This window comes from Sceloporus occidentalis, unplaced genomic scaffold (genome assembly GCF_023333645.1).
Source record: "Sceloporus occidentalis isolate IW3139 unplaced genomic scaffold, rSceOcc1.0.p SCAF_94, whole genome shotgun sequence".
Lineage (NCBI taxonomy): Eukaryota > Metazoa > Chordata > Lepidosauria > Squamata > Phrynosomatidae > Sceloporus > Sceloporus occidentalis.
In genome coordinates this window covers 114,047-175,531 of record NW_028317074.1, presented here as the reverse complement: position 1 = coordinate 175,531, position 61,485 = coordinate 114,047, and the positions used below count along the sequence as shown (strand labels likewise).

At 41.9% G+C, this 61,485-nt stretch overlaps 3 protein-coding genes across 4 annotated transcripts in view; 1 reads left to right on the top strand and 2 right to left on the bottom strand.

The window, feature by feature from the left end:
- The first annotated feature begins 3,867 nt into the window (after positions 1-3,867).
- Positions 3,868-5,991, top strand: LOC149284345 (transcription factor MafK-like). The gene is made up of 2 exons (XM_089496781.1): positions 3,868-3,903; positions 5,581-5,991. Exons 1-2 carry the CDS (start codon positions 3,868-3,870, stop codon positions 5,989-5,991), a joined length of 447 nt encoding a protein of 148 aa, XP_089352907.1.
- Positions 5,992-20,386: 14,395 nt separating this feature from the next.
- LOC149284344 (transmembrane protein 184B) lies at positions 20,387-33,777 on the bottom strand. 2 transcript variants are annotated; one of them, XM_089496823.1, is made up of 9 exons: positions 33,550-33,777; positions 32,063-32,228; positions 28,366-28,456; positions 25,143-25,218; positions 24,798-24,889; positions 24,366-24,535; positions 23,755-23,949; positions 20,960-20,983; positions 20,387-20,625 (listed from the first exon to the last, which is right to left on the bottom strand). In XM_089496823.1, exons 1-9 carry the CDS (start codon positions 33,775-33,777, stop codon positions 20,387-20,389), a joined length of 1,281 nt encoding a protein of 426 aa, XP_089352949.1. The 2 variants fall into 2 exon arrangements, with proteins under 2 accessions (XP_089352949.1, XP_089352950.1); XM_089496824.1 differs by lacking the exon at positions 20,960-20,983 and having other exon boundaries at positions 33,550-33,711.
- Positions 33,778-55,239: 21,462 nt separating this feature from the next.
- Positions 55,240-61,485, bottom strand: part of LOC149284343 (casein kinase I-like) — an 11,347-nt gene continuing 5,101 nt past the window's right edge. The window contains exons 2-9 of the mRNA XM_089496850.1: positions 58,806-58,916; positions 58,419-58,567; positions 57,475-57,703; positions 56,677-56,847; positions 56,090-56,238; positions 55,782-55,974; positions 55,475-55,614; positions 55,240-55,272 (exon numbers count right to left, since the gene is read on the bottom strand). Coding sequence (XP_089352976.1) covers positions 55,240-55,272; positions 55,475-55,614; positions 55,782-55,974; positions 56,090-56,238; positions 56,677-56,847; positions 57,475-57,703; positions 58,419-58,567; positions 58,806-58,916 — 1,175 coding nt within the window. The remainder of the gene's footprint in view (positions 55,273-55,474; positions 55,615-55,781; positions 55,975-56,089; positions 56,239-56,676; positions 56,848-57,474; positions 57,704-58,418; positions 58,568-58,805; positions 58,917-61,485) is intronic.

The window sequence follows — 61,485 nt, the reverse complement described above, 5'->3', positions numbered from 1 at the left end:
TCATGTGAGTACCAAGAAGGACTGTTCATTGGTGGACACTGTTTGGGATACTACTTATTATTCATAATTTGTCTAAACCTTTTAAATTATGCTGTTCATACTATACAGTGCTTTGGTAGGAAGAATGTACACAATAAGACAGGAATGGTATAGAATGCCATGTTATATACTAATATATATTTATATATAATGTGTGTGTGTGTGTGTACACAGTATTTCTCAGCAGGCAGAGTGGACAATACTAAAACAATGACAAAAATAATGCAAGCTGGCCTGACATGGCCCCTTTAAGCTAGCTCTAGCAGGGGCATGACATCACCACTCCCATCATGTGACAGAGGTTTCCCCGCCCTTCGCGGGTGACGTAAGTGCATGACTGTGTTTTTATGAATGAAAGGAATCTGTGAGTGAGTAATTCCAGGAAACTGTAACATTACAACTCAGCAGTTCTGAGCGAGCACGCCTACAGCTAGCGCTCAGTGCTAAGGACCCCCTGCCCCTCCATTCCACGAGATAGCAGGTAAGAAGACCCCTAGTTCTTGAAGTGTCTCCTTCGCGACTGGGTGGGACCCGATCCGTGTAATAATAAGGAGAGGGGCGATCTGGTTCGCGATCGCCCTATCGCAAGCGTGTTTATAGGGTGGCAACAAGGAAGCTGGCCCCTTTGTACGATGTGGTCATAGGGTGACCATTGTGATCAGTGTTTACATTAGAATGCTGTTTACATTCCTTTATATCATTATAAGGTCTCCCAGTAGGTTAAATCCCGGTTCTACCCGCACTAGCTCGCCGGCCTTTTGGCACCGAGGGTTTGTCGCTGTGATGGTGTATTCACCTTGCTGTATTTAGAGGCCGGTGGCCGTGATATAAACATGTCTTGTATTCCGTTTTTTGGCATTGGCTCACATTACATTGTTTAGATCGTGTTGTATTTGGGGTGTGTGTGTGTTTATGTGTGTGTGTGTGTGTATTAATACGGGCCTCCTGCGGTGTGTAAGTAACTCGTGCCTAGCTCGCTGTGTGGTTCTGTACAGTCAACAGCACTGATGTCACACACACACACACTCCTACACATATACCCACCCACCCACACATACCCACACACACACACATATATACACTGGATTTAGCAAGTTACATTTATATTGACACTAGAACATCTGTAGTCTGTTTTTCTGATGGTTAAGCAATAAACGGTTTTGTTTTGTTTGTGTTTTTAATAGGGGTGGGTGTTGTCAAACATTGCATTGCTAGATGCCCAACGCTTACTCCAGTGACTTTAAACGTCTATTGCTAGTGAAAGTCGAATAATTTTGCTTAGCAGAGAGATCTCTGGCTCACGCACTGTTAGTTTCTTGCTGATTGCTCCCAGATGAAGTCATGTTGGTTTTCTTCCGGAGTTGTGTGTAACATTCCTTATGTAACATTCCTGGTTTTTTTTTTTTCCTGGGAGTTGTCTGTATGTAACTGACATGGAGGGGGGGTGTGTGTGTGTTTATTGTTATGGAGTTTGTCTCAGTCTCCTGACCGCAAGGCCAAGGAAGAATTCCCCGGGATTCAAGAAGGGGAAAGTCTTGCTGTTTGCTTCTCAATATGTCATAAGCTTAAAGTCGATTCAGGAAGTCATCGCACATCAGATAAAATAGAAAAACAGTTTGAACTTGTGCTGGGAGTCTGCATGATACCGGATGCAACTTATAGTAGAGGTTGGATCCACGCTTATAATGGAATTCACTATTCCATTCGTAATATACCCGGAATCGCAACCTCTATCACTATACTGGAAAGTAAAACTTAGCAAAACAGTCTGGCCTGGAGTGTCAGCACCATCTTCCCTTGGCTTTCCAATGTTTTTTTGTTTTTATTTTTTATTTAAAGCCGTGGACCCAACCTGTGGCCCTTGGAGGTTCCAGGTGAATCCCACAGGGGCATTTACTTTTACACGTACCTTTTTTTTATTTGTTTTGCAGACCATCAATTTTTTGAGGGCAACCATTTATAAGACTTTTTTTTTTTTTAAACTCCGCTAATGAACTAAATAATTGAAAGCAGCCGTTGTAAGTTATTTTCATTTTAAACAGAACGCTGACTCATGGCGATTGCACTGCTCAGAAGTGCTGTTTTGGTGCCCTAATGGTCATAATGCCCTAACCCCTATTTCAGTTGATCAGAACACTTTCTTTTTTTTTTTTTTTTTTTTTTTTTTGTGAGGTGATGTTACATTTTGACATCCTGAATGTTTTTTTTTTTTCATAGTCACAATAAAGACCCATGATACATTTTAGGAAAACTGTCATCCTAAAAAACAGAGTACCCTCATCAGCCTTTCGGATTCATCCAGCCGACTATGGAGCTGTCCACAACATGAGATGTGTCTAGTCCCAGACTCGCTTTTAAAGTGAGCTTTCGTCCATTCCACGTCACCTGTCACCAAGTTGCTCCGTTGTTTGCTAGGTCCCTGCATGGACATTCACACATGGCATATCTAGAGCAGGGGGAATATATCGAAGTCTTCATGATTCTGCAACCTCTCGAAAGAATATATTTCAAGTACCTGGCTCTGTGATTTTTTTTTTTTTGTAATGAGTTGTCCTCTTGTTTCATACCTTGATTCTTTAATGGGCGCCGTCCTATAGAGCATGGTAATGCATGTGTGGGTCTGGGGACAACGGTGTGAATAATCTACTACTTAGTGAAAGTTATTTAAAATACAACACTTTGAACACTTTGTGGGTCTTAAATGTGCATTGTGATACCAGAGTGTATTATTTATTACAGATTATGTAAGCAGGTGGTATATAATATCTATACACAATAAGTAGTATTGGGGTTTTTTTTTTTGTTAAATGCTTCCGCATTTTCTGTGGCTACATAAGTAACTTCCTTGTAGAAGAAAATCTTGTGACAGATCAGTAGGCTAATGTTTAACTACAGAGGGGTGGAGATAGTTATTACTTCTGCTGTGCGTTGTGAAAGATTGTGGGTGGGAAGCCAAACTTAATGGGAGGGATGTAGAGATACAGAAAAACAAAGAGCCAGATCATACGTTCTGCAATTGGATATTGGAATGCTTCACATAACAAAAAACAAAACAGTTGTTGGAAACATTGCTTGGATTTGCTGCAACTAGACTTATAAAAGCATTAGTGAAGTCCAACACTGTTGCTCTATGCAAGTTCTTCAGTACCAATCTCCAAATTTTGCCACAAAATTGGAAGCACCGGATTATCTAGACTGTCATTGTTTGTTGTAGCATTAATATCTCTCTTTACTAGAGCTACAGTATTAGCCTGAACAATGAAGAACAGCCCCAGAACATTACCCCTCTCGTGCCAAACTTTACACCAGGCAGCATTCTCCTGGCATCCATCAACCTCATATTGGTCTTTCAGACTGGCAGTAGTTGAACCACAAAGTATCACTCCAGAGAATGTTTCCACTGATCCAGAGTCTGATGAAAGCAAGCTTGAGATCACTACAGTCAACACTTAACATTGCCCATGGTGATTCTAGGCTTGTGTGTGGCTACTCTGCCATGGAAACCCAATTCACGAAGCCCCGATTGACCGTTCTTGTGTTGACATGGTTTACAGAGGCAGTTTATATGAAGAGTACATGGCTGTGAGGGGTTGATTTTATATACCTGAATCAGTCAAATCCAATAATTAGAAGTGTCCACATATGTTTAATATGTACATAGCACATGTTGTTGTCTTTCCACACAGTTATCTTAACCCAGTCTAGCGGAATGAAGATCCTGATTGCTGCTGACAATGTAAATTTATCAGTGAAAATATATTAATCATCAATTAGAAATTTTATTTTTCCTGATCTTTTTCATTACAGCTTGACACCCACGAGGCAAAAATGTCATCTGACGGACTGTCATCCAAGGCCTTAAAGGTAGTGAACCTTCCCATAAGACTTTATTAGTAATTTGCTTCTGCTTTGAGGTGTCAACTGATTTTAAAGGGTTTTTTCCCCCAGCTATGCATTCCGGTTTTAGTGGATTTCTCATGTCAGTGGTTGAGGATCATAATGCACCCGCCATCCATGCTTACTATTGCATTCATGTAAGCATTTGGAGGGAGCGCACATAAGAGGCTCAGGAGAGAAGCCACCTCTATTCCCTCCTTATCAATGGCACAGAATCCTTTTAGAACTCAGGCTCAGTCAGCAAAAGCTATTAATGGTGTCATGGGGATGACACTGGACAGCTGCATAGCTAAAATAATTAATGAAAACTATCTATAGCTTGCGCTTTTTGTTTGACAGTTGGTGTAGGTTTTTCTTTTTAAGATATCTAAATGTTAACTTCAGTGAAACTGTTTATGTGGCAGAGCCAGCATTACCTAATCAATTTCCTGTCCAAAAGCACTCTCTCTTCTGCCTACCCATAACTTACAAAGTCTGCCTGACCCAGACAACAACAGTCAGCAAATACAATAGGGCAGGCATAATGGGATGAATAAGGTATGGGTTTTATTGCATAAATTTGCCTATTTTTATCTGTAAACATGGATTAGTTTATTTAGTGTATTGGATTTGGGGAAAGTGATAAATCGGATTTAAGTCTCCATCATAGCTAAATGTTCAGCACTGGATCCTATTGTTCAACATTTCTAATGTACGAGTGTTTCCATTATTATTCACTTCATACTGCCATGTGTTTTTGTTCTTGTGCAAATGGACCAAAAACGACTTGGACAATTTTTTTTTCGTTTTTGTTCTGCTTGTTTTCAGTGAACGAATTTAGTTTCCTGCGCTTTCGGTTCGGACGAAGCTCAGACGGCTTTTTCCATTCAGAAACTAAATTTGTTGTCACTCACCCTCATTCACTTCTCACTCATGTTCTCTCACACCCTCAGTCGTTCTCTCTCAATGTCTCCCTACCTTCTTCATCGACCACTTCTATGTCTCCTTTTTACTTGCCTCTTCTTGTTCCTCTGTCTTCTTTCTTCTCCTTGAACCAGGCCTCCCGAAGCACTTCTGCAATAGGGTGGAGTCTTTAGGCACACCCTCTCCTCTGATTGGAGGAACAGGGGAAAGGCTGTCCCTGTGTCTCTGCCACCAAGAGGCTAGATTTGCGGAGTGTTCTGGGAGGCCTAGTTCACTGAGAAGTGGACAAAGGCAAAAGAACAAGAAGTGGAGCTGCGGGAAAGTAGAAACGGAAGTGGTTGCCGGAGAAGGTAGAAAGACCTTGAGAGGGCGTGAGTGAGTGTGAGTGACAGCTCTCTGCTTTTTTTCACTTGTTTCGTTGGGGTCCCTCGTCATTTCAGACATTCGTACAAATTGACAAAATTCGCACAAATCTAGTGTACATTAAGAATATAGGACACACGCAGTATGATGTACAATATTAATCCAAATTTGTTACAATCATATCCCATCCCCAAAAAGTCCACTATTGCCGTTGATCTTCTTTGGGATGAACAATGGAGAAGCAATAACACTTATTGAAAGTCAGTGCATTATATCATTACATAATCCATATTTTTGTTAATCCCTTCTGATCTTAATTGACCTTTTTGTATTTGAAAGCTATACAGAAACCTAATTAGTAATCTATTACTTACGCAGGTGAAAAGGGAAATGGGAGAGAACACACCAATTCTCTCAGATGATGAACTAATGTCCATGTCCGTGCGGGAGCTGAACCACCATTTGCGTGGTTTATCCAAAGAGGAGGTAGTCAGACTGAAACAGAGAAGAAGGACCCTGAAGAATCGGGGTTATGCAGCCAGCTGTCGTGTCAAGCGCGTTTCACAGAAGGAGGAACTAGAGAAGCAAAAAAACGACCTGCAACAGGAAGTTGATAAGCTGGCACAGGAGAACTCAACCATAAAACTGGAGCTGGATGCATTGAGAGCCAAGTATGAGGCTTTGCAAAAGTTTGCGCACTCGGTGTCCCGGGGAACAATCACTCCAGCTAAAGTAGCTGCCACCAGCGTTATTACCATCGTCAAGTCCTCAGGAAACTCCTATTCTTAACAATGGAAACATTGCCAGCTTCTTCCTATCCCATCTCACCTCATCAATACCTACAATTCATGCAGTAGAATTCTTAAACCACAGCCTTACAAAGACGGGCATTGAAAAAAAGACTTCTTTGGCCTGCTCTAATAGGTGTGCATTCTTGCTATATGCAGGCTAGGCAGATGACCCCTGTCTTTGTGTGCATTGCTTTATGGCAGGTCAGAATGTGTGCCATGAGGTTTCCAGTTAGAAATACTCAGCCTTCAAGGAATGTATGGTCACGATTAAGCAGAAATTATGTTTTTCATGTAAGTTTTTGGTCATACCTTGACTCCAGAGGGCAACAACTGTCTTTTTGCAGTGAAATCCGATAGAAAAAGGTAAAACAAAACCAGTTTTCATTAGCATCAGTGCTAACTGTGTGTTACTATGAAGCTTTGTACCAGTTTTGTGGCAATCCATATATATACGTTTAACACAGGGAACGATGAGTTTCTTAAATGTACGGATTTAATGTTAAGTTTGGATTACTAATATGGACATATATGTGAAGGGCAGTAGTCATGTGCAGATGGACAAAAGAAGGTAACGGAAAGATTTTTTTTTTTTAAAAATGGAAAAGAATGTCGAAGCTCAGTAGAAAGCTGAAGATATAGGTAGCTGTTTAAGGTTTTATTGCAATATAACCTTTATAATAACCTATAGGTTATTGGGGGGGGGGAACAATGTGTGTCATGAAAGGAGAAAAAAAGAAAAGTATGAGGCTTTGAAAAAGTTTGCTCACTCAGTGTCCCAGGAAACAATTACTCCGGAGTTTTTTTTGTAATTTTCTTTTTACGTGTGAGGTTTGACAATACAACATTTAAAGGGACAATCTAATGCTTTATACAGCCCCACAACTGAAGAAAGCATATTAATTAGTTTAATTTGCGATATTTAACTTTTGGAATAAGTTACAGCATATCTCCCCTTCTGCTGTCTGCCTTTGGCAACAAAGAGCTACCATTGAAATCCAAGGGAGCTCTTTCTGTGTGTGCTCACAGGGGGTCTCAGAAATCTCACACAAGCCAGCACTAGAGCTGGCAACGAGTATACTTTTGGTAAACGGGACACATTTCCTGCAAGCCAAGCACCTGGTGGCGTGGAGATTCTTATGAACCCCTGAAATTGCAAGTGGAGGATACGTCAATTTACAGGTGACACTTAACTATCGTATGCATTATTGTGCATACAAGGGAGTGTCCCTTTTAATGTTGTTTTCAAGAGTAGACCTGTTTCTGAACCAATTTGGACTGGCAGTTATAGAGAGGCATTCAGGTGATCGGTAAGGGATTTTGTGTGTCAAAATATTGGTTTTCCCCCAATCCTACCCAAACATGTCGGTCTGTAAACACGTTTTAATTAAAAGGCACACAGAGGAAACAGTGGGAAATGTAGACCCAAGCCTTGTTATGGAGTTGGTGACAGGGGTTAGTTTTTTGCTTTAAAAAAAAAAGATACAGAAAGTGTAAGTCCAGTCGGATAAAAATGGAAAAGGTTTCCATTGAATGAAAAAAGAGCATGAGTTACAAGTAGTAGTTTGGTTTTTGGTGTTAAGAAGAAAGAGTAGTATTTGTGGACCATGTGACAAAACTGGTAACATGCTTCATCTTCATACACTTTGTTTTTATCTTTGGATCCTCATAACAGTAGAAGTAAAAACACCATCGTGCTTTTTGGAAGTGCTTTATACCAATCGAATACTGGTGCACGGTACTTTGTTGTCCTCTGGACATCCTAGAATAATTTTACTAAAATTGATAAGGTGAGCCTGTTCTTCTTTTCTAGAGAAATCCTTAATATTATAGCTGCTTAAAAATCAAAGACAACACTCAAGACAGGTGCCATTGACCTTAATATTCCAGGCGACTCCTCTCTGGTAAACCCAGTTGCCTGTACTTGCTCTCTGGAGCAAATGCTCCCTTTTTATTTATGTTTGAGACTTTTATTTTTATGTATATTTATATATTTTTATTTTAAAGATTATAGGGAAAGGGTGGGAAATGCTTAATTTAAATGTGCGTTTATGTTTGTCTATTGGATAAACAAAATGTTTTGTATTGACAAAAATAGCATTACTGTTTGAACTTAGCGATAGAGTTGTATTTCAAAGAATTAAATATAAGTGATCAAGCTCACCAACTGAAGTAACGTTTGTTCAAAACTCCAGCCAGATAATGGTCTTGATGATGTCTCTACTTTTGTCTGTGATTCTCTGTTGCCTTGCATTGTAACTGTTTTATCAATGTTGGGTCAGTACTACTGTTTTTACATGATAGTCAAAAATGGACCATTTCTGCAATGGAGCATCACCCCTCGCTCCCTGGCTTCCACTTGCAAATATCTGCCGAGAACTACCTTCCCTTACTTTAGCCGTGCTAATATCGGCCCACTTCTGATTTAGAGCTTTGCCACGAAATGTTTCAAATGCTGCATGTTAAATAGAAAGAAAAGGCATTTTTACAATGTATCGGCCAAACTGCTAACAAAGCTGTCAGGTATGAACGACTTATGCTAGGTGTCCGGAGTGCGCACAAATCTCCACTACCCCTGATCACACAACCCGCTACTTGCTATTTATTGCTTTATGGGTGATCCATACATTGTGGATAATTTTTCACAAGAAAACTAGAAAAAACATGTAAGTGTACACATTTGCTAGCAGTTTGGCTACCCAACCTTAAAGGAAACTGTATTCCATACCTTTAGAGGACCTCGTCATCCAGCCATGGGCTTCACATGCTCACTACGCATCCCTTAATGCTATTTGATTATTGTCTAATTTTATATGTAGGATAGGCATGCTGTCCTATGTGATCATAAGAGTTTCAGTATATCCATCGACAAAGTGTTGCTGTTTAACCCTGCCCTATGTGAAGAAAATTACAGCCATCTTAGTGGAAAGGGCTCTGCCACCCGTCCTAGTCATCCATCAGCCTAGCATTAATTCTATGAATGTGACAAGTTCCATATCACCCGGCATTACATCTACATACATGTAAACAGTTAACCAATCATACCAGTAATACCAAATTATGGTATATAATAAGGCGACCATTTGTTGCCTTATTGTACATTATCCTCATTATAACCATGTGGCCCTGTGTTTATTATGCAAACAATGGGATCTTTGTTAGCAGCCAGAGGGTAAAGCTATAGTAATATTTAACGCTATTAACCTCTTCATAGATACAGGAGTGGCACTCCCAGCTGTTAATGCAGATGTATTAAAATATGGAATGAGTGGTGTATTTCAGGTGTATTTCTGTGTGTCCTTCAGATACACGTGCACAGTACCTTGTCGTCTGCATTATAAATATCATGTATTGAATGTTTTTTAATCTAATGTATGTGTGTGTGTGTGTATATATATATATATATATATATATATAGTGAATGGTATTTATTTTTATGAAACATTTTAAAGTCCCTTTATAAGTGTATTTTATATTGTTCAAATAAAGCATTTTTCACTTACACACCGTTGTATGATTTAGTGAGTCATTCTGTTGGTTTGATTGACTGGCTATAGCTTTCAAAGTCATGGCCACCTAGTTATGTTGTTTTGTACCAGGTACACAGATATGGATCCCCCTGTGTTTTCCCGTTTAGCCCTGTTCTATTTAAAGAGGAGAGTCCGTTAGATTCACTTTTCTCACTTCCATTTTCCCTAGAACGGATTTCCTCTTTTAGAGGGCAGTGGGGCGATAGACAATGCCACAAACCCAAGCTGGTCGTAATGTTGTAGTACAGTGGTTATGCTACACAAACAGCATGTGACACAGCCCAGTGACAGAAGTGAAACTGGTAGGGCCTCTATAAAATAGCCAAGTGATGACTGGTTTTTTTTTTTGTGAAGCACAGAGGATCAATAATTACCTTATAACTGATTCAATCAGGTTCAAGTAGCTGTAATCCACTAGAATATGTCATCATTACCCAACATATTCATTCAGGTCCCCACTCTACATAGCTTGGCCACTGCATCGCTACTTGCTTACAGAGCAAAAAGCAACTTTAATGTATTATAAAACATAAGAAAAAAAATAAATAAATACAATAGACTGGATAAAGATTGACGTAATTGTGAGGTCATAATACAAAGGAAATGTTTAATAATGCGCAAAAATATGTGGGTCGTGCGTGACCAGTAAGTTATTTGGTCTCTGTACCACGTTAGCTTATGCAGATGGAGGTTTTAATGAATCCCATCCAGTATGTCAAGAGACCAAGAACCAGATCAGGCTGCATTTATACCAGCTTATTGTATTTACACATACACAAGACACCCTGATAACATCACTAAGGCTTATTATATGGTATAATTTCACATAAACGTGCATATTTTACTTTAGGCATACACAATGTTTATTTGGAAAATAGGAATTTATAGACTTGCTGGTAAAGATCTTACCAGTATTCAGAGTACTAAACGGTAATAACATTCTGGTGCCAACGCATAATTGCTTGATTTACAGGTTTTATTGGGCTGTGAAAAGAACAAAAAAGTGTATTCACTTTTCCTGAGGTGGAAAAAAACCCAGTAGCATTGTGTAAAATTAACAATACTTTTTTTTTTCTCCATTTCATGTTGCTTGCTAATATTCTAGCATTATGACCTGAACCTGAAGTTATTATTATTATTATTATTATCCTTTATTTATATAGCGCCAACAGTTTACGCAGCGCTTAATACAATACATAAATTCAAGGGATATGACAAGACAAGAATTGACAGACTAAGACAAACCGATACATTTGGTGGAGAGAGCCCTGCTCGCAAGCTTACAATCTAGAGTTCTAATATTATATTATGTTATATAGAAACGTTAGGCTTTTTATAAACTTCAGGCTACAAATAAGGGTGAGCTCTTTTTTTTCAATTCCCATATAGTTTCATGTCAGGTGAAGGATGGCTGTATTTCAGAAAAGGTTCCAGGTACACCATTCTTACATAATATACCTATTGAGCTTAGAACACAATATTTACCAAAATGCAAATTCTCCCCCTTGCAGAACGGCCACTTAATTTGTATTGTTTACAACTTAAAATAGCTGTTACACATTTAATGACAGGCACTTTGATTATAGTTTATCTTATTTTTAAGGTTTATTGACCAATGTAAAGTTTGGTTTGCTTTAAAGAGAATGTTAATCCCAAAATGAATGGTTACCTGAAAATAGTTAGACAACATTTATTATCTTACATGGATGAGGAGAAGGTAAGTGCTGTACAAGTAAAAAAAAATATATATATACAAAACCAGATAAAAAAAACCAAAAAAAAAACCCAAGGTCAACCCATAGAAGATAAATATAAAATTTTTCAGTCAACAGAAAACTCACTAGTTTAAATTAACCATGGTACAGAAAATGCCACGTCAGGGAAAGTAGTGGCGCTCACGCTCTTCAGGGCATGGGCACTGGGCCCTTCGGCGGGCTTCAGTTTTACACTAGTGCAGGCAGGAAAATTAACAAAAAAATGTATTTTAAATAGGATTATTTGTTTACAATAATATTATTTTAGCAAACCTTGAGCTAAACAAAAATTACACAGAATAAGATGCTTTTCTGAAGCAGAAGGTGCCCTAGATACCATCACACAAAGGAGTGGATTAGTATTTATCTGTTGTGTAAGATAAGACTGAAGCAATAATGCTATTTCAGGAACGTAGCATTTGGATAACAAAGCAATGAGGCATTACCGAGTTACTTGAAGCACAGAGATTTCATCAGGGTTTCTTTACGCACCTCAAAGTACAGTTATTGTTTAATATGCAGTATACAAAAGTATACGTGTGATCACATAACATGCCTAAGCAGACAGAATAGCTACATTAGCCCCGTAAGGACAAAGCTGTTTTTATTACCTTTTTTGTACCCTTTGTGGCAAAAATGTTTTAACACTTTTGTGGAACATTTAGCTTGTGTTTAGCTAAAATTATCTTCTCTCTCATTTAGTGAACCCACACAACTTATATATTGTTTTAGATACTGTTGTACCTATCGTGTCCGCCGCGGTCCCATGACGGTCGGACGCAGGTGGACGGCTCTCTCACGATGTCGCGCACGTGTCCTCTCCGTGTGACATTATGTGCAGTAATAGATATATCACTCTTACTCACCTGCCTTTGCTTTGTGAGTTACACACGGTGCCATGACCAAGGAGGTTGCAACCGTCATGACTGCGATGGAGTGGCTTCTCTAGGGGGCCCAGGGGACACCTGATAACACTTGTTCATGTCTCCTCCTGCATGCATCTCTTTGTGCCACTTCAATATTGTTCAAAAAGAGCCCTTCCAACCTGGACCACGCCGATGGCACTGATAAGCTGTTTGGGGGCTATGACAAGCTGGAGCAAGGATGGTGTTTGGGGGTACTGATAAGCTGCTGCTTGGGGCAAAGGTGGCTCCGTGGAACTTGTTGCTTGGCGAAGTTGGGGGGCTCAGGGGTTGCACTGTTCATGTTCGCCTGAGACAGGCACAAAGAAAACACTCTGTTCACACTCCAGACATGAAGCCTCGTTAGAACAAACTTCTTTGAGGAAGGGGAGAGGTGTATTCCATTCCGCCTTTCCCTGCAGCTTCTCAAACCCTAGCCAGCCAGGGCCGTAGGAAGGGCGAGGTGAGAGAGGCACTCGGCTTGGGTGCAGCTGCGAGAGGGCGCACAGCCACCCCATCAGCAGCTGCAGCCTGCAGGACTGGTTGGGGAGATCACAATCTCCCTCTAACCGGCCCAACGTTAAGGAGCGCAAGGTCTGTCACAGACCTCGGCTTCAGGTGCTCCCTAATCACTATGCACCGGCAATAGATGCTGTGCGCCAAGATATGACATCATCCCTGGGCTCTGTATCAATAGCTGGCGCATAGTGATGAGGATGCAGTAAAGCAGAGGTCTGAAGTGACAGACCTCGCGCTCTCAACACAGGAAGAGCTAAGAGATGGGGGAGAAAGGGGTGTATGTGTATATATGTGTGTGTTTGTACGCTTGTGTGTATGGGCAAGTGTGTGTAAGAGCAGTGTAGGTATTTTTGCAATTGTAAGTGTCTGTGTATGGGCATATGTGTGTGTAAAGGCAGGGATGTGTAAGGGCAGTATATGTACGGTATATATGTGTTTACGGGCAGGTGTGTGTAAAGGCAGACGTGTGCAAGGGCAGTATATATGTGTGTGTCTGTGTAATGGCAGTGTATGTGTATATGTGTGTTAATAGGCAGGTGTGTATAAAGGCAGTGTGTGTGGGCAGTCGTGTATAAGGGCAGTGCATGTGTATATGTGTGTTAATGGGCAGGTGTGTGTAAGGGCAGTGTATGTGTATATGTATGTTTATGAGCAGTCGTGTATAAGGGCAGTGTATGTGTATATGTGTGTTTATGGGCAGGTGTGTGTAAAGGCAGTGTGTGTAAGGGCAGTGTAAATAAAATAGCCTCTGTAGAAAAATAGCTGGGCACACTTTTCCATTCTTGCCTCGGGCAAGCCAGCTCATTAAAATAATCTGGGAAAAACTCTAGCTGTGGATAGGATCATGACAGTTTTGGGGAACTGGGCAGGTGCCCTTTTTTGCACTGTGGTAAAGAAAGCCCTGAGGATAGCATCGAAAAAAGGAAATAAACAATCTACAGCACATGCAATTGATCACAAATAGAACAGCATTTTATTCCTCCCAGGAACAGTAGAAGACACACCTTTGCAATGATAAGTTTAAATGTCCTGCTGTTTGTGAAGATGTGTTATGGTCTGATGAAACCAAGGTTGAACTTTTTGGCCATAATTCCAAAAGGTATGTTTGGCGCAAAAACAACACTGCACATCTCCCAAAGAATACCATACCCACAGTGAAGCATGGTGGTGGCAGTATCTTTGTGGCATACTTTTTACAAGGTGCTGGAAACATTCCGCAGAGATTTTGGTCCATATGGACACGATACATACTCAGGAGACAGTCAGACAGCACCATAATTGCAGGAGTAAGGTTCCACCCAACACCCTCAAATGTAGTACATAGCTTTACTGCATATCAGGCCCGGACTGGGACAAAAAATAGGCCCGGGCATTTCAGACTGAGCAGCCCATTTTTATGAAAAAACATATGTACATACATATACATAATACTTGGCAGGGGCGTACCTAGAGTATTTGGCACCTGGGGCGGATCCTGTATGCGGCACCCCCCCACACACACACTTTAAAACTGCATAGCTTCTACCGTTATATACCGGCGCAGACACTGAAGGTGGTACAGCATTACTGTTATCATTATATACTGAGGCAGACATTGACGGAGGTACAGCATAACACTTATCACTACATACTGAGGCAGACAATGACAGTGGTACAGCATAACACCTACCACTATATACTGAGGCAGACAATGACGGTGGTACAGCGTAATCCCTATCACTATACATTGAGCCAGACATTGACAGAAAAAAATCTAACACACCAAAACAGGACAAAACAATTAAATAACAATATTAATATATATTGGCTCGAATATAGGCTTTTTTCCCCCACTAAGTCTTTAAAGTGGGGGTGCGGCCTATATTCGGGGTCTAGCGCCCGACGCCCGGGACATGCAGTTCCGGGCGCCGGGCAGGCAGCAGGGTTAGGATACAGATCCCCCGCAGCGGTGCAGGGGACCCGTATCCTACTCTCTGATACGCTCAGACAGCCTCCCCTGCCAGCACTTCCCACTATACACGGGGGCGGCCTATATCCAAGCCAATACGGTATATATATGATTGTTAAGAGCAATCACATTCCTATCATGCCCAGGAATACCCAGATTCCAGGATGTACTCGCAGACTTGGCATGATAGGAGTATGATTTCCCTACCTACCCCTTCTCACTCCCTTCTCCCTATCTACCCCCTATCCCCCGTCTCACTCCCTTCTCCCTATCTACCCCCTCCTATCTACCCTCTCCCTCTTTGAAGTTCACTTACCTTTCAGGAGTCCTGCGGTGGGGGTGCAAGGCCTCTGCCTCCCAGCTCTGCCACTGTACGGAACAGTATAGAGTGATGGGAGTTATGATGTACTTTAGAGCATAATTATATAACGAAAAATACATAGTAAATGGTACAGCATAACACCCATCACTCTCACACACTTACCAATCTACACATACACCAATCCACACATACACCAATCCACACATACACCAATCCACTCTCACTGTCACTCTCACTGAATGCTTTCCTACCTTTCCTCTTTTCTCCTTACAGCTCCTTTTCCTCCTCTTCGCTCCTCTTCTTCAGTTCTTCTGTCTTCTTCCGGTTCAGAGGGCACGGACAGCGGTGGGCGCGGTTTCAGTGCTGCGCGCCGGGATCTGACAACAAACCCCGGCGCACAGCAGCTGTTGCCGCGCGGATCGCAAGGGAGCGGTATTGTCCGCCGCTGGAGGAGCAGGCTCGCAAGGGAGCGGTATCGGAGGTCTTTAACAGACCTCCGACACCGCTCCCTTGCGAGCCTGCTCCTCCAGCGGCGGACAATACTGTCCGTCTCTGGAGGGGTGCCGGGTGCCGGCAAGTTGGCACCCCCCTGATGAGCGGCACCCGGTGCGGACCGCCCCCCCCCCCCCGCCCCACGCTAGGTACGCTACTGATACTTGGTCATTCAACATGGGAAGCATGAAGCCACAATTTAGTACAACTAATCCTTTAAAAAATATTACAGTAAATAACACAATACCTTATCTTTTCCACTAAATGATTTCAGGGCCTTGAATGTTTTGTCCCCTGAAGTCACTACAAATTCTGGAGGGCATTTTATCTCTGGATAAGTAAAAATGAAATAGTTCCTACTGTAAATTAAGGAAACAGATAAGCAAACACACACACCAGGACAGGCTTTTCCACACCGACACCCAGACACACACACCAGGACAGGCTCTGCCACACCGACACCCAAACACACACCAGGACAGGCTCTGCCACACTGACATCCAAACACACACACACCAGGACAGTTAAAAAAAGAAGAAATGGTTCAGCACTCAACTCCCAGGAAGCTGGGAGCTAGCAGGAAAAAAGGGCAAAACAAAAACAGAAAGCATAACAAAAATAGCAACGTTTGGCCAAAACGTTGCTTTTTTGTTTTGCTTTCTTTGAATAAAGTAACCTAAGGATTGGAAGCTGATTGGAGTGCTGGGGTTCTTTTCTGTGTTCAAACACACCAGGACAGGCTCTGCCACACCAACACCCAAACACACGCTCCAGGACAGGCTCTGCCACACTGACACCCACACACACACACCAGGACAGGCTCTGGACAGGCTCAGCCTCCCTGTGGCATCTTTGCCCCCAAAACAGCTTGCCTGTGGCAACTTTGCCACCAAAACAGCCTGCCTGTGGCATCTTTGCCACCAAAACAGCCTGCCTGTGGCATCTTTGGCCCCCTCTTACACATCCATGCTATCAGACACACATATTCATTCACTCTTTCACAAATATTTATTCACTAATTCACAGATAATCATTCACTCATTCGGATATTCATTCATACATTGATACTCATTAATGCTCTCACTCATACTCATTAATTCCCTCATTCAGATACTCATGTACATATACTCATTCAGAAACATTCATTCACTCACTCCTTCACATATACTCATTAATTTATTCTTTCATTCAATCTCACATACTCCATACAGCAGCGTCTCTTCTACCGCCAGGGGGACGGAGGGGTGACCCCCTAACCTGAACTAATGATGTACGCGCTGCTCTCAGACTTCTGCAGATCTGCACAGGGGAAGCAGACGCGCAGCAGGGTCATGTTACGTACGTGACATACGTCACATGGTTCCGTTGGATTCCTCCGTCCCCCTGGCGGTAGAAGAGACGCTGCTCACGCGCGTCTGCCAGGTAAGTAGCGGGCCCGCTGCTAGAGTTGCGGGCCCGGTCGCAGTTGCTGCGGGCTTAAGGGGCAGGTGCCCCTTTTTCCCTGCATTAAGGACGGCCGCATAGGCCCAGTCAGTCCGGTCCTGACTGGGCCTATTTTAAGGTAGGGGCCTGGAGCTGCAGCTCCATTAGCCCCTAAGTCAATCCGGCCCTGCCGTGGCCTGGGCTGGCCCGGCCGCGGCCCTGCCCCGGCCCACCGGGCAAATGCCCGATGGCCAGTCCGAGCCTGCTGCATATGGACATGATGGCATAACGCAGTTCCTGCAGATTTGTCAGCTGCACATCCATGATGCGAATCTCTCGTTCCACCACAGGTACTGTGGTCATGAAGGAATGGACATGGTCAGCAACAATACTCAGGTAGGCTGTTGTGCTTAAACTGGTACTATGGGACCTCAAGTGTGCCGTGAAAATGTCCCCCACACCTGAACCATTGATACAAGGCAGGATGGATCCATGCTTTCCTGTTGTTTACACCAAAGTCTGGCCTGCCATCTGAATGTTGTAGTTGGAATCGAGACTCATCAGACCAGGCAACGTTCTTCCAGTCTTTTATTTTCCAATTTTAGTAAGCATGTGCGAATTGTAGCCCGTTATCTGACAGGAGTGGCACCTGGTGTAGTTATTTGAGTTACTGTTGCCTGTCATCTCGAACCAGTCTGCCCATTCTCCTTTGACTTCTGACATTAACAAGGCATTTTCGTCCCCACAACTGCCGCTAACTGGATATTTTCTCTTTTTCGGCCCATTCTCTGTAAACCCTAGAGATGGTTTTGAGTGAAAACCAGTAGATCGGCAGTTTCTGAAATACTCAGATCTGCCTGTCTGGAACAAACATTCAAAGTCACTTAAATCCCCTTTCTTCCCCATTCTGACGCTCGGTTTGAACTTGAGCAAGTTGTCTTGACCACGTCTACATGCCTAAATGCATTGAGTTGCTGGCATGTGATTGGCTGATTAGCTATTTGTGTTAACAAGCAATTGAAAAAGTTTATATAATAAAGTGGCGTGTGTGTGTGTATATATATATATATATATATATATAAATAAATAATTGTGTGTGAGATGTGGTCCATTATAAGAAGTATATATAGTAAATAAGTAGGTATAATTTCATATAATTAACAAGAAATTATGCGATTTGTATCAAGAAATGATGCTATTTGTATCAGAAAATGAAATCACACTTTCACACCATGTTTGATTTCTTTTTTTATGGTATGACAAAAATAAAATTCCACACAATCTTCAACATTTTCCTCGCACTGACATATCTGATATTGCACCTAAGTAGGGACCGTAGAGACCTTTTATTACATTTAGTACATTTTCCAGTTTTGCAATTCTTTACACTACATAGGAAGAGAATCACTGCTAAAAAGGCAGCATTTCTGTAACCATACTCTTTAGGTGCATGGCCATCATTTAACCTATTCACTGCCAAAAGGATTAGCATTATATTGCTCCTCCACAGCAAGGATATGCAACCTTAGCACTCTTTTGTAGACTACAATTCCCATAATGCATTATGTGAGCTGCTGGGTTAATTACAGCTGCTTACCCATGCTTTTTTGCCAGTTAATTGGTTAAAGCCTTCAGAGTCATTGCAAGCCTTTAAGCATACAGTTATGGGGGGGGGTAAATGCCCATAGTGTTCACATATAAAAAGAATCATTTAGCACACTGTTCACTGCAAATTGGTAGAGGAAAAAAATGTATCTACAGATATTTATAAAAATATATCCACTTCACTTAATCTTTCCTGTGCCAGAAAATAATTGCAGACATAAAAGGCTATGTCTGTTCACTGCTTTACAATAAATATAAATATTCTCTAACAGACAGTGGCAGAAAATGCTGAAAGGAGCCAAATGAAAGTCTGCACTGGTACAAGATGTTAGCCAAGCAGAGATATTTATACAACATCCAAGGCTGTGCATCTTGGTTACATATTTTATAAAACTATTAGGTTTCTTTACTTAATATGTAAATCATTAAGTAATGTTCATAGTATTACAAGACACCTAGGATGTATAGGCCTATAGGATATTTGGGTTTGGCAAGAGAGATCTTCACTATCATGAGACAAACTTTCGGTTCTGAGCCCAAACTACAACAGAAGGGTAAAGTCACTAGTGCTTTGAGACCACATATTCAGAAGACAGAACTGGAGGCCCAGACACCATTCCATTATGTTTTACAAAAGGGACCATGGCTAATCAGCTGGAGGTTACATTAAATGCCTTGAGAGTTTCACATCCCGACTTAGTAAACAGCACCCCTTTAAAGTTGTAGTCTGACATGAGCATGAATGTGCGGGATCAGGTATCTTGGTAAATGTGATAAACCTCCGACACTACACTTCTATTTTCATGCACGCTGCAGTACACTTTGCATGGACACAGGTGTATTCTAACAAACAAAATGTACTACAATATGCATAAAATTACAATTCTAGAGACTAGACTGTTACCTTTAAACACACTTTCTTCTTAAAAAATAAATATGCAACAAGTTAGACTACGATGGGGAATTACTGGAGGTTGATAATCAGCTCATAGCTATAGGAGAATTATTTTTAATTAGACATTTTTCCTTCCTTAGAGAGGACCCAGTCGCCATCTTTTTTTTCACTTGTATGTATGTATGCCTTTAAGACAGTTTAAAGGCTAATGTAGCTCCCACACGTGATGCTACACACAGCCCATCCGGAAGCAAGCTTTCTTGGCCTTCAAGCAGATTTTTAGGGTCGTTTGTGGCCCGGCCGCTCTGGTGAGATGGTATTTTATTGAATCTAACTGTTGACTGTGCTCCTTTGGTTTGGGACACTCACTAAAGCCATTTCTGTTTCTAAATAACAGATGCAAACAGACTACTGAAACCACGGGTACGATTCAGCACCTGGGTTTTCAATATCAATTTATATATATTCACAAAAATGTGCATTACGTAAATGGGCAAGGTTTGTAAAATGGATAACCTGTTCCAGATTTATTCGTCGTCATTTTGCTGCTAAATTAGAGAATTACATTTAACAGACTCTTGCTGTAGGTTTACTAGTGTTTTGGGGATGAACATGGCTGGTATGAACATACAACAGCCATAATAACACCCACTACTTGAAATCTGAGATTGCAGTGTAGTTTCTGAGTTTGAAAAAACAGTGAAAATGAGATGGAGCTCTAGCCATGTAATCAACGGCCAGCACTTGGGAGTCTTCAAATAATTACATTGGAAGTCAGAGCTGCAACCTGTCAGCAAGGCCTTTAACAATATCTCAGCCAGACACAATCCTACTTGCTCAAAAACTACTAGGACTCCCATCTATGTGCATACGGGTCTTGTAAGCACATACATAGATTAGGAAAAAGCCTTCTGAAGGAGAAAAAGAAAACATTTAGCCAAGCTACAGGCGATAGATTGCTTGTCCCTCCTCCGACAGGGCCTTCAGGCCGTTTCTCCTATTATCAATCAGAACTCATCATCAGAGCTCAGGAGCAGGGTTTTCTCTGTGTCCCGGGCCCCTGAGAGACTCTGTGAGCGGGAAATAATCTGCCCGTTGCGCCAAGTGGTGCCCTGCTCCAACGTAGACTGCTGAGTGTACTGCTGGTAAGCCGGAGAGAAGTTGTGGATAGCATCTTGTACAATGTCATGAGGGTTCATGGTCTCCTTCAGGCTGCTTGAAATGCTCTTCATGGGTGCACAGCGGCCTGGACAGGAATAAACGAGTTAAAATGCTGGTGCTTAGGACAGGTGGAGAAACAATATGTTGTAACCCAAACGGTCTTCATAACTTAAAAGGGGGAAAACACCATCCAACCATAAAAAAACTTTTTTGCAAAAGACTACTTTAAGCCAATGTAAGGCTTGCAAGCAATAATGCCAAAACCTTTAATGGTACATTCATTATGGTGCATTCCTGTGCAAAGTATTTTAATTATTTAAACAAAGACTACAATATATAATGGATTCATATTAATTAAATGGCAGGAATAAGTAAATAATAATACAGAGAGGGCAGTGCAGAGACAGAGCTATACCTACCATAGGGTCCATAAGTTGGAGCAGCTGCAGTGTACAACCAGGGCAAAAGCAACAGGGGAAAAGAGAGAGAAAGGACAGAAAGTAATACTGAGAAAGGTTACACAGCAGCATGATATCAGGAACTCAGATAATCTCGCACCCATCAGATGATGGTCATATGTTAAATGCATGTGGTGTTTGATCACAAGAACCACATGCATTCCCCACCCTTTCAATGACATGACTTAGCACAATATCAACCCAACCACGTGGCTCGGTAAAACACAGCTACACAAAAAATAAGCAGTTGTACTGCAGCTACAGTATATTTACACTTGGTTTAGACTTTATGACATGGCAGCTTGTGATGCTAGTTTTGCATGTGTTTTTTATGATGATATTGGACTTTTACTTTTCATTGTGATCTGTGTGGTAAACAATGGAAGGCGATAAACTGTTCAGACACTACAGCCCAGAGGTACTAGCCACCGTTTACTTTAAAGCCAAAGCTCTGTTCAGCTTGATTATACCCTAAACCCACCACTTAAATTCACCATTCAGCACATAGAGCTCTTGGGAGTGGGTGAGCCAACTGTACATTCATGTTATGCTCACAATATACCTGCACTGAACGCTGTCACAGTAGATATCAGAGAGTACCCAACTCAACTCAACATATTTCCTAATTAATTGTACCCCCTTTTTACTAAAATGCATTATTTGTAATTAGTCAGTAGAGCTGCATGTATTTAAATATTCCAACAGTGACCACAAGGTGGCGTTCATTTTCCAACATATGTTATGTGTGATATGTAAAAGGGCTCTATTCATTTAATCTCGATTGATTAATCTCACATAATTGTTTTCTCGAAGGAAGAAGTCCTACTGGCGGATATGAGCATGTTTGCTCAGTAAAAGTAAAATGACACTCAAGACAATATGTACTACGTGAGAAAGAACAGAACATTAGATTTCTACTTTCCTTCTGATTATATTCCAGTAATAGGGGTTAGAGCAGGGGCGTCCAATATGCGGGCCGCGAGACCTCGAGGTGCGGCCCGCGTAAGATCGGCAGCCAGAGCAACTGATCTTACGCGGGCCACACCTCGAGCCCTGCTACAACAAGAGCCCTGCTACTTACCTGTGGGAGGGTATTTTGTACTGCACAGAGGAAGCGGAACCCAGCAGAGTTCACGTGACATCACATGACTCTGCTCCAGTCCTGCTTCCTCTGTGCATTACCAGAGAACGAAGAGGGAGGCCGCGCCCCCTGCTGAAGTCTGAGCGGCATCGAGGAGCTGCAGTGCAGGTAAGGGGGTGGGGGAGGGTGTTTGAATGAGTATGCGTGATTGAGGGAATGAATCTGTGAATGAATGAGTATATGAACGAATGAATGAATGAGTGTGTGTGTGTGATAGCATGGATGTGTAAGTGCTGGAACCTAGGTATGATGGGACTGTGATTGCTGTTAGCAATCACACTCCTATCATGCCAAGTCAGCCAGTACATGCTGAAACCTGGCTAGCTGCCCCCTTGTGTATTGATGCTGCCAGCAGTATGAGGTCTGCACATCACAGCCACCCTGTACCAGCATGTACTGGCTGACTTGGCATGATAGGAGTGTGATTGCTAACAGCAATCACAGTCCCATCATGCCTAGGTTCCAGCATTTACTGGATAGATGTGTATGTGCTGGAAACTAGGCATGATGGGACTGTGATTGCTGTTAGCAATCACACTCCTATCATGCCAAGTCAGCCAGTACATGCTGACACCTAGCTAGATGCCCCCCTTGTGTATTGATGCTGCACATCACTTACAGCCACCCTGTACCAGCATGTACTGGCTGATTTGGCATGATAGGAGTGTGATTGCTAACAGCAATCACAGTCCCATCATACCTAGGTACCAGCATTTACTGGTTACCTGGGTATGATAGGAGTGTGATTGCTGTTAGCAATCACACTCCTATCATGCCAAGTCATATTGCAAATTTTTTTTGTCCAATTGTGTGTTACCTACTTTTGTTAAAAATGGGAGTTTTTATTATTATTTTTAAAGGTGGGGGTCATTTTCGGTTTTGGCTAAATGAACCGTGAATGTTTTGGTCCAGAATTTTCATTTTGGTGCATCCCAAGAATAAATAGAACTATTTCATTTTTAATTATCCTGAATTTGTAGTCACAAAACTTTCTAGGCCCAGAAATCAGTGAGAGGAAAAGTAAAGGTTTTGCGTCATTTTACTTTATTTTAATCTGTATATTTTATTTAAGGCCATATTTTCTCACAGTGAAAAATGAGTGCAGCCCTCACACGTATACAATTCTGATGAAGTGGCCCACTGCAGAAAAAACTTGGACACCCCTGGGTTAGAGAGATCACTGTGCCTGTGTTGTGAAATATTTTGATTTATGATTAAGTAGGTATATTTATATATGTTGGATTGTAAATCCAGATATTACACAAAGCAGTTCATTGGAGTGGAAGAATGACTTGAAAAGTATTGAAAATAAGCCTATACATCGTGCACACACACACAGATATGTACACATGGGGTTAGCGACTGACTGGGTGGTCCCTGTTTTTTTTAGATCATTGTGCAAGGTCACAAAAGTTTCAAAAAGAAACCTCAAAGAACAAAACAAAAGGGCTCTGCTGAATGAAGGTTCTTGTGAGATTACAAAAGGCAGCTTGCCACCACATGGGTGTGGAGACAGACTAGCCCGTAAGCATGTACAGACAAAATTGCATTTTGGTCCATTAAGCCAAAACAAGGGTAGACAAATTTAGTGTGGGGGGGGAAGGTTTACACTCACCATGGGCATCTAATCGCTTGTCTAAGTAAACCTTGTATGTAAATGCATAACGGAGGGCAATGGCTGCAAAGAACATCTCCACGCAGATAATGAAATTCTGATACCCTGCAGCCACGGTCCCCTCTCCCACCGTCACTTCTGCAGAGTTAATTTTGGGGATAGCACCACACTTTTCTAGTATAGCCAATAACATCCCTGCAAAGAGGAGAAAGAAGGGAAATTGCAGTTAATCTGTATTTATAAACAAAGATTAAAAACTAGAGCACATTTTGTCTGACTATCATAATGCCATGGGAAGGGTAGGGCAAATGGTCAGGGCCGATGTATTCTTCAGCAACCCGCACTTTGGCCATTATATGTACTTTGCAGTTAGAGGCTGTAAACTAAAGTACTTTAACATGCATTATTTGTTATTTAACTGCCTTATGTGTGTTGGGCAAATAGTCGGTGATAACCCCCCAGACATTTTGAAGAATGGAAATGACAAATAGGAAACTCGTATCAACAAAAACACTTTGTATTTTAGTACAGATCTGCTAGTTAGATCTACAACAAGTACATAGAATACATGGCAAAAAAAAAGTACCAAAAGGAATGGAAATGCAAATCACCTTGCCAGAAAGACAGGAAAATGACAGACTTCACCATGAAGAACTTGAGCACGGGGCTGTAAGGACTGAGTAGTTCTTTTGTGGCAAAATAGAACAAGAAGAGTGCATATAATGCAAGGCTGACAGAGATGTTGTAAATAATGGTCACGTACAGGTACCCACTTGCAACGCTGAAATACAATATACGGTTATTTAGTTTTGAACTTTGTAGCATACAATAGAACTGTTACATAAATAAAATGGCCCTATTTATAAGAAACGGGCTAAAAAAAGGTGGCCAAATCTGATCCAGGAACAGCCAGGACACACGCATGACAACACACAGAGAGACGGGTCTCACCCGTACCAAATAACTGCTCATCAGAAAAGATGATAACAAAAACCCTAACATACCAGGATCATTCCCCAGGTTTACTAGGATGATAAACTTACTTAAAGTCACCATCCTTGTACTTCCCGAAAGCTTGGAGTATCACTGTTATAGCTGCCATTAGGGGTTTCACCACGCAGAACTGCAGTGTAGCCTGGGAAGAAGAATAACTATTCATTACAAAACATCAGCGGATTTAAAGAGAAAATACGGTAATGAGAAGCATATGCATGCTGTATGTATGCCGTATTTGTATTTAAGTGCCACAAGTAAAAAATACATATAAAGTTAGGAGAGGTGAAAGAGGAATAGGCTGATATCACTTTAACAGAAAGAAACAAAAAGGCACAAATATATAGAAAATTGTTCACAAAAATATTCTCGGTATGAATTAGGAGTTACCAAACCTGTTTACAGAAGCGTAAGAAGCCGATGGAATAGGTTTTTCCCCACAGACAGCATGTTCCATACATACAGCTGGACCTAAAGTTATCAATAGAAGCATAGAAAGGAAACAAAAAAAGTCACAACTAGATAAAGCTCCACGTGCAAGAAAAAGTGCCAGAGAAAACCGACAACACCTCATATATGTCTTTCTATTTATGCATCTAAAAATCTGGCTAACATGAATTATAGGGAAATTTGGAGGCCGCACTGTGAAAAGTGTATATTTGTAAGCTAGGCTGCGCACCCAAGAGGCCGCTGTGCAGCAGAGAAAATACCTCTGAGGACATGAACAAAACACCAGACCAGAACATTACAATACTTTCACAGGTATAGTTAAACAATGAGACGGTTAGTGGCCATGTTCAGGGGCATCTGCTCCAGGGCCCCTGGCAGTAACCCCCACCGTGCTGCAGTGCAATATCTGTATTAGCCTGCAATGCACAAGGAGAATGCAGAACTTGCTGGGTGATGTGGGAGGTCAGATGAGGGCCCACTTGGTGCCGGGGATCCCTCTCCTGCAACAGGGGTACTCGTGGATACGTGTATATGGCAGGAGAGCGGATGCGTGTATACGGCAGGAGAGCGGATGCGCGTATACGGCAGGAGAGCGGATATGCAGGTTTATCTGTATATGATGATAGGATTGTGCACATGAAGCATGTGTTTTGTCTATTGATAAGCATTATGCCTTTGCATGTCTGTTTCTACAGAATCCGCTTCCATGACATATATAAAGATATTTATACTGCTTTATCTGATGGGCAGTCCTTAGGTGTGGACACTCAGTAGCTGGTATAACTTTTAATACGTTTTTTTGTGGGCTTTGCATGATGGTCGTCTTCCGATCATCTTAAACATAGAATTTGATAGTAGATAAGAGCCCTTTCAGCTCATCTACTCTGAACTAGGGCTGCAACTAACGATTATTTTAATAATCGATTAGTTGGCCGATTATTTTTTCGATTAATCTGATAGAAAAATGCATTTTTTTTTAAATTTAAAATAATGTAATAAAAAACGTACAATTTACACTTTCATCTCTTTATTGTAATGGCCTCTCTCTCTATTCACCTTCTTATTTTACTGACATAATAATAAAAGCTACAATAACCCAAACAGTGTTTCTCAAACTAGGTTTTAATACAAAGTTATTAGTAAATAATAATTCATATGTTAACTATTTTTCACATTTAATAAAAACTATGAGAAAAAAGCCTTGTTTATATTTTCTTTTATTTACCAAACTGCCCCCAGTTATGCACATCTGACCCCCAGCTTGCCACTCTGCCCCCATATATGCCTTATACCAATTATATGCCAGATTCCACTGTGCCCCCGATATGGCTTATACTCCCCTTATATGCAACTGAGCCCCCTGATATACCTTTTACCCCCAGATATGTCTAATATCGATATGCCTTATACCCCCTGTATGCCTTACAACTTCCAATATGCCACTCGCCCCCATTTATGCCTTATACCTCCCTATATGCCACTGTGCACCCTGATATGCCACTCCATCCCCCATAAATGCCCTGCACCACCCTGAAATTCATTATACTCCCTGATTCACCACTCTGCCTCCCCCAGATATGCCACTCTGAAATTCATTATACCCCCATACACCACTTTACCTCCCCCTATACACCACTAACTCACCCAGATATGCCATTCTGCCTCCCTGAAATTCATTATACCCCCCATACACCACTCTGCTTCCCTGAAATTCATTATACCCCCCATACACCACTATAACTCACCCATATACCACTCTGCCTCCTCCCTCCTCCCATACTCCACTCTGCCTCCTCCCCCTCCCATACTCCACTCTGCCTCCTCCCCCTCCCATACTCCACTCTGCCTCCTCCCCCCTCCCATACTCCACTCTGCCTCCTCCCCCCTCCCATACTCCACTATGCCTCCTCCCCCCTCCCATACACCACTCTGCCTCCTGTCAGCACCAGGGAGCCAGGTAGAGAGGCAGAGTGGCGTATGGGAGGGGGAGGAGCCAGAGTGGTGTATGGGAGGGTGGCTCCCATACACCCCTCTGACTCCTGCCCCCTCCCATACGCCACTCTGCCTCTCTCCCGACTCCCTGGTATTTTGTGAACCTCCGTTGCCGACAGGCACTTTCACTGCAGCTTCATAGAGCTGTCTGTGCGATGCAGATCCCCACCAGCTGACAGAGAGGAAGATCCTCTGCAGGAGACCTCGATTCTCTGTCAGCTGGTGGGGGTCTGCACGATGCGCACAGACAGCCTCCGTTACTGCCCTTCACTTACGCTGAGGCTTCTATGAAGCTGCAGTGAAAGTGCCTGTCAGCAACGGAGGTTCACAAAATACCAGGGAGTCGGGAGAGAGGCAGAGCAGTGTATGGGAGGGGGGGGGGGGAGTCAGAGGGGTGTATGGGAGGGGGGAGAGAGACGGAAGTGAGAGACCGGCCTACAGTGAGGGGAATCCAGGTCCCCTGCAATCTCTGTTTGAGGTCGGATTATATAAGGAGAGGAGTTTTTCAGAGCATTTGCTCTGAAAAAACCTCTATTTATAATCGATAAAAATCGATTCAACTAATCGATAATGAAAATCGTTGTCAACGATTTTAATTATCGATTATTATCGATTTTATCGATTAGTTGTTTCAGCCCTACTCTGAACATCCCTTCCTGATGATAGCTTTAGGTCTACCCCATGCATGATAAAATTATTTTGCTGTATTAACCACAATCACATCTGCTGGGGGCTGTTCCCCTTATCTGCTCTTTCTCAGTAAAGTAAAACATCCTTACATTACCCCAACACAATATCATTCCTAGAGATGCAAGTGGCTGGAGTTTTCCCATCCCTGGGTGTAATCGAGGTGTGTGTGTGTGTGGGGGGGGGTTTGTGATGGTTGCCCCATAGCCCCCACCTGAGCTTTATCCGGCACGGACCATGTTAACAAGTTGGAATCACTTTTATATGAGGAGTCATAAACAAGTAACCGGACACAATAAAAACATTCCCTCTACATCACATACACACGCGTCTCTAGCTTGTAGTTCATTACATGACAAATCTACACCCCTTGATGCATTAAACTTATTCGTCATGGTTACAGTCCGCAGCGAGCAGATGAAGTATTACATTACAGAATTAGTACTTATGGTATGGTAAAGCATTTCTCAGCACATCAGTAGAACTCACTCGATCGTCTTTCCTCTGATTTCAGTCATTATATTGCTCTCACCACCAAGGTATTCATAACAAAGGCTTAAGAAGTTGTAGATGACAAAAGCTGCAGGGAACAGAAGTTGTCACACGTCAACGATCATCACCTTAAACCTACTAATTGAAAAATGAGCATTTAATGTTGCAGTATGAGCAGAATTCTAACACACTGAACATTGAGCTGCCTGCAGATCACGTATACCTGCGATATCACACTCCCGGTCATTAGATGGTCTTTTATGATCCAGAAAGGGGTCATTTTAACCCCAGACACTCTTGGATTGTTCCTCCACCACAGGCAACCTACTGCTTGAGCATCCCCCTAAAATCAAGTTTCTGTACAGGGAACAGAAGGCGGTGGAGGAAGAACTGAAGTCTGTGCCAAATGTTACCAGTTGATTTGAGAATTGTTACCAATGTTACCGTCGGTGCTTGAGCATCCCTTTCTCAAATCAACTGGTAACATTTGGCACAGATTTTGCAGTTTTTCAGTATATGGGTTTGAAACGGTAATCAGAGGCAAATAAAAAAAAAAACACACAAAAAGTATATATTTCTGGAAAGTAGACAACCAGGGGTATTTCACTGGCAATGTTTAGGATATTGTTATACAGCCATTTGGCCACCAATCTTTGCCAAAGTTAGCCATTACTTCTCCCCCCCCCAAAAAAAACACGTAATTGCACATAAACACCTCCCCACAAAAAAAACACAGAAGTGTATTCAGCGGCCCCTCCAAATTACAGAAATCCTCCAGATGTATAAATTATTGCATCATTTCTGAAATTTACAGGGCATGCTACATGACAAGCTGAAAATAAAGAGTTAAAGAAAAATAATAACCACTATCAGCACAATTCTATTTAAAAAATAAATAATATATATATATATATATATATATATATATATATATATATATATATATATATATATATATATAATTTGTCTGATCCCCTGCACGACAGCAGAGATCAGACAGTTCTACTTTTAATGGCATGGTAGCCGGCTGCTATTGTAGACTGACTGCTCAATGCATTGGTCACTATATATATTTAATTTTTTTTCTTTTCTGAGGCTGCTGATCACTCTCTGACTGATCAGCATCACTCATTCCCCGTGAATAGATCCACGCATTTAGTGATGCTACCGGAGTGAAGACAGTCCCTGCATCGGACAGAGGTGTGTGCAGACGCATGGAATGTCCTATGAAGGTTTTAATGAGTTTCACGTTATAGGAGCGCAGACAGCCGTGAAAAGTCTGTAGAGGTATTAAGAGCGAAAGTTGAGAAAGATAAACCTGGCAGGAGCATTTATGGTGGCTTGTAATGGGGTTTGACTGGCATGAGGGAGACCAGCTAAGGCCGACTAGCAGTAGTCAAGATGAGAGATAATGATTTGCATCTTGTGTTAGGAATGGGCAAGTACAAGCTATGGTTACTGACTGGATGTAAGAGGGGGATAAAAAGTCAAAGTCAATGGCCAAGGCAGCAATCTTGTAGGATGATGGGTTCCCTAATGACATTAAGGGAGACTGTTGATTAGCATGGGGTGGGAATAAGTCTAGTTCTACAGGCAGGTAGTGTAACCTCCTCATTAACTGGAGAGAACTTTCTAAGGGTAAAGGATAAAGGAAAGGTGAAGGTATGTGAAAAAGCAGAATTGCAGGAGGGAGACTGTGCAATCTAATTTTGTGTTGTAAGCGGTGGTGGTTACAGTATGTAGTCGTCTAGTAGTCACTTTTTGGTTCGCCATAAGTATACCTCGTTGGTGGGTAGCGGATGCTCTGATTTACTTGCATAGGTCTGACTTGTTCCTATTGGGAATCTGCACTTTTGTGAATGCAGAGCAGGATTTAGTCCTTGGCACTAAAAGGAATCGCTCAATGTAAGTCTACCTCTTGAAAATGTACAACTTGGCCTTTGACTATGGAATAACAGGGGACAAAAAAACAAAAAACCTCTCTCTGGCTGGTTAGATGACAACATAAGATGTTTGTTTGTTTTGTCCCCTGATCTTTAATACAGGAAACCAAGATATGCCATTGATCTAGTCTCATCCCTTGAACACCTGGCTTAACATGATAAATGAAGCAGATGTTCCAGAGAACAATAATCTGTGTAAACAGCAGTAGTTTTAGCTTCAAAGTATGATGCAGCTGGTAGATCACAGCGAACTGCATCAGAAAGTGTCAATTACTCTAGAAGCAACCAATAATATACTCAAAGCTTGCTTGTGCTGGTTAATATTTGTATCGGCAGGGGCAGCCAAAACCTATGGTGGGCACTAGGTAGCCCTTGTAGACATACATGTTTACCAGGGAAAGTCAGCGACAATATCACACATCCAGCAAGCCTGCAGATAGTGAAGGTTTATTAAAATATAACTAAATAAAACAAAATGGAATATTATGCTAAACTACATCACTGAACTGGATTTATTTTCCCCCTTTAAGGACGCACACTAGTGATTAGCTACACTGGAAAAGACCCAAAACCCAACGCAGGATAAACCGGGGAGATCACAACTGACAGCCCGAACAAAAACAACAGAGTATATGGTAGTACAGGTGAGGAAGCATGGGTCACAGAATTGTGGTGTTCAATGTGTTTTTTGGGCTCATTGTACAATGTAATGAGTTTATAAAAGCCAAGGCAGAAGACTGACAAGGTCAGGAATGTGGAGAAGAAGGTCGGGTTATGATTGCGTACGGCAGGTTATCATGGCTGATCGAGATGCTTTCTGCATATACCCTGTACAGCTGTACTGCTCCCCGTGGAGTGCCGATATGGTGATAATGGCATGTTGCTAGGAGACAGCAGGAGCCATGTGGCCACGTCCAATCATGAGATCTGTCAATTCACACTTTTTTTTTTTTTTTTTTTTTAAACACAAAACGTATATTTAAGTAAACTATAAAGTGATACAGTATATAAAAAGTACACTTACAAAAATAACTAATCTCCAAATTACACTTAATAAGTAACGAGGCAAATAAAGATTTTGGTTACATTTAAATATCTCGGGGGCTCTATCTGTTATTTTACTGAAAAGTTACAAGTTCAATTGTACTTCAAGTCTATTCACCAAACGTGTCTGCAGGAGAGGAGATCATTTTGATCCATTCCTCTTTGCATGATGAAGGGCCGACCCGAGCTGGCCCCTGTATAATGGATAGTTAACTTTGGAGAATTGAAAGTTCTCTCACTGATTTTACTATGCATTTTGAAGGGCCACTTCAGGCATGCGCTACATAAGACAATCTCAGCAAGTTAAATGCATGTACATATTACCAATTGTACCGTGCTGTAGAATACGATGGTGCTGTATAATGAATAAGTACAAACTCCCTTTCCGTACAAGGTTCTTTATTTGAGTAACAAGTGATAAAAATAGCTCTGGCAAACGCCATAGCGGCTACACTTTGGGTCTAACACCACCAGCTGTGTTTCAAATAATCAAGGCCAAGAGCCTCTTCAAGGGAAATCCGGGTGACATTTCTGAGAAGGCAATGTGACGTTAGAGCGCACTATCAATAGTTTGCAAGCCTAAGTGCAGCAGATATTTTATTCTGGTGCGAAGAGTTGGAACCAGCAACGTCAGATGGTGGCCCTCCACCAATGAGTACAGTATTACTGAAAACAAGAGGGTACCTCTATTGTGCTAGTAAACTTACCTTCATAGCAATCCCTGACTGTGTCAAAGTATACATAGTACTGGTCATTAGTAAAGAACAAGAGACTGAGCCAGGAGTCAAAGGCGTATATTGGGACAATGAAGAGGATCCGTACAATGTGTCTCTGCTCATTAGGGCAACTGTAGGATCGTAGATGCATATATATCTAGGAAGAAGGAGATGATGATACTTAATCAATCAACTACAAAGCATTTTATGAATACACACCCCAAAACAAATAGCAAACCGACTGTACATATTAAAAGATTATCATAAATATAAATATAAAGTGGTCTTACTTCTGGACATAGACAACTAATTTTAAAAGGAAAGTGCCCCCCCCAGGCTTTCGCATAACTATTTATTACATTTACATTTGTTTTTCAATCAGTGAAGCTGCTGCAGGATTTAAAATGGATTATTTACAGCGGACAAAATAAATGAAGAGGTCATTAAATGGAAACTACACACATAGAATGTTGGAGTGTATTCTACCATTGAGCATACTGTTAATTAGCTTCCAAATTAATTCCAAACATCCATTTACTCTCCGGATCTCTAAAATGATGCATGTGCAGACCTCGTGTGTTCTTCTACATGTATAACACTATTGAATCATGTGACCTTGATCATATGCACCACCAATAAAATGCAAACACCCCAAGCTCGATGGTTTACGATGCTACCAGCTACACATGTAGATGGCAACAGGTATAAAAGGCAACAGCCTTAAAATTACAAGGAAAAGCAGCAGAGATGTGGCTCCACGTCATTCCCGGCACACCTGTCTCCTGTTGCTGGGTTCCCGCCAGGTTGCTAAGTGGGTAGCTGAGTGTTACGTGATCCATATATGCACCTGTCTAAAGGCCATGAGGTTTTGGGCTCACAGTATTGGAAGGAAAGTATATAAAGGAAAGAAACAGAAGCACCTCGGCACAATCCTATTAGCACCGCCTTCAGTTTTTGTTTTATTACATAATCTTATTCCAAATGCAACTTTGTAAGCTTTGCACTCTATGGAGATACACAAGATATTTACTGTAGTTTATATTACAATAAAAAAAAACCAAAAAAAAAAAAACAATAACAAAACAACTTGCTGGAAACAAATAACATTTTGGTTGTAATTAAAAAGGAGTGAACAGAAACACGTCAGCATTCAGCCCCATCTAGTCTGCCCGTTTTTCCGGATGTAAGGGGTAGCCATTTTGATTTAAAAATGTTAAATTTAAATTCCCTCGCTGTACTACGCTCTACAGGTTTTGCAAGGAAGCTGCTCCACTTATCTACCAACTGCACCGGAAAGCAAAGCTTCCTTACATTATGTCTAAGCGCCTGACTTTTGTTCTAACACTTCTCCTACATTGAAATAAAGCAACCTCCTGATAAAGGGGCATCTATAGCGAGCTCCCCCTGCAAGCAGTTGGCCAGACATGATACATGGTTAATGCAAAGTTTTTTGGGGTTTTTTTGGACTACCCGGTTACCTGGTGGCCAGTGATGAGCAGAGCGGTCCAGACAAAGAATCCCGATATAGCCTGAGCAGTGGTCGTCATAAGAAACATGGGCTGCTCCATGGCAAAGGGCTGCTCTTCTGGAGTCCTGGAATAATTAGGGCTGGCGAAGCTTGCAGTTACAGGAATGGTAGCCGCAGGTGCTCCAGTGGCCATGCCTGTACCCTGCTGTGGGAATTCAGCCAGGTTGGACACAGTCATAATGTCCTGTAAGGGAACTAAAGAAACAAAAAGGACACAGTCATTTTAAGCACTTTTTATTCAAGGAGAATGGACTTTGGAAGGATTAGTCATCTTTTAGGATGACACTTCATGGCAGAGACATGCACCCAATACAGATTCACCAAACACTGAAACTATGGGAAAATTGATTAAAAAGAAAGTGTGGTTTAACCTATTCATGGTCAATTGGCCTACACAATGCACTGTGCAAGAGGAACCTACAAGAGATGCATTGTAATAACGAGTGGGGTATTCTAGACAAATTGGTACAAGAGCCAGAACTACAAAGGTTAACCACATTAATAGATAATATACATATTGCCATTATATACAATCTATATAAAACCACACACAACCTGGATTTATAATCATATCAAGATTACAAAACAAATTATACGATTCATATGATCATATGAGTGGTCTATGAAATCAATCCCCTTTAAACAAGCCTTCAGTGTATTTAGCAGAAGCAGCAAGTTACAAAGAGATATATGCAGTTAGTTAAACATCAGAACACTTCTGTTATATTAACGGAAACCAGGAATCACCGAAGTTCATTAATGGAAACTTGACAGAGTTTGCGTTTCCGCTCCTTGACCTTACTTTACATTATGAAAGGCCAACTGTAAGCTTCTGCTTCAGGAACCTCCTTTATTGGGTGGGAAAATGTCAGGTCCCCACAAAGTAGCCAACTATTCACTCGTATTGACTGTACCCAAACAGGTACGACTTTGTCAGGAACAAAACTCAATCTCTGTACAGCACAGAACAATTGCAAGGCATGAACAGATGTACTTCCACAAAGTAGCAGGAGAAGCAGGTTATTGCACAACCTCATGGCAGGGATAAGACGCTCATGGTCAGATTGCCTCCCCTCTCTTCGGGGAGTGCGACCAACGAGAGGGGCACCTACTCTTTCCATGTTGTCCTAAGAGGAGCTGAAGCTAATCTGAGACGCTCCTACTTTGTCGATGTTCATCAATGAGGATTGGCACCCCAGATCTTCACCTGCTGGGCACCAGCTCTCCCACTCCCACTGCGCCTCGCTTATCCTGCCTCTGGGCCCCTCTGCTTTTGGTGTGTTTTTTATTTTTGTGTATCCACCACAGGCAGACACAAGGTTGTTACAGTCTGCTGCATACTATAAAAAATGGTGTGCATTTCAAGGAGCATTAAAATGGTGTGTTAATACTATAATTTCCCTCAATTTAATACCCCATACAGTCCCTTTCGGCGCATTTACATGTGAGAAAACATATAGAAGGTTTCTCACGAATCCCTCTTTACATTTGCATGGAAGAAAACATTAAGGTAATAATCATATGCACTAAAGTGTATGATTGTAGGAGCGTCCTTTTAAATATGAGTTTTTGGCACAGAAATGGGATAGAAGCTGATTAATCATTCAAACAAACAAAGCATTTACTCAATTTCAATATTCTTTAAATTATTTTTGCCTGCATTAAAAATCTCTCACTGTTATCCCTGTAGAGACTGTCTGCCATTCTCTACGAATGTTCAGAGAGACGACATATTTAGATTCTGCAGTCCCCACGGTAATCCTCCAGGAACAGTCATTCAGACTCTGACACACAAGGACAGGACATTCGTTTAGCTATTCGATGAGCCTAAGATATACTAAACGTAACGCCATCTGTTCAGTTCATCCTCCTCTCACTCAACACTTACCATTAATCCTTGTGTTTCTACAAGTAACCCGCTGAATTGGGCTCATTTGCCAAGTACAGTGTAATTTAACTACTTAACACAAATGTATTTTACTAGAAGTGATGCACAACAAACTTCAATCATTCACAACGGCACCAAGACACCGGATATAGTGAAGAACCACCGGCTATAAGCTCCACAAAGGCGGTACATGTTCCGGCGTTACCATCGCGTTTCATATCTCACGGAACTACATAAAATAACAATACGTGTAAAATGCAAGCATTCAAAGGAAAGGAAGCCGTCATTTTCAGCTGCTGAAGTTCCCTTTGAGAGGTCACTGTTGGTGACAGGGTGTTCACCGTAGAAAACCAGGTGGTGTAGTCTTAATCCAGAACCAATTAAAGGTGCTATGCAATGTTTGGGCTACAAGGGCCACTAATTACAGAAGACATTTTTAGAACTAAAAGCGGAAAAGGAATCGCAGCCTCTGAATCATATATAAGGGATATCATCATCAATGGGTATAGTTATATCCACGTTGCATATTGTAATATTGCATGTTACAAATGTTCATGCCATTTGCAGAGATACCATTTTTTTTTTTTTAGCAAACGTGTATACAGTACCAAAAAACCAACTAATAAACAATAAAGTCCAGGAAGCCGGGCTTCACCTACAGAAAAGCTTCAATTTGTAATTTAGTGTTGTTGCCACTTAACAAGTAATGATCACATTGAATACAATAATCAGCCAGGCTCTGTTAAAACGAGAATACCCAGTCCTTACTAAAGGGGGGCTTTTCTTACTAATAATCATTAATAAATGACAGGACAGCGGCAAACATGCTAAAAGGCAGCAACGTCTGCCACATCCAGCTAATGAGCCACAAGTTGCCTTCTCTGGGCTAAAGGACAGAATGCAGAAAGTAATTAATTTAATATGAAACTCTGCATTTTTAGGTTACATTATCCTTACTTTGGGTCACGGTGACATGACTGATCTAGTTCCAGGTAAAATGTTAATTGCCATGAGATGACCAAGTCAGAAGCCAGGAACCCCCATAATGCAGTGAGTAAAAAAGTATTTGTATGATTAGGGGTGAAAGAGTAAATCAGTTTGAAAATGTGGGTCAACAAGTGCTCTCTCATCTCCTCACCTTACAGCTGTAAACATATCAAATTTATTTAGTTACAGAAATGTATATATATTACACACACACACATATGTAACATGTGGGAAAAGTGACTGAGCCGCTTCAACAGAAGTGGCAGCAGCTAGTGGGCACTAATACTGCGTCAGCTTGTCATCCTATTGTGTGAATCTCCATTAATATTTTAATATAACGGCGGGGGCTTTCTATTGTGTTGCCCGAAGGATGCACCTGTCTCTCTATCTATGAAAGCATAAAGTGCCGTGGTACACTGGTCATAAAATGCATGAACACAAGCATTGTTTCAATACAATACGGTTAACTATTACTTTATGAAGGGTTACAACATACGATATTGGAAGCGCTCCCAAAGGGACTGTGAATGTTGTTGCAAACACTTATTTTGCATTTACAAACATGCAGCACACGCAAAAAGTACAAAAGCCAGGCAAACCCCAGGCGCACAGGGAAAAGAAAAGTAAAAATGTAAATTCAGTGAAATGGCATCATGGAAGCCGTAGTCCCAACCCAGCTGCAGAAGGTTTCGGTCGGCTACCTCCGGAATAGACAATGTCTTACAGGTCAGGCTTCGTATGAAAGGACCGTCTTTCAATCACCAGTTTCGGGATGATTACACAAACCATGCGCACGCAGATTACAAAGCAAGTGTAGGCAAACTACTATTATATATTACGGGAAATATAGGTCACATAGCTGGGAGTCGATCACTCCGGCGACAAAAGGTCTCTTTCTTCTCTCTCGCTGACCATTTGCAGGCACAGGAATTTAAGGTTAACATTCAAAACGTGTGTATACGGATCCCTTTCACAGAGGAAATAAACCCAAAATAGCACCTGTATGTAGTGCTTTTCCCCACCGGCCTACACACTTTTCCAGGTTGTTTGGACCAAATAAAGCTTTATTGCCAAATTATTATTATTATTATTTTTTTGTAGGGAATATGGTTATTGGAATCAGTTTTCCAAACCATCATCCATTCAGAGCTTCTGTTATTTCACGACACGATTACTACAAACATTATCTATCGGATTCGCAGGAAAGCGGTTCAAATAAATACAGTATCAGAGAAATGAGATTACAAGGGGGGGGGGGGGAATCAATGATTTAGAAAGGTCATTCACTATTCAGCAATTAAAACGCTAAGAACCTCAGAGGAGACATTCTATGCTCTATTAATTAATCCTTCAGAGAGATTTATGCAAAGCTTTTAACGTGTCGGAGAACAGGACAGGGGGATTTGTAAAACGGCAACATCCTTTGCTATAACGGACTCCTGCACTGAGAGACTGACCCGCAGACACCACCAGACCCCATGATGAATACGGCGGGAAGCCCTCACGCATTGTATGACCCGAAGCGGGCGATTCACTTACTGCAGTTACCACTCAGGCTCATCTCAGGCTCCAGTAACCAAAACCAAACGTTTTAACAATAGCCGTCTAGTCACAATTCTACAGTAGACGTAAAACTCTGCTCTGCTCTCACAGAGGCCGTTACAGTAATGGCTGCCGCAAAAGGACATATCTGCAGGTGTCACTTGCTGACACACACACACTGATTATATATATATATATATATATATATATATATATATATATATATATATACATACACACATACATCGATTTAACCCCTTAAGGACCGGGCTCATTTTTTCTTTTTGTACCCTGTGGGACCGAGGCTGTTTTATACTTTTGTGGTGCTTGTGTTCAGCTGTAATTTTCTCCTCACCCATTTAGTGTACCCACATAAGTTATATATTGTTTTTTTCAGGACAAGATGGGCTTTCTTCAGATACCATTATTTTGATCATATCTTATTTACTATAAAAAAAAAAAACACATTTTATGACTTATTTTAAAAATCTTTTACTCACCTAAAAAAGCAAGTAAAAAAACTAGCTAAATAGATTCTACTACTTGTCCTGAGTTTAGAAATACCCAATGTTTTTATGTTTTTTTGCTGTTTTTTGGGGAAGTGCGCTTTTTTTCCCTCCATTTTGGTCAGTCTGTACCTATGCCCTATCTTTGAGCTTGGCCACTCCAATTTACCCCATCAGCCTTTTTTTTTTTTAATATTTTTTTAATATTAGACACCCCTTGGGTATTTGAAGTGCTTTTATTTTAACTCTTTGTTGAGATTTTTGAGAAATTTTAGCACTTGCTCAAAATAATACTTTATTTTATTTTTTTAATACTTTTTTTTATATTTTTTTTACAAATTTTGCTGGTACTGTGTCCTATAGTGACATCACTGCATAATTATTTTTAAATGTTAGCAAATTTTTTTATTTTTATTATTTTTTGAATATTTTACTTATCACATTGTGATTAGAAATCTGGGCTCCATTGACTTGCATGGCTCTCCGGAGCGGTCACAGTCCATCCTGAGGTAAGTGTTTGGTGTCGCTGGATGCCTCCTGATCGAGGCATTCCAGCGACACCATTTAAGTTTAGGAGGTGATTGTTGATCGCCTCCTAAACACTTTTAAAACGGGCGGCCGGGGAGGGGCCAGACATGGCCCACGATGCCGATCTCGGCGTTACTGAATGCCTCGACATCGAGGCATTACAGTAACGCCGTTTAAGCGAAGAAAGTGATCGTTGATCACTTTCTAAGCTTATTTAATTTTTTGACGGTTCAGGACCGTCAAAGTTCATTAAGTGACCGTTTTTCCGTGACGGTCCTGAACCGGCAAAGGTGGTTAAGGGGTTAAAACATGTCATAACACTGCACTGAAATGTAACTTTCACGCATTAGCATTTCATGGAATCGTAGAGTGGTCTTCTAATGGTCATCAGGTTTACCTCGATGTTCCTGGGCGTACCCCTCAATTGCTGCAGTTCTCCTGTCTACATCCTTGAGCTAATAAAGTCTCCTCCATCGTTCAATGTTCATTCAGTATTCGCACGCCTACCCGGCGACAGCTCTTCTTACTAGCTAAAGCGTACATCCAGATCTTGTGTTTATCTTCCAGCTTCCTCCAGAGATAACTTTTTACCCGGCGTTCCTCCCCACCCCCATAAGTGTTTGAACATGTTTTGCCTGTTTCGTTACCTTCAATGCATTTCTCGCTCAGGGTGCAATTACCTTGGGGGGAGCAAATTCTAGAGACGTGGTAAGCCGGTGAAACCGGAGTAAAGCAGTGTTTTTGGCATATACCCGAGACCATTTACCTTATCACCATAAATAAAAGGAAGAAAAGAGTTCAGCTAATGTAGCGTCAGTGCGTAAAATTCCTTAAACACAAGTTGCACAGCACAGCATACATGAGCCGAAGTGTTTCTTCTACAGCTGTTTTGACCTTGTTAGATCTCATCCATACAGGATAGGAACAGCTCTGCGTCAATATCTTGTTTTCAATTCGGCTGCGACAGGGCTTTACCAAGACGTTTACCGAGACGTTGAGGAGAATACGCAAAATGACGACGCATTTCTTCCACAAGACCCCAACTCAGCCCAAACTTATGAACAGAGACATCTAGAAATATCTAACAGCAGTCGTGGTTTCCCTGCCCAGCACTCTAAGCTACAGACACTTGCATGAAAAAAGCAGATGGGATGTATGAATGAAATGCAAAATGAGAGGATTAAATGAAAAAAAAAAAAAGCCTAGATTGTGCCAGGCCAATTTGGGTTTGCAGAATGCGGGTCAAAACAATCCAAAGGTATTTATTAGAGCAGAAACAACACAGCGGCATCACCGGCTGCGTATATTTTCTTACCAAGCATGAAGCATTAAGAGTAGCAACTGCAATACGCCCTAAATAATAAGTACAGTCAGTGATATTGTGTACGTCGAAAAAAGTCCAGGTGCCTGACAAGGTCATGATATATGCATCAACCCTTCCATAAGCGTGGTGGCCGTTTAAAATCCACTTAAAAAAAATTGGCCTTCACGTGCTCGCTGTCCTGCTATCACTTACGCTGACACGCAGTACTGACCATCAAGGTGTCAGATAAGGCATAGAAAACGTGGGGGGTGAATGAGCACAAAAGAGAATCTTAATAATATAATGGTAAACGAGGGGCTGGCAGAGATATGGCTTTAATAACAAACAACTATATAAATCCCAACAAGAAACATTAGAAAAGAGCGAGGTGCCACCGCAGTAGACATCGCTTACAACAGTCATCAGATCAAACCCAACATAGTTGAAAGGAGGTCGAAGGAATGCAGATTAGGTTTTATTCCTGCAGTTGGATTAATATTCCAATAGAGGATACAAGCTTATCCTGTTTTTTTGCGTAAACATGAATTCATCGAACAACCTACATGAGTCCTACAATTTTGATGACTGTGCAACGTATCCTTTATTATTGTAAAACTTTGTTCTTCAGCGTAAAAGAATCACACAGACTCATATATAATGAATTTTAGATTAAATTTAACATATATTTTAGTAATCATTCTGTGTGTTTTTGCTTTGACTTTAGAATTTAAGAAACAGATTAGAGGCCATTAAACTCCCATAGTTAATGTTCCCGCTAGGGGTCACATTTATATTGTCAGTAGGGTACCCAGCAATGGGTGCCAAGTAGATTTTTGTTACTTGAGGCAAAATGGCCGGGAAACGTGAAGTTTTGTATGAGCAGGTATGCGTGATTAAGGGAATGAATAAGTATATGAATGTTTGTGAATGAGTGTGTGATAGCATGGATGTGTAAGTGTGTAGGGGGATAGCATGGCATAGGGAGCCTGTAATCACACTCCTATCATGGCCAGGCATACCGACATTCCAGCATGTACTGGCTGATTTAGGATGATAGGAGTATTATTGAATTGCTTTTGTCCAATTTTGGTGTGTTAGGTACTTTTAATAAAAGTGTGGTTATATATATATATATAATTTTTTTTTATAATAAAAGGTGGGGGGTCATTTTTGGCCAAGTGAATCCTGAATTTTCAGTTTTGGTCTATAATTTTCTTTTTGGTGCATTATATATATATATATATATATATAATCATATAACAGGTCAATTACTCATTTTTAGGAGTCGGGGATTTTGCCTTTATGTTTTCCCGATAATCCCAATTGGTATTGTTTTGTTTGTCACACTTTCCCAAACCTATTTTGAGACACTAAATGTCAAATTGGATCAACTCTGTTTTTCTGAGGCGTTCCTTCGATTTTAATAGGAGTGTTAGGGAACATCACATATATGCTTGTGTATACAGTATGTTCTAGCATGTGTGAGATTGATTTGTTTGACTCCCATTGTGGCTAGATAAGCTACTAAGCATGAGTAAGGAGGACACTGGCGTATGAAATCATTTTGTTTTCTTTTATTAGATATTGATTAACAAAACCTGGAGTTCCAATGCAGGCATTCCACTGGCACAATCATATTGCATGACACACTATAGTCCTCATCATTACAATGTTATCAGATGTGACCCATGCCGTACCTTTGAAACTAATCAATATCTGCAATTATCTACAGCATTAAAAACAAACTTCACATCCATCACTGCAATCATTACCCCATCTGGGAGCACGGACTGCCATTCAAATATTACAGCGGAGATGACTAAGTTGAAAGCATGAGGTTAACAATTAATTAAAAGCAACCCCTGGGAATCTGAACCCTGCTGAACTTTTAATCAACAGATCTTCAGAACTTGTTTGGGGCTGGCCCAGATACACGGGCTACACGTAAAGAGGAATTAAGCCACAACAGCAAAAGGTTAATTTCTACAATAACAAATGGTCAATAAACAGAACATATACCCCATAAAACGTGAACGTTATTACACTACAGGCTCGCCAACTGTGCAGTGGATCCGTGCGCCACATTTTATTAATAACTCTAATCAAAAATACTGTTAGAATCAAGGAGGGCAAAGGCTTTTAAGTCAGACACTGGTACCAAAGCAAGTTATTCTTGTCATAGTGCAACAACACGGGAAATTGAAATTGCTAAAATGTTATTTTAATTGCATTTGTAGAAGCTTAGAAGAATCCGGCACCATAGGATAAGTACATGCAGCAGGAGCGTCCATCGGAAGCGTACTGGCTTTATATCATCTGCTGGACAGCCACGTATCCTACATGAATCACAAGTAACCAGTGTATTGACAACGGTCAACATGCTATTCTGTGTCACTCATCAAGGGGAAAAAAATGCGACTTGTACATAGGATTTCAATCCTTTGTCTCCATACGGTGGAAAAAAAACAAAGAACCGCAGCAATAATAAATGTTACGGGAAAAGAAACACGGAGCCTTAACTAAAGGAGGAATCTATTTCTAGCTCAGTCACAGCTCATCGCTCAGTGCTTACACAGAGGTGTAACTTATCCAGACGTGTTCCATATTACCTCCAAGGCAGGTAATAAAAGCCACCGAACGCTGACAGGTGTGCTCAAAACACACAAAAGCTGAACACACATAAAAGGTACTTCTCAACCACACAGAACGTGTCAGTGTAGACTTGTCAATATTTACCGGCACGCTTTGCATGGAGTTGTTTCCCCAAAATGTACGCTCAGGAAGACAAATACAATTTATTTTTAAATGGATTGTGCTGCATATCAAAAGTCCTAGCATACTGTCATACAGCAGAAAGTATGAATTGTATAGGCAGGTTGTGCCTGTTGGGCACACAGAACTGGGCTTGGAGTCCTTGCAGCCTCTTGTTTAGTGGAAACCTATCCAGTTCAGCGGAGATTGACCTTAAAAGACACCAAGGTGACCTAGTTATATGATGGCACAAGGAACCGTCAACTGGCCCAAACCAATGCTGTGACGGACTTTACAAAGAAATTATAACGCCAGCAACAATAAGCATTTATGATAAAAGTTCCAGAAAGAAAGAACAAAGATAGGACATCTTACACAGAAATATAATGTAGGTCGATACAAAGAGCTGCCTAGAGACCTTTCCATTGAGGACACAAAGAGCTTTATTATTACACATTTGGCTTCCAGCTACTGAATTCATGATGCATTATTTCCCAGGCAACTTTCTCCAGTAAAAACAGCTGAGCTCGTCCCGCAAACATCTACCACTTCTGCCGAAAGTATATTTGTATATTCTATTGTATATTACTGTAATCCCTGCCATTAGCGATGGTGGATGGTGGATCTAAGACTTCTCGAATTCTACAATTCTATACATTGAATAAAGCCATAATAGCCATTTGGCTATCATGTGCATGAACGGTGACTTTTAAACTACCCCTAAAATAATACTGATGAACGAAAAGCACAAGCTATTGGTAGTTTTAATTGATTACTTTGGTTATGTTGAGGCATGTGATGACAGTCCCCCTTTTCTCACATTACCATGGAAACTGGAAGCAAGATGTCTGCGTGCTACAGAATATTTTAAGTACACCAATACAAGCTGTCAATCACAAGACTTGCATATTATTTAAAGACAGGACTCACTAGAAAGCAGAGAAAATATCTACATAAGTGAAAAATGTCAGTCTACATAGAATTAGAAATTAGAATTTGTACTACTAATACCTGCCTGACGATTATTGTATTTATTACAAAATAACGTTGCCTACGCTTGCGTTCCACAATAACTAAGTTATTGCATACGCTGTTCTTACCACGTGTACTGATCACGCAAGCAAACAGAAGTCTCACAGCTATTTATGGAAGCCTATATGAGTAGTGGAAGAACACCTTATAAATAGATAACAGGACCATCGCACATACAGCAACTATATGAGATGACAAGAGAATTAACACTTGCAGCAAAACTCTTTGCTTCATCAACTAGCATCCCCGATCCACTGCCATTTTACTATGTTAATTTCTAGCCATGTATTATTATTATCTTTTATTCATACAGTGCTTCTTACAATAAACACATTCAAATGGTACGACAAAACTAGAATTCACGCACTAATGTAGGTTCAATTATTATTATTTATTGTTTTATATAGCACCGTCATATTCTGTAGCGCCGTACAATGGTTTAGATCACTTTGTAAGTCACTCGTGAAACGTAAGTAACGTATAGAGATAGAAACTACGGTATATTGCTTGTGGTTACGCTGTATTCTTCTCCCATCATTACATTTAACATTTTAGACAGTCGTTTCCAGTTGACTTGATACCAGGAAGCGCTGAAATTCAAGCCGCTATATTTACTTATAGGTATTCGAAGGCCTTCTTACCTGCGAAACTAGATGCTCAGGGACCGAAGCCAAGGGGCAACAGAAATGTCAGCGTAAAGCAGTATCCCTGCCAGGAGGAAATCAGGAGCCCATGTCTTCCAGATGTAGCAGCTTCAGTTCTGCAAGACGCACGCTGCTCCTGAAATAAGAAAGGAGGGAAAGTCATCATTCAGTAAACGAAGACAGCACCGGGTGTGAGGAGGCAAAGAACAGAAGGGGCTGATTCTGACATGGGGCGGGAGGCCTCTGGAGCAGTAAGAGTACGAAATACACCTCAATTACACAATACAGGCAACTCAATGACAGGGAGAGGCAACAGCTGCAACTACAGATACTAAAAGGGGCTGCCTGGGAATAATGGGAGTTGTGCGTACGACGCAGCCGGACAGGCGTGACTTTAGGCTGTGTGAAGGGGTCTATAGAACCACCTAAAGCTGACAAGCACCCACAAGAACGTTCAAATGGGGTCGGTTGAATTAATGAGATTAAGCACAGGAACTTCTCGAACAACTCTTCGAGGCCTCGAGCGCCAATGAAAAGTCAGAGAATCCAGCGCAATGGGAGGGGCGCTAAGCCCCCGATTGTGTAAAGCATCGAATTCCAGCCAATAAGAGGCCAGTATCCAGGGCAATGAGACTCCTCAAGACCCCAACATACTGAAAGAAAGATGTCGCGTGCTAGGGGCAACCAATCAGAGCAGATTGCCCAGGGTCTTCTTTTCACGGAATCCCGGGCGCGAACCAAACACCAAAGTCGATTTCGGGGGAGGGGGGTAAAGGCAGGTTCTCACCAGCTGTTGACATTTGTCCGATACTGAGGTAATATGCCGTCGGTGTCCCTGGTATAGCGCTACGTGCTGGAGACGCCCGAAATACAGTACAAGCGATGCTATACGGTATTTCGCTTGTGTGATGCAAATCCCCCGGCTCCCGCTATCCCGCGCATGCGCCGCTCGCCGGCATTCCGTACCCGTGCCTAGGTGGCTCTGTTTGCATGGTACGTCACACGGAGAGTGCGAAGCACAAACGTCATCGGATCCCTGCAGTCCCCTCCCAGCAAGCAGTTGGGCGGGGCTAACCATGACTCCTCTTAAAGGCAAGGCCGCTTTTTAGGTGGGGTGGTTTCCACAGTAACAGGTAGATACGCGCAATGTATTTCGTGTGAGCAGCGTACATACATCTTGTGTTCATCGCTAGGAGGAAAGGCACTTTTATAGTCCTATCCTGCTGGGAGCTCACATTGCTGGCTTTGATTGAAGCGCAGTGTTCTACAGCCTTAGAAATCACAATAAGTTGAATATGAAATGCAGTGTTCATCCAAATTCGTATTATGCGCTTCAGACTGGTAGCCGGCTCCTTTTGCACCCTGGGCAAGCACAGAAAATTGGGTTCTTACACATTTACACTCCCCGGAGTGTCGGAAGGTCACGTGACCCCCTTCCAGGAATTGGAAAGGCCAGAGTTCATGGCGGGCTTTTTCCACAGTTTCTGGACGCCGCAAAGGCTAAATACTAAATAGTCTGTTTGAGTGCCAATCAGCCTATACACTTTAGGCCCAAAATGGTGACATTAATGTGTACGTATCATCGAAACACACACATCCTCTCCCCTTACAAATGCCTGCCCATACACACACATTCATTTTTTCCCTTGCACATAAACATCCTGGCTTACACTTGCCCTTGCATCCACACATTCTCTACACTTGCTCTTCATCCCCTATTTCTCCCTACCTTTACCTTTTCTCTTCATCTCTCACCTTTCTCAGTATTATTGTCTCTAGCTCACCCTTCATTATCTTACCCCTATACCTTTCTCTTTATCTCCCCATTGCGACGGGACGACACGTACCACCAACTGGGTACATCTGCTAGGCACCTGTGCTTCCTTCTTCCTCTTCAGTGCCAGACAGAACCAGCTAGTAGAGAGACGGGATGCACCTGCACCGGAGCAGCGTTGGTGCTGTAGCTAGCTGTAGCTTAGTGTATTCAGCACATCTACTGCGCTGAAAAGGACAGCGAGTTATAGCAGCCCACCCCAAGCATCAGGCCAATGTTGAGGTGAGAACAGACATACAGGTATTTATACACAGCAAACACAATTAACATAAAATGGGACTGAAAAACACACAAAGTCCTCCTTCAGGTCCAGCAATGGGAATACACAAACAAAAAATACATTGGGATAATAGGATTACCCCACTGGTGCCTGACTCTGGAACCACCTGTGGAGACATAGTCTGGGAACATAAAACATGCCACTCTGGGTCTCCCAAAGTAGCTCGCCCACAACCAGGGTGTCTTTTGGCAGCTCAGGGTCCCCACTGTGTCTAGTGCAAGTATGGCCCTAATTGGATGTTGGGGCCCCAAGCAACACCTCTTTAAAGACTGTGCGCAGATGGAAAAGCACCCAGTGAGGAATTCCAGGGTGATTGAATCTATGCCGGGATATGACATCATCCAACATCAATAGCCAGCCTGCTTCATGAAGGGGCAATGAAACAGAGGTTTGTATAAAGAGACCTTACTCTTCTTTTATTTTTGGCCAGTTAGAGGGAGATCCACACCTGAGGCGAGTGCCTCACTTGCCTCACCCTTCCTATGGCTCTGATGCACTTCTGAACACATAAAACGCCTTGCCTTAGTCACACTGTTAACCACGCCCCTTAAAATAAATAGGTTAAAATCTATTCTCTATCTTCTGGAGCGCCGCCTGTCACAGAGAGATTAATGATCTCTCCAACCGGCTCTGCTTCCCCGGCAGTGGGCGAGCTATCCCAGCAGTGGGTGGGCTATCTCGACGTGGAGGATGCGCCCACCATGCTGAGGGCACGCTAGGCTGGGGAAGGTGCGCGTAGACAACCTCTGCTGCTGCTTGCGCTTTCAACAAGAGGACATAGTCTTAAGCTAGAGGGGCAAAGGTTTAAACGTTATATCAGGAAACACTGGCGTAGGAACCGGGGGGGACAGGGGGGATGGATCCCCCTAGGAAATCATGCGGGGGGACCGATAATAGAGAAATGCCCCCAGGGCTGTAAGTGAGGCGAGTGCCCTTGGTGCACAGCTGCCCGATCAGCAGCTGCAGCGTGCAGGACTGGTTGGGGAGATCACAGATTTCCCTAACCAGTCCAACATTAAGGTAACACTTACCAGTGTGCTCTCTGTCACTGAGCGCTGGGTGATGGGATATGACGTTTATAAACAGCTGTGCGCAGCTGCACTAGAGCGGCAAACTAGAAGGAAAGGAGGAAGAAGAGAAAGGTAAGAGATGTGAAGAACGAAGAGATGGGGTCTGATGTGTAAAATGATGGGGGGGTCTGATGTGCAAAACGAGGGGGGGGTCTGATGTGCAAAACGAAGGGGGGGTCTGATGTGCAAAACGAAGGGGGGGTCTGATGTGCAAAACGAAGGGGGGGTCTGATGTGCAAAATGAAGGGGGGTCTGATGTGCAAAACAAAGGGGGGGTCTGATGTGCAAAACGAAGGGGGGGGTCTGATGTGCAAAACGAAGGAGGGGTCTGATGTGCAGAACGAATGGGGGGGTCTGATGTGGAGAACGAAGGGGGGGTCTGATGGTAGATATATGTGTGCTTTATATATGTGGTGAGTCATGTATATGGGCAATGTTTATGAATGTGTATGGGAACTTGGGCAGGCATATATGTGTGTGTATAGGGCAGGTGTGTATATGTGTGTGTATTCGCTCACGCATATAAGGGCAGTGTATGTGCATACGTGTGTATGGGCAGTGTATATGTGTGTATATAAGGAGTATATTTGTCTTATAGTGTATACGTCTGTAACATGTGCGAAACGAGGGGGGGTCTGATGTGCAAAACGAAGGGGGGGTCTGATGTGCAAAACGAAGGGGGGGTCTGATGTGCAAAACGAAGGGGGGTCTGATGTGCAAAACGAATGGGGGGGGTCTGATGTGGAGAACGAAGGGGGGGGCTGATGTGCAAAACGAAGGAGGGGTCTGATGTGCAAAACGAATGGGGGGGTCTGATGTGGAGAACGAAGGGGGGGGTCTGATGGTAGATATATGTGTGCTTTATATATGTGGTGAGTCATGTATATGGGCAATGTTTATGAATGTGTATGGGAACTTGGGCAGGCATATATGTGTATAGGGCAGGTGTGTATATGTGTGTGTATTCGCTTGCGCATATAAGGGCAGTGTATGTGCATACGTGTGTATGGGCAGTGTATATGTGTGTATATAAGGAGAATATTTGTCTTATAGTGTATACATCTGTAAGTATGTGCAAGGGCAGTGTATATTTATGGGGAGGCATGTGTGTGTGAGCAGTTTATGTATGTTTGGGCAGGCATGTATAAGGGTAGTGCATATGTGCGAGTACTGGCAAGTGTGTATGTGCAGGCAATTGCAGCGTATATATGTGTTTTTGTGGGCAGGCATGCGTAAGAGCAGTGCATATGTGTGTGTATAAGCAGGCATGTCGTACTTAAAGGGAAGAGAATGATTCCCTGTAACACATGTTTAACTCTATTTCTGGTTAAAATGAGTGTGTGTGTCACTGTATGTAGCATTTGGACACAAGAGAATATTGCGGGGTGCTACTTGGTCTAGGGCATCACTAATACAAAGTGCCGGGTATGATAGTGTATGTTTGTGGGTATGTTATTGTGCACATGTTTTTTATGGGTATGTTAGTATGTTTCCAGGTGTGTTATGGTGGGCATGTGTCTAGGTATATTAGGGTGGGAATGTTTTGGGGTGTATTATTAAGATAAGGCCAGGGACTAAGGAAATTATTCATAGGTTGGGCTGAATGGTTCTTATCTGCCATCAACTTCTATGTTTCACTTTATATGACCAAAATTACTTGGAGACCTGATCATTACACATCATTGGACATGCCATTCCAAAACCATGTAAATCAAAATGCAGGCACTGATGTTGAATGGAAGGCCTGGCTCACATTGGCATTCTGATTCCTACTAGGGCCCAAACTTTACAATAAGCACTATGCTCCTGGCATCCACCAAACCCAGATTTGTCCATCAGACCTAGAGATTCATCACTTAAGAGAAGACATTTCCTCTGCTCCAAAGTCCATTGGCGGTGTGCTTCACGCCACTCCAGCCGATGACTGGCAATACGCGTAGTGATCCTCGGCTTGTGTACACCTGCCCCGGCCACAGAAACCCATTTCATGAATCTCCTGCCTCTCGGTGCTTGTGCTGTTGCTTCCAGAAGCAGTTTGGACCTCTGTAGCGGGTGATGCTACAGAGAACAGATGAATTATGTTTGCAACACGCTTCGGCACTCAGTAGCCCCGGTGTGCTCGGTCTACCGCTTTTTGGCCAAAGCAATAATATTACTTTTGGTGGACCAGGAGAGATCTAGAAGGGTAGAAGTTCCTCAAACTAACTTGTGGCAAAGGTAGCATCCTGTTATAATGCCACATTTAAAGTTGATTTTATATACCTGTTAGCAAGGGGTGTGGGTGGAACACCTAAAATTAACTAGGGAGTGCCCCCATACACTACATGACCCAAAGTTTTTAACACCATGAAGGAAACTAAAGTCTACTACTTTAAGGCCTGCTGTATGCATGTAAAGTCGCAGACACCTTCGAAATGCTGGCATTTTCTGTTAGAGCTTTCCTTTGTTGTGGATAGAAAATGGAATAAAACAATATTCATTAGTACAATAGGACCTTCTGTCTTCTACCTTATTGCGTTACGGTTTCCCTTTGAAAACAGGTGTATACCTTTACATGATGATTTATGTGCTGTGCAGCCATTCTAGTTGAACAGGCCCAGTCTGTTACATATGAAGGAACAATAGAGCCATCTTTAGAGGGCAGTCAGCCATTTTTTTTTTTTTTTTTTAGCATGTCCAGTGAATGTTTACACTTGTTTCCTTACGAAGGGCATTTGTTCGTAAAGAAAATCTGCTTATTTAATGGGCTGCCTCTTGATATCTATGCATGAGTGTTCTTAGGTGCCCCTAGTCATATACCCTTGCCCATGTCTTTGTTACTCTAGACTGGCAGCGATCCTGGCTTTGACTTGGGTTTGTAAAAAAAAATAAAATAATAATGTTGGTGAAGCTGTTTTGTGCATTAGGACATTCATAAAATCCCCAAAGGTGAGACACATACATTGCAGCATGTCCCAAAGTCCATGCGATAAGTAGAGAGGCAGATGTTCGATATTCCATTCAATATGTATCAGTGAGCAACTAACAGTGGCAGATGGTAAAAATCGGTTCCTTGCATATTAGGCATTGCTGGGCATCTTGGAAACAAGTAGCCCAAAGGCACAACGCAACAGGTAACAATGCGCCCATAGACAAAAGTTCATCACAGATATCCGTTTTTCAACTGTTCACAATCGATCGTCAGCTAAGATGTACCGTCAGAGTGAAATGACGACAAACTTTTCAAGCCGAGGCATGAGTTTTACAGCTAGCCATGTTGGCAGTTGTTCAAAGCTTGGGTGACAACAGTTATGTACTTCCTAAAGGATTAGATTTTATTCAGGCAGCTTGTGGTCTGCCAGACAGCTTGTTAGTTAAGGTTTAGTATAACATATTAAATACATTTAAAAGAATCAATTAGATAAATACCGGCTATCATCTAGGGTAAACAGAATGTGTTAAATATAAATGTAATACATAAATACACAGTATTTCTACAGTTATCAGGTGTCCATTTTAGAATTGTCCCCACGTGGTGTCTGTCATACAGACATGTAATATGGCAAATCACATAACTCAGAAGATATGATTTAAAAATGTCTTAAAACAGTAGTTATCAAGCGTTATATAATTTTCTGTGCCTAGTTATCACAGAATTTGGAAATTTAAAGGGAGATATGCTTGACATGGTCCTGGAGCCCTACACATGGCAGTAATATCAATGTTAAACATTACAAAGGGACAGTCCTGTTCAAATGGTTTATAAGTTTATTTTGCAAAACACTGAGCGTATATCCACATCTGTGACAGGCCTCAGGAGACTTAAATGTTTTAACACAACTCTCCTGCAACCTCCAGGTTTTGTGTTGTACTCCCACTGTGATGGAGAAACATTTGTATAATATTAAATGAGACTACATATGAACCAACCGTACCAAAAATACCTATTAAAAGATGTGCAGTCAGGGACAGCCTTTGGGGTGTGGGAGGCTGTGCGGTCTCAGTGTGCCATGGCAGCAGGGGCGCCAGGTGGCCGTCCTATTACCAAGGGTTGTGCCGAGGCAGGTGCACAGCATGTAGTCGTATCCCGGCGCTCAGCAGCGCACATCGTGGCAGAGCAGCGAGACAGTGGCCTTGTGCTCCCACTTCAGGACTTCAGCAGGGTAAGTGAACTATGGGGGGGGGGGGGGGGGGGTCGATCGTGAAGAGGTAGCTAGTGAAAGAGGGGGTTAAGCAAGAATATCGAAATAAGAGAATGAATAAATTAGTGTGTATGAAACCTGTGATCTATGCCTTTAAGGGTTTTAGCTATACCTTTAATGCCAAGTTTACATGTGATATCCAATTGATCTATACCTGCAAAGCTGAGTTTGTTATTCTGTTGATTTATAACTGCTTTGTTTCCATACAATGTTATTGTATACCTGCAAATACAGGATTTGGATCCGTTTATCAGATTTATATCTTCAATACCGAGATCAAATGTGATTAATTGATCGCTACATGCTAAATTGGGTTTGTGTGTTATGTTTATCTATAACTGCTATGCTTCCATGCAATATGTATACCTGCAAATATAGGGTTTGTATGTCTTATTCAGTTGATCTACACGTGCCAGTGCTGTTTACATGTATTGATCCAAGGGAGGTGCAGTTTAGGGACTCTAGGCAGGGCCAGCCCAAGGCAAAATGCCGCCTGGGGCGAATTTTAAAATGCCACCCCCCCCCTTATCTACCCTTCCTCTCCCTCCGTCCCTGCCATCCCCCCCCAAATATCTTCCGGCACTCAGCATTACAAGCCAGCACTGAGACCGAACAGGAAGACTCGCCGCAGAGGAGAGAGAGAGGGGCGCCGAGCGGGTAATGACAGCTTGTTAAGCGAAAACCACTCGACGCCCCTTTCTCTCTTTCGCTTTAAAAAAAAAAAAAAAAAAAAAAAAAAAAAGCTTGGGGCGGCAGAGTGCCGCCTGGAGCGGTTGCCCCACTCTGCTCCATTGTCGGGCCGGCCCTGACTCTAAGGACGATTACGGGAGAGAGGACCTCTCAAAACCATGGTAGGATCAGAAGGCGGGAAGACTGCACTGACTGTCTTCCCAGAATCTGCAGTCAGCGTGGCAAATATTTTATTTTTTTTTGGCGTGGGAGCGGAGGGAGTGATTGGATGCTAGGGAGCGTGGAGGGGAGGGCCTAGGAAATGCTTGCGTAGGGTCCAATTTTTTCAATATTTAAAAAATGTTTTTGTTATAAAGATTGCTCTGTTAGCCGTTTCCCCCCTATTTTTTATGTATTTAGCTTACATTTTTGTTACCCGTGTTTCCAGTTATATAATCTTGTACTTGTTTGCACTTGCACATAAATAATCTCTAACTAAAACTGGTTGTTTGTTACAAGATGTTCTTCCTTTCTTTTTGGGGCGGGGGCGCCAGAGTAGTTGTCCGCACAGGGCACTTGAAACACCTAAGGCCAGCATTTTTACTTTAAGTTGTAAACATGCAAGATTAGTGTGGATTTCAACACACAAAACACTTGTTTTAATCACTTTGTAATTTTCTACTTTATTACCTCAAATTAACAAACACATTAAAGCTGAAAAAAGTCTATATTTACACAGGAAGTACAAAAATCCCCCCCAAAAAGTGAGTATTTCTCCCCCCCAAATTTTTTTTTTTGCACTTTTTTTAAAATTATAAAGTAATAAAAGTTACAACAAATAAAAAAAGAAAAGATACTGTAAATAAATAAGGAAACAATTTTGTTAAATATTGAAACAGTTTGAAGGGTGTTTGAGAACTAGTTACATGGCGCCATCTAGTGGTGCAGGTTGGGCATTGTCCAGGACATGGAGGGAAACGGGAGCTTACACATTCAGAATCCCACCACCCAGGGCCCTCCTGACCCTTTGATATATTTTACAATCCTCAATAAAATATATTTTGTGCACCTTCACAGTCTTTGTTACGCAAATCAGAAAGCAGCCATCCATTCTCAAGTCTTCATACTACGGAAGTGTGGGAAGGGGAGACTTTTTTTTTTTTTAATATTTCAAAAGCATTAGACATACCACTAGCAGCCACAGTGGGAGATACCCAACAATAAACCTACTACTAAAATACATTATATGACCTACAACTAAAACTGCCAGAACAGCTAGGGTCACTAGCTGACAAGGCAAGCTACGCCTCTCTCCGAGAAAAACCCCAATTCCTCAGGGTTTCAGAAAGCAAGCGAATGCTAAAATCAAGCTTGGCCTCCACTGTGGATTCATATAGAACAGAGACAGATGTAATTGCCTTCTCTTCAGATCTGCAATATCCAAAGAGACCAACAAAGCCACAGGAAAACTGCATGCATCTTTCCATTGTGAAAATGGAGTCTGGAGAAGAGCAGATGAGGGGAAGGGGCAGGTCCGATCCAATAGAGCAACAGAAAAGTCAGACCTTTACTCTCTTAACAGACTAGACTTCCCATCCTTCAGGCCGGAAGAAAAGAGTAGCTAGAGCTAGAATCTTACACATGAAGCTGGAGTTTTTTTTCCCTGTTGGGGGGGCAGGGGAGGTAAGCTAAAAAATAAAAGGAAAATATATACAGTATATATCTATATGTAGTGTTCAGTTTAGAGAAAGCAGGAAGAACATCCGCTGTCCTGGACTGCCAGTGTTATGGGGGGGGGAGAGCTCTGGTACACCTATATGCTCCTCCCGGACACATCAGTTCTTGAGCTCAGCGCCAGAACCAGCATCCTCAGCATGGCTCTCTTCATTGGCAGAAAAAATAAAATTTTGTATTTAAAAGAAAATGAAATACAGTGAAGACACTAAGGAAAGAAAAGAAAAAAAAAAGCGTTAGCCTCAATGTATAAAGTAACGATAAGTTGATACATTTTATGTGCATGTTGGGTTACGCTACCACAGAAAATCAATTGGGAGAGAAAAAAAAAGGGGGGGGGGCATGATTTCATATTTGGGATCAGGATTTCTATTTTCCCTCATGTAGTTCTGTCATCCCAAGATAACCCTTCTCTTGGGTAGAGTACATTTGATGCACAAACTGATCATGAAATAAAAAAGGTTTTGATCTAAGTGGTTATCTTGCCTGTGAATAGTCCCAAGAATAACTTATATACTCCAAGTAAGGTTGAGGGTATAGATGTGCGGTATAATCTTAACACTGCCGGTAAACAAACATCAAAGATCAGGCCCTATAAAATGTGCCTGTGTCACAGGCCAGTAGCAGCGCAGCCAATATCAATATGTAATGCCAAAGCTCACCTAAGCAAACATTGGTTGAGTGGCTGTCCTCATTTCCCAAGGTGGTCAAACGGTATACTGGCCTGTCAAGGAGAGAACAAAAATGACAGTATTAGAGAACAAAATAGCAAAACAGTGTATTTTTCAGGGGATCCCCCCAAATGAAGCAGAAATATTAAATACCTTCAGGGAGAGAAAGATCACACGCATCATGTAACAGAGGATTAAACTCATTTGATTACTTATTAGATGGATCTGTTTTAGTACACAAAGTGCGACAATCACCTGTGATGCTGAAATCCGTGACACTTCTTGTCGCCCTGTGAGATCAGAGGAAGAAACATTTGCAGGGGCTCCCCGGTGTAACCTCATGCTGACCTTGCGCTCCCTGTCCACCCGTGAGATAGCCCTTGGAGAGGTGTTACCTGAAACAGTATAAAGATCTCATTTGCAGTGTGTCATATTTATGACAATGGTAAAGAAGGAGAGCTCTGACAATTTGTGAACAATATTTGCTTTTGTGCACTTATCCTAGGATTGTACTCATCAGTCTAATATCTGTTTTTAATCTCTACTTCCTGCATCTACTTACCACTTTGCTGAATTCTAGAGGCAGGCGTGGAGGCTACTGGTTCTGCACCATTCCTCAGGCGGTTGGGGGCTGTTCCAGCAGGTGGTCCAGGGGGAAGTGCCCGAGTAGCAGAGCCTCTCAGCTGCCCCATTCTCTCTTCTCTGTCATGCTCTCGCCTCTCCCTGTCCAGATCCTCTGGGTTCCGAGCTGCACCCTAGAAAACAATTGGTAACCACATAAAATTTTTCCTAAATATTGTTTAATGCGTTATATTTTGCCCAGATTCTCTGAACATACATAACCCCCTTGAAGACTGGGATTGTACTTACAAATTTTAGCATGTTCCAGTCAAACACATAGTCGTAGGAGAAGCCTTGCCGATGGAAAAGGTTACGGAACAACTGTCTCAGGTATGAATAATCCGGCTTGTCATCAAACCGCAGGGAACGGCAGAAATTCAGATAAGTTGAGAATTCAGCTGCAAACAGATGAGCCACATTAGCGCAATTACATACAGAGGCAACGAGAAAAGACACCATGACAGCTAATGAGTTAAAATGTTTAACACTATGTTCCTCTACTGGTTGCTTAACTAGGAAAGTTTTATTGGAAAGTTGATGATGGCTACCACCATTAAAGCTACAGTAACATCTCCAAAAGGAAGACAATTCAATCTTTAATTGCTCATTTCAGAGCAAAACAAAAGCTCTAATGTGTACTGTGAACAAAGAGCGGCTTAACCCTGAAATATAGAACAGTCAATATGTTTGACAGTAGCTCACTTTCACAAATTTACTGCTTCTTTAAATTTGAAAGCAACAGTAGATTGCAGAGTTTTCCCCCTCATTACACAAATCCGACCCCTCAGATCTGCCCCTTTAAGTACACACCCGGGAAACCCTATACATGTTCTTACATGGGTAGCCTTTGCAGAGAACCTCAATGGGCGTAGACATTTTCTTCTCACTAATACGTTCATACTTCTGACGTTTGGTTGCAGCCTTCAAACCTTGCCATGGTAGTGACCCAAGGTTAAAGTACATCAGCACATATCCCAAGCTCTCCAAATCATCACGGCGACTTTGCTCTGTAATGAAAGTGAAGAATGCAGTTGTACTTTATGGGATGATGGAGTGCTGCTCAACAATGTCACAACATACAATGCACGGATTTCATTATACGAATATACAACTCTATTCTAGATTAGAGAACTAATCTGTGTTACATATTTTCACATTCATGTGTATCATTATAGCACTTCTACAAACCCAAAATGTGTTTCCTTTTAACATTATAGATGTAATACATGGGTAATTGAAAATATTCATGATTTGCTTTACTCTTGAGTTTATTCCCCTCTCCCTATCACAGTTAACCAACAAGATGTCTTGTGTGCGGGCAACCCGAATGCAGAGGGATCCTGAACAGCATGTCTCCATGTATTAACTCTAATATAAGCATACAATCTGAAGCATTGTTCTAAATTAAGAGAAACAGTCGTCAAAACCAATGGCAGCTTTCTGATCATTGCCTCCTAACACTGTACCTTAAATAGCACCCACCATTTTATTTGCATCCTCTTTAATCACCAGCATTGAGAACTAAACCACCAAAACAGTTATCTGGTCACAACATAAAAACATTGAAACAAAACCATATCTATGCTTATCTCACGGAAACAAAAACAGGATTTTATAGAAGGCAGACAACCTACCGATACCAAGATGGGTGTTGATAGATGCATATCTAGCAGTCCCAGTTAGGTTTTTGTTTTCTCTATATGGGATGTGCTGGTGCGTCCTAGCATCACGATACTTCTTGGCAAGCCCAAAATCAATAATGTAAACCAAGTTGCCCTTCTTGCCAAGTCCCATTAAGAAGTTGTCAGGTTTTACGTCCCGATGTATGAAGTTCTTGGAATGAATATACTCAATTCGGCTGATCTGTTACGAAGATGAGAGCAGATTACGATTTATGGGTATAAACTACACTTGAACATTACAACACTTTATGACAGATCTAACACGGTCACATTTCAATACCCGAAAGGACAAGCCTTTTAGGCAACAGGTGGGAAGGACCCTTTGTGTTTTGCATGGTTTGATTTATTGTATCACCATATATTTTTATTATATGAAGTCTAATTTTTTCACAGGAAATAGGTTGGGAGTTTGTGCATTATATCAGTAAAAGACAGTTAAGTGTATACAATTCACCACAAGAGTCGGTGTCAAAAAAAAATAGATCCGACTAAAATTCACAGGTAACTTCATATGGGGCATAACACCAAGTTGTAGAGCAAAATTTTGTGATAGTGTGGTGGTACGTTAACTACTTTGCCGACTGCTCTATCTCAATGTTTGGCATGAAAAGAAAAATGGCATCAATGGCACAATGCTGCAGCCCTTATGAGTCTTTCGGCACCTGTGGCCATAACCAGTACCAGACACTTAATACAATTGCAGATTTGCCTTGGCATTCTAACATCTCAATAATAAAAACAAATTAAGATGATCTGTATACTTCATTACCTGTGTTACGATATGACAAGGATCTTTCATATCCTGGGATCAAACATGGATTCAGGCTACACAAGTAAGGCAACTATTTCTATTATCTGCCAAAAGTGTCAGAAAGGAGCTTTTGGTTTACACTTACCATCTGATCTGCAAGGAGGAGTACAGTTTTCAGGCTGAACTTGCGAGAGCAGAAATTAAAGAGGTCCTCTAGGCTTGGGCCCAATAACTCCATTACCATCACGTTGTAGTCTCCCTCTGCACCACACCATTTGATGGAAGGGATCCCCACTGTCAGAGATATGTTTGTGCAAGAAGAAATCAAGACCTGGCATACAATGATTCACATTGCAACAAATTTGCTTCACCTGCCCCTGAACATGGCCACCTACAAAACTATGACATCCCTATGCAGGGCTCACCAACTTCTAGAAGCCATTGGATCTCGTTTTGGCTGGTGCCTAATTACATCAGTTATTTTATTCTAGGACAAAGTCTACTTTAGCTTCCAGTGTTTTATGGTTCTTACCTCCACCCTGCATCATTTTGTAGAATTTGCTCTCAATGTGCAATTGAGGGTGCTTTGTCTTCACACATTCCAGCTTAATAGCAACCTCCTCACCAGTAGCAATGTTTGCACCTGTGGAAATACAACACAAAACCAATGCTTTAGGGGAAATACAAGGAGGTGGTACAAGTTACAATACCTGTGTTTTTTTTCTGCATTGTGTTTATTTTTTTATATATACATACACACAAAAAAAATTGTAGATGGAGGAAACGGAGTGAGAGAAAAACAAATCTGCACAACCCCAGTGGCGTCTCCAGGTTTCATATTTAGGGGGGCACATGGGGGGCCAGGGACCAAAGTAGGGGGGCCAATTATAAAATGGTACATATACACTAATATATATATATACACACACACACACACACACACACACACACACGTTAGACGTGCATTTTTAACTACATAATATGCACTTATCTCTTTGAAGTAAAGACTGTGATTAAAATATGATTTCAAAATAACAGCTAAAGTGACAGTTATTTTTCATTCTTTAATATTAGCCCCTGCTGACAATATATATAAATATTAGACCCTGCTTCCGATATATATTAATATTAACCCCTGCTGCGGATATATATTAATATTAGCCCCTTCTGCGGATACATACTTATATTATACCCTGCTGCCGATATACATAGAAATTATACCCTGCTGCCAACATATATTAATATTAGCCCCTACTGCCGATATATAGTATTAGTCCCTGCAGCCAATATATATAAATATTAGCCCCTGCAGCCAATATTTATTGATAATAGGCCCTGCAGCCAATATATATTAATATTAGCCCCTGCTGCCGATATATATAAACATTAGTCCCAGCTTCCGATATATATTAATATTAGCCCCTGCAGCCAATATATATTAATATTAGACCCTGGTGCCAATATATTTGCCACACTGACTGCAGATCAGGGGAAGACAGTGAGTCAGTGCAGTGTTCCCTCCTTCTGACTGCACCGTGACATTGAGAGGTCCTCTCCCCTGTAATCATCCCAAGTCCCTTTGTCCCCTCATTCACTAAACCATACCGCTCTTTTACTTACACCCTGTAGTTCAGGTATAGATCAAATAAACAACACATGGAAACAGCACATGCAACTGAATGAGATTAAAAAAAAACAAACTTGTATTTGCAGGTATACATACATAATGTATGGAAACATAGCATTGCAGGTATAAACCAACAGAACACACAAACCCAGCATTGCAGGTATATATCAACTGGAAATCACATGTACACTCAGCACTGAAGGTATAGATCAAATAAACAACACATGGAAACAGCACTCCAGGTATTGATCAACTGAATAAGACATGCAAATCCTATATTTGCAGGTAAACATTAATAATGTATGGAAATATAGCCGATACAGATGAACAGAATGACACAAAACCCAGCTTTGCAGATACAAATCAATTGGAAATTACATATAAACTCTGCATTAAAGGTATAGATAAAACCCCCTAAATTACAGGCATAGATCACTGGTCACACACCCCAAAGCCAACCCTGGTGTCCACACTGCCCACATAGAACCTGACCAGCACCTAAGTTACACATTATGTCAACTTTGTCCCCTAACAGCTGAACGTACGGCGTTTTTGTCCCATAAAGACCTCTCCCTCCCAATCTATCCTATCTACCACATCTGCCTCTCTATCTACCACATCTGCCTCCCAATCTATCCTATGTACCCCCCTCTCCCTCCCAATCTATCCTATCTACCCCCCCTCCCAATCAATCCTAACTATCCCCTCTCCCTCCCAATGTATCCCATCCACCCCCATCTCCCTCCCAATCTACCCCCATCTCCCTCCCAATCTACCCATCTACCCCCCTCTCCCTCCCAATCTATCCTTATCTACCACTTCTCACTTCCTATCTACCTCTTCTGACTCTCTAACCCCCTCCTAACTTTCTAACCCCCCCTTTGAAGTTCACTTACCTTGGGCTTGTCCAGCGGTGAAATCGCGAGGTCTCTGTATCCCTGGTTCTGCCGGCTTCACTGCTGGGCGCCGGATATGACGACATATACCGGCGCTCGGCTTGAAATGCCGGCACTGCGAACCAGGAAGAGGCCTCGCGGTCGCGGAGAAGAGTGAGAGGCGCCGAACGGTTGCTGAGAACTTATTCCTCAGCAACCGCTCGGCGCCTCTCACTCTCTCCTCCGGGTCTATTAAAAAAAAAAAAAAAAAGACGCCGTTTCAATTGGGGGGGCACATCGGGGGGCACAGCATGATGTAGGGGGGGCCATGGCCCCCTCTGGCCCCCCCCTGCCGACGCCACAGCACAACCCAACAGAGCAATTGTGGCAATTTGTAATTTGAAAGGTTATTCAAGACAAATCTGCACTGCAATGAGGTTGAACACGTAATGGATAAGGAACCCGCACTCACTAGGACTAAAACTGTCCAACTGTTACACCTTCATTAAGAGCGCCACGGCTTTAGGTGCTGGTGACATCAAGTCACACTTACAATGACAAGTAGACATTCAGCTTCACTGAGACATTGTCATTTTTGTTTTAAACATAAAGGTACAAGCCTTCACTATATACATGTTAGCTGCACAGTGAAGTTGCTAGTGCAACGGTCTAAGCAGCTGCCACTTAACCCCCTGACAATTGTCACAGGA

What these genes read in the sequence shown, in the direction of transcription:
- LOC149284345 (XM_089496781.1), top strand. Translation starts at nt 3,868, where the DNA reads ATGTCATCTGACGGACTGTCATCCAAGGCCTTAAAG. An exon ending in TGTCATCCAAGGCCTTAAAG is followed by an intron (nt 3,904 to 5,580) that starts GTAGTGAACCTT and finishes TTACTTACGCAG; the next exon opens with GTGAAAAGGGAAATGGGAGA.
- LOC149284344 (XM_089496823.1), bottom strand. Translation starts at nt 33,777, where the DNA reads ATGACTGTGTCCAACCTGGCTGAATTCCCACAGCAGGGTACAGGCATG. An exon ending in TACAAGGATGGTGACTTTAA is followed by an intron (nt 24,536 to 24,797) that starts GTAAGTTTATCA and finishes ATTGTATTTCAG; the next exon opens with CGTTGCAAGTGGGTACCTGT. An exon ending in TCCAACTTATGGACCCTATG is followed by an intron (nt 20,626 to 20,959) that starts GTAGGTATAGCT and finishes ATTCCTGTCCAG; the next exon opens with GCCGCTGTGCACCCATGAAG.